Source organism: Moschus berezovskii, chromosome 16 (genome assembly GCF_049115385.1).
Source record: "Moschus berezovskii isolate FMDL1 chromosome 16, NW_MosBer_1.0, whole genome shotgun sequence".
In the NCBI taxonomy this organism is placed as follows: Eukaryota; Metazoa; Chordata; class Mammalia; order Artiodactyla; family Moschidae; genus Moschus; species Moschus berezovskii.
The window spans coordinates 82,490,125-82,549,520 of record NC_142475.1 but is presented as its reverse complement, the minus strand read 5'-3'; the positions used below and the strand labels follow the sequence as shown (position 1 = coordinate 82,549,520).

Below are 59,396 nucleotides of genomic sequence, written 5' to 3'. Positions count from 1 at the left end.
TAGCAAAGAAACTGAGTGTTTGAGGGAAAAAAGTTGATTAATCCCCAAGAGGCCCAGTGGGTGGGGGAGAGATTTTACCAGCTAGGCTCCGCCTCTGACTACATAAGATTGGGTACATTGCTTAGCCCTGGGGAGTGAGATGTTTATTATTTTTCCCCAGGTCACCATTCACAGGTGGGTGGTGGCAGCGGGTGCATCTGCAGGGGTGTCCACTACAGACCGTGAGCCTCTCAGTGGAGGCGAGGTTACTTCCTCTGGGCTCATTTCTGGTTTCCAGGGAGGAAGAAGCATCAGGAGGAAAACAAGATGTCCCCCCAGTTCCCCCAGAACTTTGTCACATGGCCTCGTGTGTCTGCATGGGAGGCTGTGAATGCACTGTCCTTGCGTGCCGTCCCAAAATAATTGGGGTTCTGTCTGTCAGTACAACCAGGATGGGTTTGGATCCCCACAAAGGCACAAATACACTATATCAAGAAAGGAAAAGAGACCAATTATCAAGGCACGGGGAGATACTACAAACCATGAGAAAGCATTATGATGGTAAACTGCTCTGGAGAAGATGGATGATTCTGTTCCCAAATGTGAACGATCAAAACCGACCCCAAAAAAGGGGGAAAACAAGGATAGACCAATGTTCAGTTCAGTTCAGTCGCTCAGTCATGTCTGACTCTTTGCAACCCCATGAACCACAGCACGCCAGGCCTCCCTGTCCATCACCAACCCCCAGAGTCCCCCCAAACCCATGTCCATCGAGTTGGTGATGCCATCCAAGCATCTCATCCTCTATCGTCCCTTCTCCTCCTGCCCTCAATCTTTCTCAGCATCAGGGTCTTTTCAAATGAGTCAGCTCTTTGCATCAGGTGGCCAAAGTACTGGAGTTTCAGCTTCAGCATCAGTCCTTCCAATGAACACCCAGGACTGATCTCCTTTAGGAGGGACTGGTTGGACCTCCTTGCAGTCCAAGGGACTCTCAAGAGTCTTCTCCAACACCTCAGTTCAAAAGCATCAATTCTTTGGTGATCAGCTTTCTTTATAATCCAACTCTCACATCCACACATGACCACTGGAAAAACCATAGCTTTGACTAGACAGACCTTTGTTGACAAAGTAATGTCTCTGCTTTTTAATATGCTGTCTAGGTTGGTCATAACTTTCCTTCCAAGGAGTAAACGTCTTTTAATTTCATGGCTGCAATCACCATCTGCAGTGATTTTGGAGCCCAGAAAAATAAAGTCTCTCACTGTTTCCATGGTTTCCCCATCTATTTGCCATGAAATGATGGGACCAGACGCCATGATCTTAGTTTTCTGAGTGTTGAGCATTAAGCCAACTTTTTCACTCTCCTCTTTCACTTTAATCAAGAGGCTCTTTAGTTCTTTTTCACTTTCTGCCATAAGGGTGGTGTCATCTGCATATCTGAGGTTATTGATATTTCTCCCGGCAATCTTAATTCCAGCTTGTGCTTCTTCCAGCCCAGTGTTTCTCATGATGTTCTCTTCATATAAGTTAAATAAGCAAGGTGACAATATATAGCCTTGACGTACTCCTTTTCCTATTTGGAACCAGTGTGTTGTTCCATGTCCAGTTCTAACTGGTGCTTCCTGACTTGCATACAGGTTTCTCAAGAGGCAGGTCAGGTGTCTGGTATTCCCATTTCTTTCAGAATTTTCCACAGTTTATTGTGATCCACACAGTCAAAGGCTTTGGCACAGTCAATAAAGCAGAAATAGATGTTTTTCTGGAACTCTCTTGCTTTTTTGATGATCCAGTGGATGTTGGCAATTTGATCTCTGGTTTCTCTGCCTTTTCTAAAACCTGCTTGAACATCTGGAAGTTCACAGTTCACGTTACTGCTGAAGCCTGGCTTGGAGAATTTTAAGCATCACTTTACTAGCGTGTGAGATGAGTGCAATTGTGCGGTAGTTTGAGCATTCTTTGGCATTGCCTTTCTTTGGGATTGGAATGAAAACTGACCTTTTCCAGTTCTGTGGCCACTGCTGAGTTTTCCAGATTTGCTGGCATATTGAGTGCAGCACTTTCACAGCATCCTCTTTTAGGATTTGAAATAGCTCAACTGGAACTCCATCACCTCCACTAGCTTTGTTCGCAATGATGCTTTCTAAGGCCCACTTGACTTCACATTCCAGGATGTCTGGCTCTAGGTGAGTGATCACACCATTGTGATTATCTTGGTTGTGAAGATCTTTCTGTACAGTTCTTCTGTGTATTCTTGCCACCTCTTCTTAATATCTTCTGCTTCTGTTAGGTCCATACCATTTCTGTCCTTTATCAAGTCCATCTTTGCATGAAATGTTCCCTTGGTATCTCTAATTTTCTTGAATAAATCTCTAGTCTTTCCCATTCTCTTGTTTTCCTCTATTTCTTTGCATTGATCACTGAGGAAGGCTTTCTTATCTCTCCTTCCTATTCTTTGGAACTCTGCATTCAGATGGGTATATCTTTTCTTTTCTCCTTTGCTTTTCGCTTTCCTTCTTTTCACAGCTATTTGTAAGGCCTCCTCAGACAGTCACTTTGCTTTTTTGCATTTCTTTTTCATGGGGATGGTCTTGGTCCCTGTCTCTTGTACAATGTCACGAACCTCCATCCAGAGTTCATCAGGCACTCTGTCTATCAGATCTAGTCCCTTAAATCTATTTCTCACTTCCACTGTATAGTCATAAGGGATTTGATTTAGGTCATACCTGAATGGTCTAATGGTTTTCTCTACTTTCTTCAATTTCAGTCTGAATTTGGCAGTAAGGAGTTCATGATCTGAGCCATAGTCAGCTCCCAATCTTGTTTTTGCTGACTGTATAGAGCACCTCCTTCTTTGGCTGCAAAGAATATAATCAATCTGATTTTGGTGTTGACCATCTGGTGATGTCCATGTGTAGAATCTTCTCTTGTGGTGTTGGAAGAGGGTGTTTGCTATGACCAGTGTGTTCTCTTGGCAAAACTCTATTAGCTTTTGCCCTGCTTCATTCTGTACTCCAAGGCCAAATTTGCCTGTTACTCCAGGTGTTTCTTGACTTCCTACTTTTGCATTCCAGTCCCCTATAATGAAAAGGACATCTTTTTTGGGTGTTAGTTCTAAAAGGTCTTGTAGGTCTTCATAGAACTGTTCCACTTCAGCTTCTTCAGTGTTACTGGTTGGGGCATAGGCTTGGATTACCGTCATATTGAATGCTTTGCCTTGGAAACAAACAGAAATCATTCTGTCATTTTTAAGATTGCATCCAAGAACTGCATTTCAGACTCTTTTGTTGACGATGATGGCTACTCCATTTCTTCTAAGGGATTCCTGCCCACAGTAGTAGATATAATGGTCATCTGAGTTAAATTCACCCATTCCAGTCCATTTTAGTTCACTGATTCTTAGAATGTCTACGTTCTCTCTTGCCATCTCCTATTTGACCACTTCCAATTTGCCTTGATTCATGGACCTAACATTCCAGGTTCCTATGCAATATTGCTCTTTACAGCATCGAACTTTGCTTCTATCACCAGTCCCATCCACAACTGGGTATTGTTTTTGCTTTGGTTCCATCCCTTCATTCTTCCTGGAGTTATTTCTCCACTGATCTCCAGTAGCATATTGGTCACCTACTAACCTGGGGAGTTCATCTTTCAGTGTCCTATCTTTTTGCCTTTTCATACTGTTCATGGGGTTCTCAAGGCAAGAATATTGAAGTGGTTTGCCATTCCCTTCTCCAGTGGACCACATTCTGTCTAGAAAATACTGCTGGAAGGGGCACTAGACTCGACAGTCCTGCAGCAAATCCATCTGAGAGCAGACCGCCGCCCACCCCCCCCTACTCCTCAGAGGATCCCGGCCTGTGGGACATGGAAGGACATGAAACGGCTTACAAAGGTCAGAGGCCAACAGCTACTGAGGAGAGGGCAGAAAGCCCTGCATGGCTCTACCCACACAGCTGAGTGTCAGAACCTGCTATTGTCTGCCTGCCCTGCCCCTGTTGTTACAGAATCTGCCTGGGAGGGGCGGCCAGTCAGCCCCAGAGGGCGGAGACCTCCGTGCAAGAAATTTAACCAAAAAAACCTCTATTAGGACTAATTAGATAATTTGGTAAGGTACCTAATGTTAAGCTAACTATGTTATGGGCTGAATTTTATCCCCCTTCCAAAGTCCTGTGTTGAAGCGGTAACCCTAGAGCGATAGGATTTGGAGGTGGGGCCTATGGGAGGTGATTAGCGTTAGATGGACATCAAGGCTGTATATCATCATCCTGCTTATTTAACTTATATGTGGAGTACATCGTGCAAAATGCTGGGCTGGATGAAGCACAAGCTGGAATCAAGATTGCCAGGAGAAATACCAGTAACCTCAGATATGCAGATGACACCACCCTTATGGCAGAAAGTGAAGAAGAACTAAAGAGCCTCTTGATGAAAGTGAAAGAGGAGAGTGAAAAATTTGGCTTGAAGCTCAACATTCAGAAAACTAAGATCATGGCATCTGGTCCCATCACTTCATGGCAAATAGATGGGTAAACAATGGAAACAGTGACAGACTTTATTTTTGGGGGCTCCAAAATCACTGCGGATGATGATTGCAGCCATGAAATTTTTAAAAGACACTTGCACCTTGGAAAAAAAGCTATGCTCAACCTAGACAGCATATTAAAATGCAGAGACATTACTTTGTCAACAAAGGTCTGTCTAGTCAAAGCTATGGTTTTTCCAGGAGTCATGTATGGATGTGAGAGTTGGACCATAAAAAAAGGTGAGCCCTGAAGAATTGATGCTTTTGAACTGTGGTGCTGGAGAAGATTCTTGAGAGTCCCTTGGACTGCAAGGAGATCCAACCAGTCTATCCTAAAGGAGATCAGTCCTGGGTGTTCATTGGAAGGACTGATGTTGAAGCTGAAACTCCAATACTTTGGCCACCTCATGCGATGAGTTGACTCACTGGAAAAGACTCTGATGCTGGGAGGGATTGGGGCAGGAGGACAAGGGGGGTGACCGAGGATGAGATGGCTGGATGGCATCACTGACTTGTTGAGCATGAGTTTGAGCAAGCTCCTGGAGTTGGTGATGGAGAGGGAAGCCTGGTGTGCTGCAGTCTATGGGGTTTCAAAGAGTCGGACACGACTGAGTGACTGAACTGAACTGACCTGAGGGTGGGGACCCTACAGTGAGATTAGTGTCTTTATAAAAAGAGAGATACCAGGGGTTTCCCTGGCAGGCCAATAGTTAGGACTCTCCACTTTTCACTGCCAAGAGCCCAGGTTTGGTCCCTGGTTGGGGAACTAAGATTCCACAAGCTGTATGGTGGGACCAAAGGAAAAAAGAAAGAGAGAGAGAGACCAGAGCTTGCTTTCTCAGCCACATGAGGACACAGTGAGAAGGTGGCTGTCTGCAAACCAGGAAGTGAGTCTTTACAGGAGCTGGATTGGCTGGCTCCTCGATCTTGGACTTTGCCTCCAGAACTGTGAGAAAATAAATTTCTCTCCATGGCAGCGCAAGTGCTGATGGGCTCTGGCTCACAATTTTACACTGATCGGTACTTTGCACATGCAAACCAGATGGGCTCTCAGTGTGAACGATCTTTGAATTGGAAGAAAGCTGGGTTCTGTTCTGAACCATCTGGAGAGTCACTGGCCAGCCCAAGACCCAGGGGCCATGCAGCTGGAGGAGCCAGGCCCCTCACGGCATCCAGCACCTTCTCCACACACAGCCTGCTCCATGGGGAATGCCCAAGGGAGCCAAAAATGTACTAGGAGGAGGAGGTGGGACAGAGAAACCCAGAGAGAGCAGCTGATTCTAGAAAACTCCCATCTGGTCTGGATCGGGTTACTTTGATTGGGCCTCTTCCCCATGAGGCACTGCAGAATTTGGTTCTGGGAGCTTTCAGTTCGATGCTAAATGTCAGATGACTTGGTGAAAAGTGGTGGCACTTTCATTGACTTTCTCTCTGGTCCCAAGTCTCAATTAGGACTGGTGCTGACCCTGTTTATTTACATTTGCATTTTTTTCAGAGTGAGGGGCGGAGGAGTCAGGCTCTGGAGGCCCAGGATCGGCAAAGAATTCCATTACTCACATTCTTGCTCACTGTTGTGGCATGCTGAGGTTTTGGAGTTTTGGTGTGTGCCTCTACTTAGAGGGTACGCAACATAAATTGAAGAATAAATAACCGTAAAGCCCAAAGGGAGCATGATATACTGCTGTGTGCGAGCCACTTGTCTGTGACAAATGGCATACCAGGCGCCGCAGGACCACAGGAAGCCTTAATCAATGGTGGTAATAGCCACCGATGCATCACTGTGCGGGTGTCACCGAGGGACTGACGCTGGAGAAAAACCAACGGGACGTGAAAAAGGAATTGTTTGTAAATACAATCAACAATTTTGTGTTCCTGAGAAAGTCATTCATCACTGGAAGCCACCTTTAGTAAAAGATGCACCCTGCTTCCCAGTGAGGTGGGGCCATCAATCCTGCCCAAGTCCCAGGGCCAGCTCAGGGCTGTCAAAGGCTCAGGGAACAGACACACATATTTGTTCTTATTTGAAGGCAAATTGAGAGTCACTTTTTTTTGGGGGGGAAGTGAACAGAGGGCACCTATAAAAGCCTCTTGGGAGCAGAGAGAGCTCCTGAAAAGTCTTCTTTGGGGCATCTGGCCTGGGGCCCCGAGTGCCCAGCACGGTCTGTACCTGTCCTTGGCCATGTCTGCACTCTTTCCCTCCTGGACACGTGGTGCACGTGGGGTGGGAAGCAGAGGTTTCTTGGAGCAAGGAAGGTGCTTCTGGGGGGATGGCTCTTTAGGGGGATGAGGTCTGAGGAAGGTCCGCATAGTCTGGCATTGTGGCCTGGCTCCATAGACATTTTTTCTGGCCCCTCTGGGAAACTGGTTTCGTCCTTACAACAGTGGAAGGTGAGGGCGCCCAGAGCACGGCGGTTACTGGTCTGCTCCTGGGCAGACGGCTGGAGGCGTCTGCAGGTCTTTCCCTACTGAGGCCTCCCCACAGTCCTCTCGGTGGGTCCTGTGGCCGAAGGACCACCTCGTGCTCTGGAGGGGTGGAGGCCAGGTGGGGGGCAGGCTGCAGGCAGGGCCGCCTGTGCTGGACTGGAGGCGCGGCCGTTCACAGTGGCGCCAGGAAGAGGAGGAGCGGCTGGGGCAGCAGGGCTGGGCCACAAGCCACCCAGAGGGACGGGGCGGGAGGGGCGGGCTCCAAGGAGCGCCTGTGAGCGTGGCCTTGTCCCACGCAGCCAACGGCCGATGGGACCCGGCCAGGGAAGGCGATGGAGGGCATTGGAGACCTTGCTGGGGCCTGTCAGCGGGGTGTGGGGGCAAAAGGTTGCTCTGAGAGAATTGAAAGTGAGCCAGAGGACAGGTAGTGAGCACGTGTGTGGGTTCTGCTCTGGGGGTGCAGAGAACTGGTGGGACATGTGGCTGTGGGGTCAGGGGAGAGCTGAGGGGCTGGCTGGCCTTTAACAGAGGAAGCCGCAGGTACAGGAGGAGGCAGAGCCCGGGTCACAGGCAGGGCGCACGTTGGGGGGGACGCAGATGCCCCCTGCGGGCTGCTGCTCTGTGCTGGCGACATAGGAAGCAAGGCCCTTGCTGAGAGTGGGCCGGGGAGGGGTGCTGGAGGTCACAGCAGGGCAGGAGGGGGACAGCAAAGGACAGGGAGTTGGGGATTCCTGGCGGGGGGGCCCCTGCTGACGTGTGGCTGCCCAGAAGGTGGAGGCTGGGTCTAGCCAGGGTTTAAATGGGTGAGGGGGCAGCTGAGTGTGCTTTGCAGATGGACTGTGCCTCTGATAGACTGTGGCACCTAGGAGAAGGAAAACACCCTTCATTCCAAAGACTCATTCCTTTGCGACCCAATCCAGAAAGACTCAGTTTCTGGGTGGAGGTAACTCTGACTTCACAACTGAACACCCTGTTGTCAGGCTGTTTGGGATACAATTTATGAAATATGTTTGACGCTTGCCCAGTCAGTCAACTGACAATAAGGCTCTTATGCCAAATCCTGGACCACCTAGATGTAGCTTCCCTCAAAAATATATATATCATGAGAAAATATGCATCATTTATTTACCAAGCAACAAAGGGGCATAATTCAGTGGAACCAAAGCTTCCTTCTCCCTGAAAACCTGTTTCTATTTTCCACGTATGACTAATTTTTAATCTCAGTGACTGAGCGGTAATGCCATTGTCACTGATGCTGACAATGGCGGTTTTTAAGAAGCATGTGATAGATGTTGCCTTCATGGTATCCTTTTTTGGTTATCACTCCTGTGGTGCTCAGAATAAAATGAGTTCAGCCTCCGTGAGGCTCCAGCAAATCCAGGCGCAATTGTAGATTAGATGCCATCTTTATGCAAAACTTGCGCAGCACACACTCGGCTGGCAGCGAGAGGCTGTAGAGACGACAGAAGACTTCCGTTTGGCCATTATTCACCAAAGCAGGAAAACAGCTATTTACCTAATGCCCATTTGTTAAAGAGAGTAGGAAAATGGAATCTTTAATAATGTCAAACAAAGGCACCAGAAGTTATAAAACAACCACCAGATTGTAAAATAAGGAGCATGTTTGTAACGGCCTCCTCTGTTTTCACCTAAGGTATGTTTTTAGGTGGTTTTCCTGTGATGGGGTTTCAGGGTCACAGGACACCCCACCCATGCAGACATGAAAACTGGAGCCCTGAGTGCCATCCTCAATTCCTCTCATCGCCAGCTCCATCACCCTGAGCTGGCCGACCTCACCGCTGTCTCCCAAGGGACCAGGCACAGCGTTGGCCGCAAAATTCCCTGCCCCGCGAGCTGTCTTGCCCCCTGAGGTCCATTCAACGCTTTAAGTGCAACGGGAGGGGGTGGTTATCTTCCCTAACCTGACAGCGCCTAGCCAGCCCGGTCTGCACCATCACATCCACGCCCACTAGCCCGTCCCCAAACCCAACCCCAACCTGCAGGTGCATACGCACGTTCACACACATGTATTCACACACACACACACTTGGGCGAAGAGCTCCTACGAGGCCCTGGCCCTGGGCTGCTCCTTATGGCCCCCACTGTCCTCGCCCAGCTCCGCGCGCTCCCCGCCCCCGAGCGCGCCCTGCGAGGAGGAGCTTGCGCACCAGGCTCGCGCCTTTCTTGCCTGCGCAGGCGCCGCCCCGCCTTCCCCGATGGCCCCCGTCGAGGCGCTACACGTGGAGGCGTCCTGTGCGCCCACAGACAGCATGGCGGGGGCCGGCGCGTCGGGGTGGCCGAGCAGTCGCTGTGAGGCCCGGGACTTCGGGGACCTGCAGGTGGGGCCGCCGGAGCGCGTGGCGAGTGGGGCCCGGAGGGGCACGTTCCTTCCGGTCCCTACTTCTGCGCACAAGCCTGCGGGGCCCTGAGCCCGCGCGGCCGCGCTGCGAGTGGGCCTGGGCCGCTGCTCACGATGCACATCCTCTCGGGGCAGGGGGCCGCCCTGGACCCGAGTCTCCGCCTCGCCCCTGGGTCGTCCAGGCCGGGGAGCCACCCGCCGAATTTCCTGAGTTCTCAGCTGCCTTCTCTTTTTTGTTACCTACTGGCACTCACCTTGTAACAAACATCGAGTTAATAGCATTTCTTTTTCTTCTCCTTTTGGCCTGTGCATCTGAGGCCGTGAGTACTCACATAGAATTGGCAAACGGGCTGTTTCCAGTGGAGTTACGCTTGCCGTCAAGATAATCAGTTGTGATGTTTAAAACTATAAAGATAATGACACGTAAAGCGCAGGGAAATAGTCAGGACTTGTTAACTGAAACTCTGCCTAGAGACTGGTTCTCTGGTGACGGCGCCAGGAACACCGAGAACCTGCTGGTGCACCTGTGAACCCCAAGGGAGATTCAGAGAGCTGTCCCAAGCAGGGCCTTGCTCTTCTCTTGGCTGTGGGTGGGCGTGATTTAGCTCTTGCTGTACTTTAGAGGTAGATGCGGCCAGTGGGACCACCAGCCACAGATACGACGGACCATAGGCTGCCCCTGCACGTGGGCCCAGGCTCACCTCCTCACCAACTGACCTGCTGCCCATCTGAGTCCTCTGTAAGGCATCTCAACTATGTTTTCTTACAGTTGGAGACAGCAATTACAGATAAAGAAGCCACGATGGAAGATGGTCCAGTGTCCCGTTTGAAGCCTTTGTTGGTGAAGGATAAGGTTGCTTTCAGGAGGTAACTGAATGCTTCTGGGCAGAAGTGGCCTTTGCTCAGTGAATTGTGATGTTTGTTAACGAGCTGGCTCAGCTCTTGAAACAGCCTAGTCTACCTGACCCGATCCCCGCACTAACAGAAAACAGGATGGGAGCAGCCTGTGCACACAGATGAAGCCCAGGTGGTATCAAGCAAGGAGACTGTGTTGGGCTTGAGAGGGAGACGGAGGGGTGATCCTGTCGCTCTTCTGTGAAGTTTGTGTTTCTTCCAGCCAGAGCCACCATTTCAGTATTGGCTTTGCATTTCCTCCCTTGGGATTCACATTACATTTTTTTTTTTTCCATTAAAAGAAGAGGGAGAATACTGACCAGAGGAACCTAGAAAACCCAAAGAGACAGAACGTGAAGGAGCCAAGTCAGAAAATCAGGAGATGTGGGAAAGACCAGTATTGAACCATTCATTTGCTGTTAAATGTTCCATTTTTAAACTTACAGTCTTCGGTAAGTTGTATTTTTTTTTTTTTTAACCCACAAGCCTTTCTTTGTTCCCATATCATTTTGATAGTTTTGGAATACGCACTTCGTGTCCTCGTGAAGTGCCTTGGTTTCTAATCTCAGAAGGTGTGCTGCTTTCTGCGTTGTGCCTGGTCCTTGGGGTCAGGCCTGGTGGGGGGTTGTCGCTTATTCCTCCTGAGAACCCTTGGGCGTGGCTGCCAGCTGCTTACTGAGTTCTAAGGAAGTTGCTGGCCCAGGGGTGTCTCAGTGGCCTGGATCTAACTTGCTCACTTCCTGAGGATCACGTTTGGTCTTTCCAGGGGCCACCTGTAGGACACATTGATGGTGGTTGCTTTTGTTTTTTCACAGTCGTAACCATTTACTGCAACAGGAAAATGTTCTCAGTAAAGCTCTGTCTTTCATGACTCATAGCAATACCTGAAAGAATACCTTCTCCATCTCCAAAGATACTGGGTAAGGTTTGTTCTGTGTCCCCTTCCTGTGTGCAGGCGGTGAGGATATGATGGGGGGGCAGTGACGTCACCTCTGTCCTGAGCCTGGCCTTGGCAGTGGACTTGGGACCTGCTCTCCCTGTTTTTAATCCAGTCTTCACTTTCCCTTGGGCAGAAGTGGAGAATGCGGTAGAACCACAGAGTAACTGGTAACTGGAGCTGCCGCAGGAAAGTCGCCTCTTGCTTGCTCTGTGAGAGCCCACATCCGGCCACTGACCTGGAGACTGGCCCTCTCAGTTGCCCTTGGTTCTCCTTTTATGGTTTTCATTTTAAATAAAGAATCTTGTCAGAGATGATTGTAAACAAGGTAACAATCAGTGTAACCAAATTCTGTTTCAAAGAATAGAACCAAAAACAGTTTAAAAGGCATTCGGCATACAGTTGTCACTGACCTTTGTTTACATCTCCTATTTTCTGCCACTTTCTTGTCTCAGAGGGTAGTGTAAATAGCTCGCTTTGTCCAGTAAAACCAAGAAAAAAAACCTGATGGAAAAAACCAGGGTAGGTTTTGCTTTTGGAAACTTTGGTGCTGGAAACAGTTGTGTGGCTTGATGACAGGATTTGTGTTTCAGTTCATGGTGAAAGGAGTCAAAGCTTTGTCATCAGGCAGTTTGACCTCTGTTGTTCTAATAGTGTTTCCAGTTTGGAATGAAGCGCCTGGCCTCCAAGTACAGAAGTAGTTGGTTTGAATCGTGTCAGATCTGCTGGGCTGGGCTGGGGGGTGGACCGCTCCCTCTCTGCTGCCGTTGCTGCCTCGCGCCCTCTGCCCTCTTTCCTTGCCTCCCTACCTCTGTCCCTGGCTCTCGGGCCCACTGGGAGCCCTGGGTGCCCTCAGCAGGCTCTGCAGCCCACGCACCTCCGCGTGGGGATTCTTACGGTATGGCATCACAAGTGGTCGCCTGTTGCTGGAATCCTAGGAACCTGCTTGTCTGGGCAGACGTAAAGCTGCAGCCTCGTGCTGTGAGCAGAGGCAGGATTTCTTCTCTGCCTGGTGTTCTCTTCCAGCTTTCCTTTTTCTCTCCTGGAAAATGTCAGAAAACTTGGGAAACTTTCCTTTTGTGTTTGTTTTTATCATGATAACACTCATTTAATATAAAATTCATTTTAACCATTTCGGAGTGTACAGTCCAGCAGCACTAGGTACATTCACAGCCTTGGGCACCATTAGCACTAACTCCAGAACTGTTTCGTCACTTCAGAGGGAAACCCCATGCTGCTCTTTTCCCCTTTGCACAGCCCCTGACAACCTCTGATCAGCCTTTTCTTTCTGTGGACTTCCTTATTCCGGGTATTTCGTACAAGTGGGTCATACTGTATTTGTCCTCTTCTGTCTGGCTTTTTGAGATTCAGCCACACTGTAGCCTGTGTATCAGTAGTTCATTTTTATGGCTTAAAATATTTTTCTGTTTGAACATACTGCCTTCTGAGTATCCAGGCATCTGTTGGTGGGTGTTTTGGGTTGTTTCCACCTCTGAGCTGTTATAAATACTGCTGCTGTGACCATTCGCATGCAGTGCTTTGAACACCTTGAGTGCAGTTGCTGGGTCTCGTGGGAGTGGTTTGCCTGGCTCAGGAGCTGACACGCTGTTTCCCCGGTGACTGCACAATTTGACATTCCCACCCGCAACATACGAGGAGTTTGAGTTCTCCATGTCCCTGCCAGTGATTGTTATTTTCCATCTTTTTTGCTGTAGCCATTCCTTTTGTTGTTCTTCTGTCACTAAATTGTGTCCTATTTAGGGCCTGCTCTGTGGGGGTGTTTGCGTGGCGGCCGAGGGGGTGCCCTGCCTCTGCCCATTATATCTGATCGCTCCGTTTAGTTTGGGTTTTGTTCCTGAAGGTGCTGCCTAAAGGTTACTCTTGAAGGATCGCTTTTCTAAACTGATGATTCCCTGGCAGTCGGTATTGACCGGGACAGAGGTAGACCCGGTAAGGGACAAGGCCGGCCCCGTCAGCTGCTCCTTCTGCAGCCCCAGCAGGTTTCCTGTTGGCAAGAGGTGTGCCAGGGGTGTTCATGTCTTCCTGCAGCTTGTCCATATCAGACTGCCATTGTGCTCATTCAGCCCCCCGCCCGCAGATGTGAATATGCTCGTAGTTCCAAGCCCATTGTGAAAAACAGAAAAAAGTCCACTGAAAAGATTGGAGACTCTGTACTCTCTGTTATTTTGAATCTCTCCTCTGTTTTCAGAGTGGTGGGCTTTCTAAGTGAGCAGCAGATCTGTGTATTTATATCTAGTTTTGTATTCTAGATCTGCAGAGATCAGCAAGCCAGTGAAGAAAAATAACCATGAAAAGCTGTCCAGGAAAAAAGGCCAGGTGACATCTTCAGGTGTTATATCATGATCAGTTTTCTAAGTACTCGTGCTTGGGTGTTCAGTCTTGCAAGTGTAGGAAGACAGTGAGGACTTCGCTGAAGGTCCAGTGGTTAGGACTCTGCACTTTCACTTCAGGGGCGTGGCTTCCATCTGTGGTGTCTGGTCTCCTGCAGTGTGGCCAGAAGGTAGAAGACAGTGAATGACCTCACTGTTTGACTTGACTTGCTGATAGTAATGTCTATGAGATGAGTCTGTGGAGCCTGGGTGCCCTCTGCTCTGCTGGTTGGTGGACGGAGCCATGAGCCGCCCTGGGCCCACTCCTGACGAGGGCCACCAGGGCTGAGACACACACCATCTGCTGAGGTTGCTTCAAGGGCCGCGGGGACACCGCCTGGGTGGGGTGCCCTCTGCTGGCAGCCCTGCGGGGAAGGGCAGGGCGCCGGCGGGGAGTGGCCCACTCTGTGTGCTCTCTCCTGTGCAGGGTTCTGAGGCGACGGCCAAGCCCTGGGCCTGAGAGGAAGATGGCCCTTGGCGCTCGCCGGGTGTCCTCTGAGGACGGGGCTCTGCAGAGCTCGGCCAGCGGCACGGCCCCGCACCCTGGGAGACGGAGATGCGGAGCGAGTGGACACAGCCGGGAAAGGATGGGGCGAAAGCGAATGGGAGGAAAATAAAAGGAGAAAATCGGAAGAGAAAAGGCGGAAAGGGCTTGAGGAACGGGGATCCGGGTTGGGGGGCGGCCGCGGGGAGAGAAGGCGCGCTGGTGGCCGCAGCAGCGGGGCGCGGGCGGCGGCGGGGACACGGGCGCCACGGGCTGCCGGGCAGGCGCGCAGACGGGAGCCAGAGGACTGTCCCCTGCGGGGACGCTGGCCGAAACCGACAGTGGGGTAGAGTTGGTGGGGAGCAAGCGGCTGCCGGGTGAGATCAAGGCGGGGAAAGACAGGGGTTGGAGAGGTTAAAGAAGAGGCTGAAACGGTGGGGTGCTGGCAGCGAGGCCCCATCAGAGAGTGTAGTTTCCAGAAAAGACAGAAGGAAAGGGAACACAGGTGGGGCAGGGGCCCGGGAAGGAGAGGAAGGGAGACGCGGGAGTGCAGAGCTGGGGGGCGCCTCCGAGCGCGGACGCCGCCCGCCGGGGGGAGGACGCGCAGCAGCAGAAGCGACAGAAGAAGCGTCGGCGTGGCCTGGAGCAGCGCAGAGGCCGCGAGGAGGAGCCAGTCGGGGCGACGTGCGGAGGGAGCAGCACGAACAGGCCTGGGGAGGCCACCGCAGGGCGGGGGTAGGAGGAGCAGGCAGGTGGAGAAGGTATGCCGCCCCGCAGGCCGCGCCCCGCCGATGGTCACCGCCCCCAACCTGGCACGACCCCAGGCCTCTTTCAGGCTCTTGGGAGCCGGAGGAAGAGGTCACGCCATCAGTGCTGGCCTTTTCTGCCAGCTGTGCGCCTGTGGTGGGTACCCCAGAATGCTGTAGTGGGGACCGGCGAGCTTTGACGTGTAGGTCTCATGGGATGCTGGCCCCCATGAAGCGCTTGTGTGTCTGCATTGCTTTTATCCAGTCCTGATGAGGTAGGTACTATCTCCACTTTTCAGATGAGGACACCAAGGTACAGAGAGGTTAAGTAACTTGCTCATGATTACGCAGCCACTGAGCAGAGGAGCAGACGTGGGACTGTCAATCATTACCTGAGCTGTCCCACCCGTGGTGGCCCGCCGCACGTGGCTGTGAGCATCCGGGATGTAGCTGGCCCCAGCAGAGACGTGCAGTGGGTCTAAAGTTCATGGTGATTTCAATAGTAGGAAAAAGAATGTGAACTCACTATTTTTTAATGTTTATTATACATTATAGTGACACTGTTTAAGATATTTTGGTTGAAATTAACTATATTATAAAAAAATCAAATCGGTTTCTAAACGATTTAAAACCCATATGTGGCTTGTGTCACATTTCTGCTGGGCAGTTTCATGCCTTGTGAAGTGGGGCTGCTGGTCTTGGGTTAGTATTTGCTGCATCCAGCAGAATGATTCTGGGGAAGTTAGATTTTCTGAGTCTTGTTTCCCTTGTATTGGAAACAGGGTTAGTGTTTGTGGAATTGCTACTGTGAAGGGACAGGTGAAGGCTTATGATGTGGGTGGGTGTTTGATTTGCATTTCCATGGTGGGTAAGGATGTTGAGCGTCTTTCATGCTTGTTGACCATTTGTGTTTCTTTGGAGAAGGATTTGGTTGTTTTTGCCTGATTTTAGTTGGGCTGTTTATCTTTTTCCAGTTGAGATGTAAGAGTTTTTTACATACTCTGAACACTAGACTGATCACTCTAGACATGATTTGCAAACTTTTTCTTTCTGTGGATTCTCTTATTTTATTGATGGTGTCCTTTGAAGCACAGGAGTTTTTAAATTTTGAGTTCACTTTAGCTGTCTTATCTTTGTTTGCTTGTACTTTTGATACATTTCAGTCAGTTCAGTTCAGCTCAGTCGTGTCCGACTCTCCGCAACCCCATGAATCACAGCACGCCAGGCCTCCCTGTCCATCACCAACTCCCAGAGTACACTCAAACTCATGTCCACAGAGTCGGTGATGCCATCCAGCCATCTCATTCTCCGTCGTCCCCTTCTCCTCCTGCGCCCAACCTTTCCCAGCATCAGAGTCTTTTCCAGTGAGTCAACTCGTCGCATGAGGTGGCCAAAGTATTGCAGTTTCAGCTTTAGCATCAGTCCTTCCAATGAACATCCAGGATTGATCTCCTTTAGAATGGACTGGTTGGATCTCCTTGCAGTATAAGGGACTCTCAAGAGTCTTCTCCAACACCACAGTTCAAAAGCATCGATTCTTCGGTGATCAGCTTTCTTCACAGTCCAACTCGCACATCCATACATGACTACGGGAAAAACCATTGCCTTGACTAGACGGACCTTGGTTGGCAAAGTAATGTCTCTGCTTTTTAATATACTATCAAGGTTGGTCATAACTTTCCTTCCAAGGAGCAAGCGTCTTTTAATTTCATGGCTGCAATCAGCATCTGCAGTGATTTTGGAGCCCAAAAAAATAAAGTCTGACACTATTTCCACTGTTTTTCCATCTATTTCCCATGAAGTGATGGGACCAGATGCCATGATCTTTGTTTTCTGAATGTTGAGTTTCAAGCCAGCCTTTTCACTCTCCTCTTTCACTTTCATCAAGAGGCTTTTGAGTTCCTCTTCACTTTCTGCCATAAGGGTAGTGTCATCTGCATATCTGAGGTTATTGATATTTCTCCTAGTAATCTTGATTCCAGCTTGTGCTTCTTCCAGCCCAGCGTTCCTCATGATGTACTCTGTATAGAAGTTAAATAAGCAAGGTGACAATATACAACCTTGACGTACACCTTTTCCTATTTGGAACCAGTCTGTTGTTCCATGTCCAGTTCACGACCAAGATAGTCTCGATAACGTGATCACTGACCTAGAGCCAGACATCTTGGAATGTGAAGTCAAGTGGGCCTTAGAAAGCATCACTACTAAAAGCTAGTGGAGGTGATGGAATTCCAGTTGATACATTTAAAAACCATTAATCCATGGCTATGAAGGTTCACAACCTGTTTTTTTCCTTAGGGTTTCATTGTTTTAGCTCGATGTCTTTAATCCATTTTAACTTGCAAGGACCGTGTCTCCCTTTGTTTTTTGCATGTGGTAATTCAGTAGCACTTGTTGAAAAGGCTGTTCTTTTCCTATTGGATGGTCTTGGCACTCTGTGGAAAATCAATTGGCCATAGGTGTATGGGTTTATTTTTGATTCTCAGTTCTACTGCATTGATCTGTATGTTTATCTTTATGCCAACACCATGCTGCCTTAATTACTGATGCTTTATTGTAAGTTTTTAAGTTGGAATGTAAGTCCTCTAACTTTGTTCTTCTCTTTCAGGATTGTTCTGGCTATTCTGGTTAGCTTTTATTTCTACATGAATTTCAGGCTTGGTTGCCAATTTCTGCAAGGAAGCCAATCTTTTGATGGGGGATTAGGTTTTATCTGTGGATCACTTTGGGGAATATTAACATCTCAGCAAAATGGAATCTTCTGGTCCACAAATATGGGATGACTTTTGGTTTACTTACATCTTCTTTGATTTCTTTCAGTATGTTTTATAGTTTAAAATGTACAAATCTTTTACATATTTGGTTAAATTTACTTCTGGGCATTTTCCTTTTTTTATGCTACTATAAATAGAGTTGTTTTGTAATTTTCTTCTTAAGTTATTCACTACAGGTGTAAAGAAAGAATCGATTTTCATGTATTGATCTTGTACCTCATAACTTTGCTGAATTAACTTACTAGCTCTAATAACTTTTTTTGTAGAATCTTATTGGTTTTCTATACACAGGATCCTGCCACCTGCAAATAAAGACAGTTTACTTCTTCCTCTCAAACTTTGATGTATTTTAGTCACTTTCCTGTGTGTGTGCTCTGGCTAGCCTCCAGGACTGTGTTGAACAGCAGGTCTGGTTCTGATCTCGGGGCCGTGGCACCTCGGAGTGTCACATAGCTGTGGGGTGTTTGGCTGCTCTCAAGTGGGGGTTCCCTCCAACCTAGTTTCTTGAAATTTGTTTTTTACTTTTATCGTGAAAAGGTGCTGGACTTTTTGTCAGATGTTTTTTCTGCTTCCTTTTAGATTTCTTGCAGTTCTTGTCTTGCCACATTTCCGTTTACAGAATTGCAGTCTGGATTTGAAAACAGTGGCTTCAGGATTCTGAAGGAGCAACGTGTACTTGATTTTAGAAAGATTGTAAGAGAAATATGCAAGGCCTCTAAGCACACCTGGCAGAAGATGGCCTTAAGGAGCACCAGCTGCTGCTGTCCTAGGGCGTGTCTAGTCAGTGGTGCGTGGCTCATTCCAGAATTGGGGTGACCCCCACCGTGGCTGCCTGGGTGCTGAGAACCAGCCCTTGCAGCTGTGCAGCTCTGCACCAGTGCTTCAGCCACTGGATGTCCGTGGGGACTGAAGGACTGGTGGCAGGGGTGGGGTTACTAGGGATGTGGGGGTGGGCTTGTCTCTGTGGAACCCTGGCTGCCCCCTGGGCGGGGGCACTGGCAGGCATGTACATGTGTTCTGGGTGCACACTGACAACTGCGCGTGTCCACCTTCCACCGTCCCTAAGCCCCATCTTACACATGCAGGAGGTTGACGCGATTGACAAGTGGTGGACCTCTGCCCTGTGCCGGCCGCTCTCCAGACCGGGTGGTTGTTGCTGGACCATCCTGCCCAGGGCGGGAGCGGGGGTCAAATCCAGGGACAGTGGTGCAGGAAAGTGGGCTCAGGAGCACGGGGTGACAGCGAGGGGCTGGTCTGCAGTATGGGTCCGCATGGGAGGTGGCGCTGGTGTTTGCACGGTGCCCTGACCCAGCTTCACCTGTAGGGCCCTCGGACAGCATGGAGGTGCCCCTCCTCCATGTCTCTCGGTGTGCGGGCGAGCGTGTGATTACGGAGGACCTACGGGAGCTGCGGGGCACGCGCTGAAGTCCTGCCCCTGGGTGTTCCTGCTGCCCGTACTGAGTGCGGCCCCTTGCTGCTCTCAGGCCCAGTGGGGAGGAGCTGCGCGCGGGTCGCGGGGCCGCATGCGCATCCTGCCGCTGTCGTCCACTGCCTGGGGACGGAGGGGTCGGCGGGACGGCTTGAATCCAGGGCCTGTCTGCGGCGTCAGGAGGCTGTCCCAAGAGCTCAGGGCGGAGGAGCAGGGTGGGGACAAGGGACCGCGTGGGGGCCGCATTTCCCTGCCTGGGCCCGCCGTGGGTCCGGGAAGACGCCGGTGGAGGAAGAACGCCCCCCAGGGCCAGGCCGCCCTGCGCTCGGCCGGGGCTCCGCCGCGGGGGCGGGGCCTTTGCACGCGGCCCCTGGAGAGCAGGGTGCGTCCGACTCCCTCAAGGCCTTCAGCCCTGGCAGAGAGGGTCGTACGCCGCCGAGCCGGTGAGGTGATCGAAGACCACGGGCGAAGTGCACGCGCAGGGAGGGCTCGTCCCGGCTCCTCCCAGACCCCTGATGTCTGCTGCTGGGCGGGGCGGGAGCGCAGCGGAGGGCGGAGTGGTCCTCGGTTCCCCCGGAGGTGACCTTAGGCCGCAGGTGCAGCGCGTGATGTTTCCGGACGTGCCTGGGGGTACAGTTCCCCCTTCTCACCCCTGCTCCCCAGGAGGCCCCGATTTGGCGGTTTCTTCCTCTGCTCGCTTTGGTAAGATCTGCTGCTCATGTAGCTGTGCGTGGCCTCAGCACCGTAGTGTTTGGTTTTGAACCTCATGGGTGTGCTCTGACACGGGCCTCTGGTCGCACTGGACTCCCAGCTTCTTGGTTTCCAGGAGCTTCAGTCCATTCATTCTGATCGTGGGCACATAAGGTGCGATCAGTCCCCCGGTGGCGCTGTGCTTCCAGCTGAGGCTTCCTTCTGTCCGTGGTGCTCCCGGGGTCTTTCCTGGGGGATGTGGACAGAGGCCCTGTGGTCACACGGGGCGTGTGGAGTAGAGGGAGGGCGGTGGGCTTCTCTGCATGAAGTGCCACCTTTCCAGAGAGCAGGGTGGGCTCACACCTGCGCGGCGCTGCGCTCAGGAGCTGCTGTCGGAGCTGTTAGCCTAGTGCTTCCAAGGTAGTGTCTCACTGAGTGTGGTCCACGTGGCCCCTGCTGTGACTCAAGTACGGGTCAGTCCATTCCCTCCACAGCCAGTAAAGAGTCTGCCTCTGGGGGCTCGGGCCCTGCTGGGGGCGGGGAGGGAACAGAGGGGTGAGGCCCGAGTGTGAAGCTTGGCAGGGTTGTAGTGGTTTCTTCTCTGGAGCACCCTCAGTAGATGCATTCCAAGAAAAAGCTTCGAGCTGTGGTTGTCAACTTTGTGCAAGTAGGTTGGACTAGCCCCCGGGACTCCTCCCTCTGGGGTGACGCGGTGGGCTGTTTAACGAGAGGCCTGGCCTGAGGCCAGGCAGGGTCCATCCCAGCGCCCCGCCCCGAGCAGGGAGACCTGGCACCTCGCCTGGTTCAGCCGGGGGTGGAGTCTATGGGGATGCGAGGAGGGCCTGTGCGCAGTGTGAGTGTGGGAATATTCTTGCGTGTCCTACAGGTGGGAAGAGGAGAAGAGCCCGGGCAGCGTGAAGTGGATGCAGCTGGAGCACAGAGGCCCGTGGTTTGAGGCCCCCTATGAGCCCCTTCCTGAGGGAGTTCCTTCTACAAAGGTGAGGACTGCCCTGGTGGCTCAAGTGGCCGTGGGTAGGACCACCTTCAGCATCCACCTAGGCCTGCTCTGTTGGTGGCTCTCCCACCTGGGTCCGGGCTGACCCGTGCACCTGGAGCCAGGCCAGGCCACTTCCAAGTCTGTGGTTCAGACTTGGTTGCTGGCAGGCTCTCCCCAATCCCACAGGGCGTCCCCGCAGGGAGGCCTCTGGTGCCCTCTGCTCTTTCACTGGGGCTCTTGCAGCACTTGCCTCCTTCGGGGCCTGGTGACCCCGTGGTGACCCCCGGGTTCCTGCTGGGTTCCCTGGGGGACACTCAGCCAGCACACACGCAGCCACATCTTTTCCTGCAATGCCGTTGATGTAGGTTTTGGTTTAGAATCTGTTTTCCCGAGCTAGACTAGGTTCCATGGCTGTCAGAACCAGCTCTGCCCCTTAAGGGCACCTGGGCGGCCCAGCCGTGGGGAGGGGGATGCTAGCAGGGTGCTGACTGAGCCACTCGGGCCTTGGCAGCTCATCTGGTTCTGTCTTCTTCACCTTCTTCTCAGAAGCTGGTTTGGGGAAGAACTGTGTTCTTTTATCATGACCGCCTTCTTACTATCAAACTAATGTGTATTTATTTTTCCAACGTTCTGTGACAAAAGTTCTCAAATGTTCAACAGTGGAGAGAACTCGGTGGTGAAGGCCCTCCCTGCACCAGCCTTCACACTACTAAGCTGGACCCTCTTCTCCACTGAGCTGTCCCTAGTGCCGGCGCTTGAAGTAAAATGTTGGAAGTCACTGGGCAAACAGGGGAAGGTTTTTAAAGGTTGCAGCTGCTACAGTTAATCACATGTCTGCTCTGGAGCCTTTAGTTTTGCTTCTGTTACGTGGTGATGTGCGTCCTCAACCTTCAGGTGCTGTTGATCTGTAAACTTCGACATGAGCAAAATAGGTCATTAAAGCAGGACAGATGTAGCACCTGTGGCTGCCTGCTGCAGGGGCCTGGCGCGCTCCAGATGCTCAGGTGTGGGCGGCATCTTCTTACACTGAGCATGTGCTTCAGAATTTACACAATCAGAGCTCCTTGGTCTTGGCGAGTTTCCACCGTGATATAGCACAATGTGTGTGGCAGTGACTTAAAGGGCGGGATGCTGTGTGCCGCAGAGTGAGGGCCAGCCCCCTGGATCCGCGTATCTTCCCACATCTCCAGGGAAGCCCGTAAAGCTGAGCTTAGCAGCAGAGGAGGCTGCTACGATTTATGGGACAATGTTGGATCATGAATATACAACAAAAGAAGTCTTCCAAAGCAACCTCTTCAGGGACTGGCGGAAGGCACGCCCTGCGTGGCCACAGTCTCAGGCTGTCAGACGCTGGCCCGCCTTCCCCTCTCCGCTGTCCCTGGAGGGGCAGGCAGAGCCAGGCTTGGGAAAGGGAGGTTGTGGGGGGCCCGGAGGGGCATTTTCTGCCCCCAGAAAACAGTAATACTTATTGGGAAACTCTTTGAAGACAAGGTGCTGGGTGGGTCTGTGCATACCTGCACCTGCCTTGGCTCTGCCTGTGGACTGTGCACCCAGGCCCTTCTGGCCACTCCAGGCCAGATCCTGGGGCCATTTGTGTGCCTTTTCTGGCTGATGGGCACCTGGGTGCTTCACAGGGCGCTCTGGGGCTGTGCACCCCCTTCTCCACAGGTACCTAGGGGATGGCTGGGCCACAGGCTCTGTGTGTGGGGGGGGCTGAATTAGGTGCCGCCAGGCACGTGCGTGTTCCCACCATGTGTGGGTTTGGCAGGCCACCTTCCCTCATAGTGACTGAAGGGCCCATTACTGCCGTGCAGTCCACACGGTAGCTGGTGGGGACCGTTCTTCAGATGCAGCCACGTGGCCCAACTCAGGGCCACTGGGAGGAAGCTCCAGCACCTCAGCTCACTGCCTGCACGCCTGGGCAGCTACCTGAAGGGGCTCTCTTGGGGGACAGTTGCAGAGGCTGCTGGTCAGGGTGGCCTTAGTGTCTGGTCCTCTTGCTTCTGGGACGTCACCATTCCCCATGGAGTGGGATGCCCGCTGCAGCAGGGGAGGGTCCCCGCTGCCCGTGTGGCCCTTGCCTGCGTTAGATGATGAGAGTGTGTGTATAGTTTCGTGTAGGAAACGACAGCAGAAGAGAGGAAGGTCGTCAAGCACCTGGACAGGTGTGACTTCACAGAGATCCACAGACACTTTGTGGACAAGACTGCCTCCCAGAAGGCCCTGTCCAGGGAGGAGAAGCAGGTCAGGCTGCCCCGGGGCTCAGTCTGGCTTGGGCTTCTGGGGTCTCGTGTGGGAGGCAGCTGGTGGTGCAGAAAACGAACCCTCCTCTCACTAAAACTGCTCCTGAGGGATTTTTCTAGATGAGCCTCAAGAGAGAGTGGTGAAGGGGACTTTGATTCTGCTGTTATTCTCAACCGATTTTGAGTTATGTGCCCCTAACCTGGAAGTATTTAAGAAGTGCTGTGTCCACCTGGAGCATGTGGAGCAGTGACCCTGCCATGAGGACCAGTGGGCCCGGACTTCCCACTCGCGGTGACAGCGGACTGTCATGGCCGTGCCCTATGCTGGGCCTGCTTCCTTGCTGGGCTGCCCAGGCTCCTGCAGCAGTGAAGGGGCTCTGACTAGTCCTGACCATGTGGCAAGCATCCCGTCTCTTCACCACTAAAGCCGATGTGTTTTATTAATGTAGAAGCTCAAAGAAGAAGAGGAGAAACTTCGGCAAGAGTTTGGCTGCTGTTATCTTAGATGGGCACCGTGAGAAGATTGGCAGTTTCAAGACTGAGCCCCCAGGGTTGTTCTGAGGCTGGGGCGACCACCCCAAGATGGGGAGGCTGAAGAGGAGGGTCCTGCTGGAGGACGTGGTCATCAACTGCAGCAGGTGCCTGTGGCCCCGCCCCTCACCTGGGAGGGGGCTTCCCTGGTGGCTCAGCTGGTAAAGAATCCGCCTGCAATGCAGGAGACCTGGGTTCAATCCCTGAGTTGGGAAGATCCCCTGGAGCATGGAAAGGCTGCCTACTCCAGTATTCTGGCCTGGAGAATTCACAAAGAGTTAGACACGACTGAGCGACTTTCACTTTCTCACCTGGGTGGGGGGCCCGATGCAGGGTGTCCCACTGTCACTCCAGGCTCCGAGGGGCAGACTGGAGGGCGCCTTCCCTGCAGAAGAACGTGTCCACAGCAGCCCAGGCGCTGTTTGCTGAACCAGCCCTCGTCACCCTGCCCCACGCTTGAGATTTTACTCCACCAGGAGTGCATGTCTGTGTACTTTGGACAGTTTTCCATGGTTCAAGTGGTAACAGGTACGCAGGAGCTCCTGTCCTTCCACTGTGGAGGTCACAGCCGAGCTGGGCTGGCAGGTGCACCCTGGGAGCCCCAGCCTGTCGGGAGCTCACGGCCACCTGTGTCCCTCACAGCTGCCATGGCTCACAACACATGGGGTTCACCCCCGGGGCAGCTCTGAAGAAGCCTTCACAGGCAGGAGCTGAGGGCCAGGGGTGGTGGCGCAAGGGCGTGGCTTGGGTGAGGAGACGGCTCTGAGATAGACTTAGCACTGGCGGTGCCCACGGCCGTGGGAGATGAGGGCGTCTGGCTGGTGTGTCGGGGTCCTGATCGTTGGATTTGGGTCGCTCTGCTTCTGCAGGGACTACACAGTCCCCAAGCCCCTGGCCGGTCCCCAGTGGAAGGAGGTCGGGTGCGACTTTACAGTTATGTGGCTGGCGGCATGGACGGAGAATGTGGGGAACTCCATCAGGTATGTCACACCGAATCCCGGCTGTAAGCTGAAGGTGCGCCGGGCTGTGACCTTGCTCTCCCCGGCCTAGCTGGGCCACTTAAGTGGGGAGTCCCTGAGATCATAGGCGTTAACTGGCCAGTTTTGGAATCACAGTGTGTCCAGTGGCCGTTGGTCTTAAAAAATAAGGAATTTAAGTTTACGCCGCCTTTAACTGAGTTTGGAGCCTGCTTGCCCGCCCTGTGTGGGGCAGGTGAGGGGGCCCAGCAGGAGAGTCAGCAGTTCCCTGTTTGAAGGGGGCACCTTGATCCCTTTCTTAGGGGGAGAGAGACTAGGAAAAGTACGAGGTGGCTCGGCGCTTGAAAGGGGTTGTGGGCGAGATCCGTTCCCAGTACTGGACCGCCTGGACGTCTCCAGAGATGAGGGTGAGACAGCACGCTGTGGCCCTTTACTTCGTTGACAAGGTACGGGTGGTCCCGAGCCTCCCCCGGGCTCCTCACGGGGCTCTGGTCGGTGGCAAAGGCTGGGTTAGATGGACGGGGCGGACAGCGGGCCCTCTGTGTTCTGAGCTGGTGCCCTGGGCTGGCGGAGGGGCGGGCGTGTGTCCATCTGTGCATGTGTCCCCAAGGGCATGTACGCCATGCTCTGACGGGGGTCTGCCCGGTTGGCACTGCGGGCCGGGAATGGGGAGGAGGGCAGCGGACACGGTGGCTGCTGCTCCCTCTGCGTGGAGCACGTCCAGCTGCACCCAGAGGCCAGCGGCTCCCTGGATGTCGTGGAGTTTGACTTCCTGAGGAAGGATTCGATCCGCTCCTACAACAGAGTGTCAGTGGAGAAGCCGGGGAGTGCCTGGCGAGGGCAGTGGGCGATGTGCCGGGGCGAGCTCTCTGCTCCGTCTGGGTGCTATCCTCTAGCCGCTGCCAGCCTGGCCAGTCAGGCTTGGCTGCAGGGTCTGCCTTGCAGGCCAGCCCTGGCTGAGCCAGCAGAGAGCCTCGAGAGTCACAGGAAGGCCCGTGGCCTGGATTGGGCCTGCCACTGCTGCTGTCCTGAGGGTGAGGGCGGTGTGCGAGAGGCCGGATCGGGAGCAGACTGCTGGCGGGGCCACGTGCCCTCTGCAGCTCTGTGCAGGGTCCCTTCCAGGCTCCCCTGGTGTCTGGAGGTGCCTGTCCACCTGGGCTCAAGGCTGCATCACTGCAGTATCTGGTCCATCATCACCATGTTTGTCTCCTTATATGAGGATGGGGCCCTGGGGGTTTAGGGCCCATCCCACCCCACTGTGACTTCGTCTTAACTAAGTGCACCTGCAGAGACCCTGTTTCCCAAAAGGTCACATTTTGGGGTTCTGGGAAGCACGTGAATTTTGAGGGGATGCTGCTCAGTCCGGCACACACACTTTTCCCAGAACAACTGGGAAAGGTCTTGTGGTTCCTGGGCACGTGGCTGGCTGTGGTCACTGGCGGTGTTTCCGGGTTCCCTTCTGTGAATGACAGGGTTCAGGGGTTGAGCCTGTGGGCTCAGCGCCATGCCCCTGCTGATGGAGAGAGGGGTCAAGCTGGGGGTGGTAAGTTGCTGGTTTACACATGTGTCTGAAGGGAAGTCAGAATTCCCACCTTCTGAATTGGCAAGCCGTATAGCATCAGCCTCTGTCTGGGTGGGCCCACGTCACAGCAAGAAGAGACCTGACCCTGACCACATGTGCCTCACGCACACCTCGCTCATACCTTACACACGCCTCACGTGCAGACAGGCTGCCTGAGCACGGGGCAGGAATCTGGGGAGACTGTCGAGGCGCAGAGGAACGCCCCCTCAGGAGTGGGTGTCGGGCATCTGAAGTCGGCTCGGGCGTGCATCAGTGGGAGGAAAGGGAGCGCTCTCCAGGGACCGGGGCCTCAGTGACAGAAGAAGCTGTCGCTGCTGTTGTGTCTCCATGGAGCTGCTGTGGTGAAACTGCCTCGTAAACGGGTCTGGAGGCAGGAGTCGGGCCATGAGCGGCGAGGCCCTTCCTGGCGGCCGTGCCTTCATGCGTACACACGGGGCAGAGGGCGAGGGCTGGGCCCTCTGCTCAGGCACTGACTGGGTTGGGGGACGCGGGCCATCCTGGGAACTCAGGAGCTGGCTGCCGGGTGTCTGGCCCCGTGGGACACATGGAGTGTGGGACTGGCTGGAGACACGGGAGGATGGTGTTCACGCTCACTCAGAAGGACGGGGAGGGAAGCAAGGGTGCAGGGGATGGGGCCACGGGGCTGTGGACGCCCCTGGGCTCCCTCCGTCGTCAGATGAGTATGACTGTGGACGTGGGGCCTCCTGTGGACGTGCAGGGACGGGGGTGGCGCCAGCCTGGCTAGGGCAGCCGTGACACGCGGCGCGCGACCTCACACAGCTCTGCCTGCTCCGGGAGAAGCCGGGACCCGTCATGCAGACGTTCATCTGGGGCCCTCGTTTGACTCTGCTTGTCCTTGGGAGGCTCCTTCCTGCCTGGGGACGAGGGCACCTCGGTAATGGTGTCTTCCCTCCGCTGCAGGCGCACTGGAGCCTGCAGCTGTTCACGGACAGCAAAGGCCCCAGGGAAGGGCTCTGACAGGCTGACCGTAAGTGGTGCCGATGGGGTGACCCAACGGCTGGTCTGACGGGGCGAGCGTGAGCACTGGCTGGCACCTTCTCTTGCACACCAAGGCTGAGGGCCCTCCGTCTGACTGGCAGCTCTGTCCCACCCAGGAGCCGGGGGCAGGGCCTGGGAGGAGCGCTGTGAGACTGTCCCCAAGGAAGCCACGTGCTGAGCCCCCCCTTCCCCCCACCTTCAGACTGCCAGCCCGAACAGGCACCTGCAGGAGCTGATGGACGGCCTGATGGATGGCCTGACGGCCAGGGTGTTCTGGACCTGCAACCCAGTGTCACTCTGCAGGGGCAGCTGCAAGCGCTGCCCCAAGGTAAGTGGCTGTCTGTGTGGGGACAGGGTGCCTGCTCGTGTGCTGGTGCCTGGCTGCTGGGCTGGTAGGAGAGCCGTGTGGTCAGTGGCTGGGGTGGAGTGGAGCTTGTTTGGCCCGAGGGGATGGGTCAGGGGCCCCAGGCCAAGCCCCCCACAGGCCCCCTGCCCGGTCTCCCGTCCGCTACCCCACCGAGTCAGGCTTGAGGCGCCCTCCAGCTCCGCATGGCCCCCTGGGGTGTGGGAACTCTCTTCCTGCTGCCCCACCGTCCAAGTGCTCTGGCCCCTCTGGGACCCTCATCCCAACTCTTGTGGAGGTGGGGTCTGGCGAGGCCCCTTGGGCCCAGGTCCTTCTCCTGAGTCCCGCCCTGTGAGGCCCTCGCGGGGGGCGGGCTCCCTGGGCACACGCTCACTTGGGCGGTCCTGGCTGCCACTTCTTGACCCCTGTTTTCCAGCTGAAGACAGCGCAGCTGCCAAACTTCTGTCTTAGAACCGAGCAAACCGGCTTGTTGCCTTTCTCTGCAACCATCAGTGCACAGCACCTAAGACCTTTGAGAAGTCAATGCAGATGCTTCAGGTGCGCAGGGGGCACGGCGGAGGGCCTCTGAGGGTGGCAGTGCAGCTCCCCTCCCTCCCTGGGGCTGTGTGGCCCTTGGACGTGCTTGGGACACTCAGGGCTGCCAGTGGGGGACAGCTGGCTCAGGGGGCGCCAGATGCTGCCTGTGTGGCCTAGTGGTGTGGAAGTGCCTCTGGTCCAGGAAGGAGATCAGTGGAGCAGGGGCCGGGTCTGGGGAGTAGGCTGTGTGTCTGGGGAACCTTGGCCTCACCCTGGCCACAGAGTGACTGATCAGGGCCAGTGCTCTGGCACCCTGACTGGGCAGATGGGCACCCTTTCAGGGTCTGGGGCCAACAGGCTATGGACGCTGGTCTTTGGGGTGGACTAGGTGGGGCAAGAGTGGCCCTGACCGGGCCCCCGTTCCCCTGCAGATAGAGGCAGAGAGAGCAGCAGGTGGCCGAGGCCAAGGCAGAGCTGCAGAAGGCGCGGGCTGACCGTGCATCCCGTGGGGACAGCAGGTCCCAGAGGCGAGAGTCCGGAGGACCAGCCCACCTGAGTCGGACTGAACCTTCTTTTCCCTTCCCAGTTCTCTGGTTGTCTTTTCTGGTCATACTCAGCACACACTACACTTGTGCCCAGAGGAACAGCAGCACAGAACTGCAGGGGAGAAGCGCCAGGCCACGCGGTCCTGTCCTTCAGAGGCTCGTTCACAGGGTTCTGAGGTGCAGCCACCTCAGACAGCCCCCAGCCCCTGGCCCAGCACTGGGGAGACACCGGTCTTGGAGGGGCTTGGGAAGTTGTCCCTTCTCTGCTCTTTGCTCCTCTGTGACAGTTTGTAAAGAGTTGCTGGAGTTAATTCTTCTTTAGCTACTCAGTAGAGTTCACCAGTGAAGGTCTCTGGGCTTGGGCCGTTCTTTGCGGGCAAATTTAAATCACCGGGTGGTGGCTTTGCCCGTGTCCCTGTTGGGTCGGTGCTTGGTGGTGTCCCCCAGGAGCCGGCCCACCCCGCCGGGCCCTGCCGCCCATGGTTCCCGTCCGCGCCCTTGTTTCTGGCGGCGCCCTTTTGCCCCGCCGCCGCGGCTGCTTTATAGCACGAAGGTGTCCTCAGGTGCGCACGGGCGCTTGCGGTCACGCAGTATGCCAGCCGCTGGGTTGGAGGCTGTTCTGTTAGGTGGAAAGCAAGGCTTCTCGGGCAGCCGCCGACAGGCCACGTGTCTTCCACGACACTCGTGTACCCCGCGCCCCTCCCCCCACCCGCCAGCCCTCTCGGTGGCATCAGCAGCTGCCACAGAGCGCGTCTGGGCCTGCAGCCCACCCCGTCCGCAGCCTGGGACAGGCGCCGTCTCGGGCCCCACGGCAGCATCTGATGGGGCTGCCTTAGCCTTGGGGGGGTGTTCCCCACACGCGGTCCGTCCGCACGGGTCCGGGTGGATTTGTGTCTGAGTCCCTGGGACAAGGCCCGGGGTTGAAGTGCGCGTGGGTGTTGCGTGGGGTGCCGCATGCGCGTCTCAGGGTGGGCCTGAGAGCTGCATCCTGCATCGATGCGCCAGCTTTTCTCTAAGGCGGTGGGGGCAGGCCCTGAGGCTCTCGCAGACGTGTGAGCCTGTCCCCTGCCCTGTTTCCTGTGTGCTTGTGGCCTTTGTGTGCTTTGAGCTTCACTCCCTGATCGGACGGTCCCCACTCCGTCCCGAGGCTGGTCTTCCCTGAGTCCCGGTCTCGTGGACGGTGGAGGGCCGTGGGGGACAGCGAGCCCTCCCCCAACACTGGGCTCGCCAGGCCCTGAGCGGAGGGGGTGATGCCAGTGCAGGGGCCGGCCTCCCTCTTCTGCTAGCTTCCTGGAGAAGAGGGGGCGGCTGCTGGAGCAGCTGCTGAGACTGAGCACGCAGGCCACAGACGAGGAGAGTAAGCAGGTGGCCCTGGGCACCTCCAAGCTCAACTCCCTGGACCCCCGGATCAGCGTCACCTGGTGCGTGACCTGCAGGAGTGACTGGATCCCCTGAGTGGCCCCAGTTCAGTTCCCAGGGCCTTGGGGTCAGCACAGGTCTTTCCTATGACAGGACCTGACTGTCTGGCGTGTCTGATGCCAAACCTGGTCATCGGTCCTCTCTGCCTGAGGGCTTTGGGGCTGTGGAAGGACCCTGAGCTGTCCCACCCACGGGGGTCGGTGGCTGGGTCGCCCGTGTACCCCATGAGCGTTTCCCAGGTGCTGTATTCGGAGGCCACCTGGGCTGCCCCGGGGACACTGCCCCCCGTCCCTCGGCCCCCGATGGCCATGCCAGGAGCAGGCAGCCTGGCGCCCTGGCCTCCGCGCCCGCCTCCAAGAGTCCCCTCTCCTCTGGGCAGCTGTAAGAAGTTTGAGGTGCCTGTGGAGAAGGTCACCTGGGCGCTTGACAAGGCGGGCGAAGGCTTTGAGTTCTAGAGGAGTACCTCCCCTGCCTCGCTGGGACTGACTGTGGTTTTTTTCACCATTAAAGCCTACTGGGGAGTTTTGTACAATGAAGTGTTTTCTGCGATGTCACACAGGAGGTGGCAGACACCTGGCCCTTTGCTCTGAAGCATCCCTCTTTCCGGTGGGCACCCCTGGCCTGGCTGTGCCCTGACCTGGGGAGGGGTCTGGCTGTCCCGCGTGTGGCCTGTCCCCCCAGCTCCCACACTCTGTCCCAGCACCGGGTAGGGACACCCCCCACCCCCTGCCTCACCTCTTCACCTGAATGGATGGGAGGGTGGCTGAGTGCCGTCCCAGCCTCTCTCCTTGGTGGGCGGGTGCGTCCATGTGCCCCCAAGCGAGCAGCCGAGGCCCCCGCAGCTGGAGACACTGAGTCTGTGCCCTCAGGGCCCGGTCTCGGCAGAGTAGGGGATATCTGGGTCCGCGGCCGAGGCTGGTCTGCTGTCTGCCTAAGGCTCCGGGAGCTGCAGGCAGGCAGGCTCCAGGACGTCTCACAGTCCCAGGTGGGCAGGCACTGGGATGTCTCACAGTCCCGGGTTGGCAGGTGCTTTTCTCTATAGCTGTCAGGTCTCTGTCTCAAGAGACTCCTCATCGGCACCCAGGCCTGCTGAAGCTCAGAGGAGCATGTGGCTGGGGCTCCCAGTGCCGTCGGGGGCATCCTGTGTGGGAGGAAAGTGGGGATCCTGGCCGCAGGCTGGAGGGAGAACTCAGTTCCAGGTCTGGAGCTCCTCCTCATCCCTGGCGCTTTTCCTGCCCTGGCCTATGTCTGCAGTGGTTTCCATTTCCTGGGCTACCCCCACCCCCTTCCCGTCTCCTGAAAAGTGAAAGTTGCTCAGTTGCGTTCGACTCTTTGCAACCCCGTGGACTATACAGTCCGTGGAATTCTCCAGGCCAGAATACTGGAGTGGGCAGCCTTTCCTCTCTCCAGGGGATCTTCCCAACCCAGGGATTGAACCCAGGTCTCCCGCTTTGCAGGCAGATTCTTTACCAGCTGAGCCACCAGGGAAGCCCAAGAGTCCTGGAGTGGGTAGCCTATCCCTTCTCTGGTGGATCTTCTTGACCCAGGAATTGAATCGGGGTCTCCTGCATTGCAGGCGGATTCTTTACCAACTAAGCTATCAGGGAAGCCCTTATAATAAGTTCCGTCTCCTGGAACCCCGCCCCCAGACCCCTCCTCCCTCCCTTCCCATCTCCCCTCTCCGTCCCCATATCTGGGATCTTGTTTTTGTAGCCTCCTGAAAAATATTTCATCAACAGCAGTGAAAAAAGGGAGGGAGTCTGCCTGTCTGGAGACCCTGTGGCCGTGTCCTGCACTCTGGACTTCGTGTGTGAGCCTGCAGGTGGGAAAGTGCCTCCAGCCGCGACTGTCAGGGTCCTGCGCGGTTGTCCCTGACCTCCGGGGCGCTGCGGAGGCTCCGAGGGGTCTGGCCACTGATGCTGTCATCTCTCCACGCCGAGCCTCGGTGTGTCTTCCTTTGCTGCTTGTGGCGGGCATTGGGAGCTGCTATAGCCCTGGTGTTTCATGTCTCTTGGTTCTGAGGGAAAAGTTAAGATCGCTCCCCTGACAACTTCATCCCCACTGTTTCGGTTTCTCCACCCGACCCCGTGCCCACACGCTCCGTCACTCAGTCATGTCCGACCCTTTGCAGCTCCATGGCAGACTGCAGCTCGCCAGGCTCCTCTGTCCATGGAATTTTCCAGGTAAGAACACTGGAATGGGCTGCCATTTCCTTCTCCACGGGATCTTCCTGACCCAGGGATTGAACCCACATCTGCGTGTGGCAGATTCTTTACCACTGGCCACCTGGGAAGCCCGGCCTCCAGGACTCCTGTTAGTTTTAATCTTTCTATCTTATCCAGCCCCTTGTCTTTTTATTCTTTTAAAAAGATTTTCTCAACTTTATCTCTCAATCTCCCAATCTTCTTTGTTTTTAATTTTGGTTATCACATGTAGTTTCTAGATTTGTTTTCTTTTAAACTGTTTTGATTACACCACCCTTATGGCAGAAAGTGAAGAGGAACTAAAAAGGCTCTTGATGAAAGTGAAAGAGGAGAGTGAAAAAGTTGGCTTAAAGCTCAACACTCAGCAAACTAAGATCATGGCATCTGGTCCCATCACTGCATGGGAAATAGATGGGGAAACAGTGGAAACAGTGTCAGACTTTATTTTTTTGGACTCCAAAATCACTGCAGATGCTGATTGCAGCCATGAAATTAAAAGACGCTTACTCCTTGGAGGGAAAGTTATGACCAACCTACATAGCATATTGAAAAGCAGAGATATTACTTTGCCAACCAAGGTCTGTCTAGTCAAGGCTATGGTTTTTCCAGTGGTCATGTATGGATGTGAGAGTTGGACTGTGAAGAAAGCTGTGCGCCGAAGAATTGATGCTTTTGAACTGTGGTGCTGGAGAAGACTCTTGAGAGTCCCTTGGACTGCAGGGAGATCCAACCAGTCCATTCTAAAGGAGATCAGTCCTGGGTGTTCATTGGAAGGACTGATGCTGAGTCTGAAACTCCAATACTTTGGCCACCTCATGCGAAGAGTTGATCCATTGGAAAAGACCCTGATGCTGGGAGGGATTGGGGGCAGGAGGAGAAGGGGATGACAGAAGATGAGATGGCTGGATGGCATCACCGACTTCAATGCACAAGAGTTTGGGTGAACTCCAGGAGTTGGTGATGGACAGGGAAGCCTGGCGTGCTGTAGTTCATGGGGTCGCAAAGAGTCAGACATGACTGAGCGACTGAATGGAACTGAAACTGTTCCTTTAAAAATACTATTCTTTACTCTTTGGGGGGGCTGCACTGCATGAGATGCAGGATGTTAGTTCCCTGGGCAGGAATCAAACCCGTGCCCCCTGCAGTGGAGTCCTCACCACTGGACGTCCAGAGCAGCCCCATGCTGTTCTCTTTCAGTGGACACAGTTCCTTCCTTATCTCCTTAGGAGTACTGACTCCCGCTTCACTCATCTTTTCTACACTTCTTGCACTCTGCTTCCTTTGAGTTTGCAGAAGGTCCCTTCTCTTTGCTTTGACTTTGTATGCGCATCGAGAACCTCCTCGGTCACTGGTGCTGGTCGTCCACCCGTGGAGACAAGGCGGGTGTTCTGAGCACAGGGGCCTTGCAGCCTCTGGAGCAGCTGAGTGCGGTTGCCCGTGAGGTGCTGACGGCAGGACTTTGTCTTTTGTCCAAGATGGTTCCTGTTCTCCAGTGAGAACCCTGCAGACCTGCTGTCTCCAGCCCCAGAGGCCTTCCAGCATTTCACACAGCAAATGGGTGGGCATCTCACCTCCAGAGGCCCCTCGGTGGACCTCTGCCTCTGCCTACCTTGTCTTCACAGGTGCTGCTGTTCTGGGTTACAGGCTCCTCCCACCAACCTTCCTGTTTCAACTGGACGTTGATCGTGTCAGGTTTACTGTGATTATGAACCTTTTTGGGTGGTTTCTGCCATCTTGCTGTGATCAATCAATTTTATTTTCAGTTCTTTCTTCTATTTATTTTTTAGGTGATATAGTAAGTTTTTGTTCATTTTAAGTTGCACTTTTTCTTCCATTGGAAATGTATACACTGTTTATATTTAGTAATTACATTAAACTACTCTAAGAGTACTTAACGTCTAAAATGTGTTACAGCTCTTCGCAACAGAGGAGGCTTTTAGGACCTGAGGGTCCCTTTGGCCCCCGTGCTCTTGTGAAAGGCCCAGTGTGCGTCCTCACACAGTGTGGGTTTTCAGTCATATCAGCCATTCATCTGGTGTTGAAGGCTATCATTTGGAAATCATTGTCCTTCTTTCTCTAGTAGGAACTTTAGTTAGAAGTCCTTCCAGTGAAAACTGCTTAATAATGAACTCAGAGTTTTTACTTACCTTATACGTGTTTTCACCTTATCTATAAAAAAACATCTTGCTGGGCAGCCAGTTCTAGGGGGACAGGTGTCCTCAGCGCAGTGAGGGCGTGGCCCACTGTCTCCCGCCTCTCCCTGTTGTCCTGTGCAGTGGGCGGGTGGCGTGACTGAGTGCTGGCAGTGGGGTCTTTCTCTGGCTCTGCGAGGTCTTCGCCTTGCTGGTCTGTGCCTTCACTGTGTTGTGTCTGGGTGTGGGTCTCTCTCTTCACTCTGCTTCATGTTGTTACACTCCTGAGTCTGTGAACTTGTTTAAAGTGCAGAGTCACGTTACTGTGATGGTTGCACGGGGCCGCCGGGCGTCGTGGGAGCCCATCCAGGCGGCCGGGCCTCCGGTCAGCTGCAGACTGGCACGCCATGCTGGCCGTTGTCTTCATGCTCAGCGTGCTCAGCCACTCAGTCGTATCTGACTCTCTACGACCCCATGGCAGACTGTAGCTCGCCTGGCTCCTCTGTCCGTGGAATTCTTCAGGCAAGAATACTGGAGTGGGTTGCCATTTCCTTCTCCAGGATCCCCTTCCCCACCTAGTGATTGAACCCGCATCTCCTGCTGGCAGCTGGATTCTCCACCACCGTGCCACCTGGCAAGCCCCTGGCTGTTGTCTACTTGGGCTTAAACACGGAAGGTGATGAATCTGGGTCTTGAGTTCCAGTTCTTGGCTGGAACTTCCAGGATATAGATAACAATTGCAACATTCTCTCCTTTAATGGAAGCTTCCCGATGGGAGAGACTGACTGAGGGGGACACTGGTTCTTGTTCTGTTGGGAAGGGCCATGCTCAGTAAATCTTTAATCCAATTTTCTGTTGATGGGTTGGCCCTGTGTTTCCTCCCTGTTATTTGACCTGAGGCCAAACTATGGTGGAGGTAAGGAAGATAATGGCAACCTCCTTCAAAAGGTCCCATGCCCGCACTGCTATACTTAGTGCCCCCAGCCCTGAAGCAGGCCACCACCGACCAACGCCTCCGCCGGAGACTCCTGGACACTTGTGGGCAAGTCTGAGTCAGTCTCTTGTGGGGTCGCTGATCCTTTCTCTTGGGTCCTGGTGCAGAATGTTCTGTTTGTGCCCTCCAAGAATCTGTTTCCCCAGTCCTGTGTAAGTTCTGGTGGCTCTATGGTGGGGTTAATGGGAACCTTCTCCAAGAGGGCTTATGCCATACCCAGGTCTGCTGCACCCAGAGCCCCTGCCCCTGTGCCAGCCCACTGCTGACCCAGAACTCCTCAGGAGACACTCAAACACAGTTCTGGCTCAGTATCTGTGGGGTCGCTGGGTCCTGGTGTGTACAAGGTTTGTTTGAGCCCTCTGAGTGTCTCTGGCGGGTGTGGGGTTGGGTTCTAGACACGATTTTGCCCCTATTGCCGTCTTGCTGGGGCTTCTCCTGTGCCCTTGGACGTGGCGTATCTCCTCACAGTCACTACAGCTGCGCAGCTGCTGCTCCAGTGCCTGTCAGCGTCTAGCTGGGGCTCAAACTACTGCACAATTGCCCTCATCTCACATGCTTGCAAAGTAAAGCTGAAAATTCTCCAAGCCAGGCTTCAACAGTATGTGAACCCTGAACTTCCAGATGTTCAAGCTGGATTTAGAAAAGGCAGAAGAACCAGAGATCAAACTGTTGGATGATCAAAAAAGCAAGAGAGTTCCAGAAAAACATCTGCCTTATTGACTATGCCAAAGCCTTTGTGTGGATCACAACAAACTGTGGAAACTTCTTTAACAGATGGGAATACCAGACCACCTGACCTGCCTCTTGAGAAACCTGTATGCAGGTCAGGAAGCACCAGTTAGGCCTGGACATGGAACAACAGACTGGTTCCAATTTGGGAAAAGAGTACGTCAAGGCTGTATATTGTCACCCTGCTAATTTAACTTATATGCAGAGTACATCATGAGGAACGCTGGGCTGGATGAAGCACAAGCTGGAATCAAGATTGCCGGGAGAAATATCAGTAACCTCAGATAAGCAGATGACACCACCCTTATGGCAGAAAATGAAGAAGAACTAAAGAGCCTCTTGATGAAAGTGAGAGAGGAGAGTGAAAAAGTTGGCTTAAAGCTGAACATTCAGAAAACTAAGATCATGGCATCTGGTCCCATCACTTCATGGCAAACAGATGAGGAAACAGTGAGAGACTTTATTTTGTTTTGGGGGGCTCCAAAATCACTGCAGATGGTGAGTTCGGCCATGAAATTACAGACGCTTGCTCTCTGGAAGAAAAGTTATGACCAACCTAGTCAGCATATTAAAAAGCAGAGATATTACTTTGCCAACAAAGGTCCATCTAGTCAAAGCTATGGGTTTAACAGTAGTCATGTATGGATGTGAGAGTTGGACTATAAGGAAAGCTGAGCACCGAAGAATTGATGCTTTTGAACTGTGGTGTTGGAGAAGACTCTTGAGAGTCCCTTGGACTGCAAGGAGATCCAACCAGTCCATCCTAAAGGAAATCAGTCCTGAATATTCATTGGAAGGACTGATGCTGAAGCTGAAACTCCAATTCTTTGGCCACCTGATGCAAAGAACTGACTCATTGGAGAAGACCCTGATGCTGGGAAAGATTGCAGGTTGGAGGAGAAGGGGACGACAGAGGATGAGATGGTTGGATGGCATCACCGACTCAATGGACGTGAGTTTGAGTAAACTCCAGGAGTTGGTGATGGACAGGGAGGCCTGGCGTGCTGCAGTCCAGGGGGTCGCAGAGTCAGACACGACTGAGTGACTGAACTGAACTGAAGCCCTTTAATAGTTTTGTTGATTTCAGGGAGGCTGGTTGAGGTTAAAACTGGGGATGCAGATACTCACCTTCCCCAGATGGGGCAGACTGTTATTTCTCTGCCTACCTGACCTTCAGCTCACTCTCCAGCCCGCAGGATGTCAGAGCCTTGGCCTGCTGGAGAACAGGGCTGGATGGTCTATGGGGGACAGTGTCATAATCACTGTGGTCAGTGCAGGGTTCTGCCATACTCCTTTTCTTCACTCCCCTTGGGAATTTTTTTTAAATTTTGTATTTATTTTTGGTTGTGCGGGGGCTTCTTTGCTACAGGTGCACATGGGCTTTCCTCAGTTGCAGCAAGTGGGGCTACTTTCTAGTTACTGTGCAGGGGCTCCTCTTATTGCAGAGCATGGGCTTTAGGGTGCTTGGGTGTCAGTAGTTGCAGCCTGTGGGCTCAGTAGTTGCCACTCCTGGACTCTAGAACACAGGCTCAATAGTTGTGGGGCATGGGCTTAGCTGCTCCGTGGCTTGTGGGATCCTCCCAGATCAGGGATTGAACGTGTGTCTTCTGCATTGGCAAGCAGATTCTCTACTACTGAGCTACCAGGGGAGCCCTCCCTCCGGGATTCTTGTCACATCCGCATCAGACCTTATTCTTTTCTCGGTTCAGTCGCTCAGCTGTGTCTGATTCTTTGCGACCCCCTGGACTGCAGCACGCCAGGCCTCCCTGTCCATCACCAACTCCTGGAGTTTACTTAAACTCACGTCCATTGAGTCGGTGATGCCATCCAACCATCTCATCCTCTGTCGTCCCCTTCTCCTCCAACCTGCAATCTTTCCCAGCATCAGGGTCTTCTCCAACGAGTCAGTTCTTCGCATCAGGTGGCCAAAGGATTGGAGTTTCAGCTTCAGCATCAGTCCTTCCAATGAATATTCAGGACTGATTTCCTTTAGGATGGACTGGTTGGATCTCCTTGCAGTCCAAGGGACTCTCAAGAGTCTTCTCCAACACCACAGTTCAAAAGCATCAATTCTTCGGTGCTTAGCTTTCCTTATAGTCCAACTCTCACATCCATACATGACTACTGTTAAACCCATAGCTTTGACTAGATGGACCTTTGTTGGCAAAGTAATATCTCTGCTTTTTAATATGCTGACTAGGTTGGTCATAACTTTTCTTCCAGAGAGCAAGCGTCTGTAATTTCATGGCCGAACTCACCATCTGCAGTGATTTTGGAGCCCCCCAAAACAAAATAAAGTCTCTCACTGTTTCCTCATCTGTTTGCCATGAAGTGATGGGACCAGATGCCATGATCTTAGTTTTCTGAATGTTCAGCTTTAAGCCAACTTTTTCACTCTCCTCTCTCACTTTCATCAAGAGGCTCTTTAGTTCTTCTTCATTTTCTGCCATAAGGGTGGTGTCATCTGCTTATCTGAGGTTACTGATATTTCTCCCGGCAATCTTGATTCCAGCTTGTGCTTCATCCAGCCCAGCGTTCCTCATGATGTACTCTGCATATAAGTTAAATTAGCAGGGTGACAATATACAGCCTTGACATACTCTTTTCCCAAACTGGAACCAGTCTGTTGTTCCATGTCCAGGCCTAACTGGTGCTTCCTGACCTGCATACAGGTTTCTCAAGAGGCAGGTCAGGTGGTCTGGTATTCCCATCTGTTAAAGAAGTTTCCACAGTTTGTCGTGATCCACACAGTCAAAGGCTTTGGCATAGTCAATAAGGCAGATGTTTTTCTGGAACTCTCTTGCTTTTTTGATCATCCAACAGTTGTTGGCAATTTGATCTCTGGTTCTTCTGCCTTTTCTAAATCCAGCTTGAACATCTGGAAGTTCAGGGTTCACATACTGTTGAAGCCTGGCTTGGAGAATTTTGAGCATTACTTTGCTAGTGTGTGAGATGAGTGCAATTTTGCGGTAGTTTGAGCATTCTTTGGCATTGCCTTTCTTTAGGATTGGAATGAAAACTGACCTTTTCCAGTCCTGTGGTCACTGCTGAATATTCCAGATTTGCTAGCATATTGAGTGCAGCACTTTCACAGCAGCATCTTTTAGGATTTGAAATAGCTCAACTGGAATTCCATCAGCTCTGCCAGTTTTGTTCATAGTAATGCTTCCTAAGGTCCACTTGACTTTGCATTCCAGGATGTCTGGCACTAGGTCAGTGACCATATCATTGTGATTATCTGGGTCGTGAAGATCTTTTTTGTACAGTTCTTCTGTGTATTCTTGCCACCTCTTCTTAATATCTTCTGCTTCTGTTTGGTTCTTACCATTTCTGTCCTTTATTGTGCCCATCTTTGCATGAAATGGTATCTCTAATTTTCTTGAAGAGATCTCCAGTCTTTTCCATTCTATTGTTTTCCTCTATTTCTTTGCATTGATCACTGAGGAAGGCTTTCTTATATCTCCTTGCTAGTCTTTGGAACTCTGCATTCAAATTGGTATATCTTTCCTTTTCTCCTTTGCCGTTCACTTCTCTTCTTTTCACAGCTATTTGTAAGGTCTGCTCAGACAACCATTTTGTCTTTTTGCATTTCTTTTTCTTGGGATGGTCTTGATCCCCGCCTCCTGTACAATGTCACAAAACTTCGTCCATACTTCTAGCACTCTATCAGATCTAATCCCTTGAGTCTGTTTCTTACTCCCACTGTATAATCGTAAGGGATTTGATTTAAGTCATATCTGAATGGTCTAGTGGTTTTCCCTGCTTTCTTCAATTTAAGTCTGAATTTGCCTATAGTCATGATCTGAGCCATAGTCAGCTCCCGTTCTTGTTTTTGCTGACTGTATAGAGCTTCTCCATCTTTGGCTGCAAAGAACATAATCAGTCTGATTTCGGTGTTGACCATCTGGTGATGTCCATGTGTAGAGTCTTCTCCTGTGTTGTTGGAAGAGGGTGTTTGCTATGACCAGTGCGTTCTCTTGGCAAAACTCTATTAGCTTTTGCCCTGCTTCATTCTGTACTCCAAGACCAAATTTGCCTGTTCAGTTCAGTCACGTCCGACTCTTTGCGACCCCATGAATCACAGCACGCCAGGCCTCCCTGTCCATCACCAACTCCAGGAGTTCACTCAAACTCATGTCCATTGAGTCGGTGATGCCACCCAGCCATCTCATTCTCTGTCGTCCCCGTCTCCTCCCGCCCCCAATCCTTCCCAGCATCAGAGTCTTTTCCAGTGAGTCAACTCGTCGCATGAGGTGGCCAAAGGATTGGAGTTTCAGCTTTAGCATCAGTCCTTCCAATGAACACCCAGGATTGATCTCCTTTAGAATGGACTGGTTGCATCTCCTTGCAGTCCAAGGGACTCTCAAGAGTCTTCTCCAGCATCACAGTTCAAAAGCATCAATTCTTCGACGATCAGCTTTCTTCACAGTCCAACTCTCACATCCATACATGACCACTGGAAAAACCATAGCCTTGACTAGATGGACCTTTGTTGGCAAAGTAATGTCTCTGCTTTTTAATATACTATCTAGGTTGTTCATAACTTTCCTTCCAAGGAGTAAGCGTCTTTTAATTTCATGGCTGCAATCAGCATCCGCAGTGATTTTGGAGCCCAAAAAAATAAAGTCTGACACTGTTTCCACTGTTTCCCCATCTATTTCCCATGAAGTGATGGGACCAGATGCCATGATCTTTGTTTTCTGAATGCTGAGCTTCAAGCCAACCTTTTCACTCTCCTCTTTCACTTTCATCAAGAGGCTTTTTAGTTCTTCTTCACTTTCTGCCATAAGGGTGGTGTCATCTGCATATCTGAGGTTATTGATATTTCTCCCGGCAATCTTGATTCCAGCTTGTGCTTCTTCCAGCCCAGCGTTCCTCATGATGTACTCTGCATATAAGTTAAATAAGCAGGGTGACAATATACAGCCTTGATGTTCTCCTTTTCCTCTTTGGAACCAGTCTGTTGTTCCATGTACAGTTCTGACTGTTGCTTCCTGACCTGCATACAGGTTCCTCAAGAGGCAGGTCAGGTGATCTGGTATTCCCATCTCTTTCAGAATGTTCCACAGTTTATTGTGATCCACACAGTCAAAGGCTTTGGCATAGTCAATGAGGCAGAAATAGATGTTTTTCTGGAACTCTCTTGCTTTCTCCATGATCCAGCGGATGTTGGCAATTTGATCTCTGGTGCCTCTGCCTTTTCTAAAACCTGCTTGAACATCTGGGAGTTCACGGTTCACATATTGCTGAAGCCTGGCTTGGAGAATTTTGAGCATGACTTTACTAGTGTGTGAGATGAGTGCAATTGTGCGGTAGTTTGAGCATTCTTTGGCATTGCCTTTCTTTGGGACTGGAATGAAGACTGACCTTTAAATCTTACACATCTCCTCCACGTTTCCTATCTCCTTGTCCCTGTGGTATCCTGTGCCTCTTTACATGTTTTTTCCACAGTGCTAATACTTTCTTCAGCTGTGTCTAATCTACTACCTAACCTACCCACTGATTTCTGCTTCAGTGATTGTAGTTTTCATTTCTAAAAGTTGTTTTATCTTGCCTTTTCATACCTGATATTTTCTTATTGCTTTGCCGCTGTATCTTACTTCTTCTTTTTTTTAAATTGAGGTATACAGTTAATTTACAATGCTGTTAGTTTTCTGGTATATAACAAAGTGATTTAGTTATTAATATATATCTATAATATTTTTGCTATAGTTTATTACAAGATATTGAATATAGTTCCCTGTGCTATACAGTAGGGTCTTGTTTACTTTATATAGTGTGTCTGTGTTAATCCTAATTTATCCTACCCACTCTGGTAACCGTAAGTTTGTTTTCTATGTCTGAGTTTGTTTTTGTTTTGTAAACAAGTTCATTTGTATCATTTCATTTTTTAGATTCCACATATAAGTGCTGTCATATGGTATTTGATATTTCTCTTTCTGACTTACTTAGCATGGTAATCTCTGAGTCCACCTGTGTTGCTGCATATGACAATATTTAATTCTTTTTTATGGCTAAGCTGTTTATATATTTTGGAAATTAAGCCTCTGTTAGAGCACTTGCAAATATTTTCTCCCATTCCGTAGACTGTCATTTTGTTTTGTTTATGGTTTCTTTTGCTGCGCAGAAATTTGATTAAGTCCCACTTGTTTAGTTGTGCTTTTATTTTTTTGATACCCAACATCATCAAATAATTTGAAATCAGAATTAAAAGAACACTTGACAGCTGTGAAATGTATGTTTATTCTGTTACTTCTGTTCAGTTACATAACTAATCTAAGCCAAATTACCAGGTAAATTTTATTTTATTTCTTTAGAACTGTGTTTTCTTGACAACTTTGAACTTGGGGTCTTCAAATGTGAAGTTAGGGAACATATTCATGTCTGCTTTACTATACATTTGCTTAAATTTCAATACTTTGGCCACCTCATGGGGAAGAACTGGCTCATTGCAAAAGACCCTGATCCTGGGAAAAATTGAAGGCAGGAAGAGAATGGGGTGACAGAGGGTGATATGCTTGGATTGCATCACCGAATCGATGGACATGAGTTTGAACTCTGGGAGTTGGTGATGGACAGGGAAGCCTGGGATGCTGTAGTCCATGGGGTCGCAAAGAGTCAGACACGACTGAGTGACTGAACTGAATCACAAGTGTTGAGATTGAAACAGTGATTTTAATGCTCCCAACAAACAGTATTCCAGGACCTGATGGGTTTATAGGTAAATGCTATGAAGCATTTAGAAAAGAATTAGCAGCTATCTTTCTGAAACTCTTCCCAAAAACTGCACAGGATGGAATACTCCCAAATTATTTCTATGATGCCACCACCACCCTAATACCAAATCCAAACAAGGATATCATGTAAAAGAAAATTATGGGCCAGTATTGAGCTTCTCTGGTGTCTCAGTGGTGAAGAATCTGCCTGTAATGCAGGAGAGGCAAGAGACGTGGGTTCAGTTCCTCTGCTGGGAAGATCCCCTGGAGAAGGAAATGGCAACCAGCTACAGTATTCTTGCTAAGAAAATCCTTGAACAGAGGAACCTGGAGGGCTACAGTCCATGGGGTCACAAACAGTTGGATACAATTGAGCAACTGAGAATGCATGCACCAACTATGAATATAGAGGCAAAAATCCTCAACAAAATACTAGCAAACTGAATCAAACAATACATTTAAAAGGCCACGCAACATGATAAAGTGAGATTTATCCCAGGGATGTGAGGATTTTTCAATATCCACAAGTCAATCAGTGTGACAGTTCATATCATCTAAATAAAAACCTTATGACAATCCAATAGATCTAGAAAACCTTTTGACAAAATCCAACAATCATTTAAGATAAAAAAAAAAAAGAACTTCAGAAACTGGGCGTAGTGGGAACATACATCAATATAATAGAGGCCATATACGACAGACCTTCAGCTAGTATCACATTCAACGATGAAACGCTGAAAGCACAGTTTTGGAAGTCCTAAATGTGATCACAGGAGAAAAATAAAAGGAATCCAAATTGGAAAAGAGGAGTAGAACTGTCACTGCTTACAGATGACATGGTACTATAGATAGAAAATACTAAAGATGTTACCAGAAAATTAATAGAATTCAACAGTGAAATTGGTAATGTTGCAGAGTACAAAATTAATACAGGAAATCTGTTGCATTTCTATACACTAATAATGAAAGATAAAGAGAAAGAATCCATCCTATTTACCACCTCACTGAAAAGAATAAGATAGCTAGGAGTAGATGTTCCTAAGAAGATGACTTCTACTCCAAAAAGTTTAAGATGCTGATGACAGAAATTAAAGATGACACAAACAACTGGAAAATATACCATGTCTTTGGATTAGAAGAATCAATACTTCCCTAATGACTATACTCGGAGAAGGCAATGGCAAGCCACTCCAGTACTATTGCCTAGAAAATCCCATGGATGGAGGAGCCTGGTAGGCTGCAGTCGGTGGGGTCGCTAAGGGTCGGACACGACTGAGCGACTTCACTTTCACTTTCCACTTTCACACATTGGAGAAGGAAATGGCAACCCACTCCAGTGTTCCTGCCTGGAGAATCCCAGGGACGGGGGAGCCTGGTGGGCTTCCGTCTATGGGGTCGCACAGAGTCGGACACGACTGAAGTGACGCAGCAGCAGCAATGACTATACTACTCAAGGCAATCTACAGAGCCAATGCAATCTCTATCAAATTACCAATGGCAATTTTCACAGAACTAGAATAAAAAATCTTAAAGTTGTATGGAGACACAAAAGAACCCAAATAGCCAAAGCAATCTTGAGTAAGAAAAATGAAACTGGAGTAAGTGCAGTACCATCTTTGACATCTGTCTTAGCAATAGTTTTGAATTTGTCTCTTTAGGTAAGGGGAAGAAAAGAAAAAAAAAACAAGTGAAACAATTCTAAAGTAAAAGAGGTTTTTTCACAGCTAAGGACTGCAAGGAGATCCAACCAGTCCATTCTGAAGGAGATCAATCCTGGGTGTTCATTGGAAGGACTGATGCTAAAGCTGAAACTCCCAATACTTTGGCCACCTCATGCGAAGAGTTGACTCACTGAAAAATACCCTGATGCTGGGAGGGATTGGGGGCAGGAGGAGAAGGGGACGACAGAGAATGAGATGGCTGCATGGCATCACTGACTTGATGGAGGTGGGTTTGAGTGAACTCCGGGAGTTGGTGATGGACAGGGAGGCCTGGCGTGCTGTGATTCATGGGGTCGCAGAGTCAGACTGAACTGAACTGAACTGAACTGAAAAAGCTCTCTGTCCAGTTCTTCCTGACACTCTGCACCAGCATCAGTGGGTCCTCCAGATGTCTGTCACCTCATTCCATATTCTCTAATCTGCCTATGAAGAGTTTCTGTACAGAATCAAGTTCCGAATTAAATGCCATTGCTCTGACACCAGTGTCCCTCCTCAGACTGAGACTGCAGACTGAATGACAGAGGACAACTTGAAGAGCATCTGGAGAGTCGCAGTGATCCAGTTACGGACGGGAAGCATCTTGGGGACACTCTGTGACCAGACGGCTCTCGGTGAGACAGAAGCCAAACAGCTGCTTTTATTTATTCTGCTTTGGGAGACCAACCTAAGAAAATACGGCTACAATTTATGTCAGAATGTTTTGCCTGTGTTCTCTAGGAGTTTTATGGTGTCATGTCTTATGTTTAAGTTTTTAAGGTCACTTTGTGTTTAGTTTTTTGCATGGAGAAAGGCAGTGCTCTAACTTCATTGACTGAACGAGGCTGCCTAGCTTTCTCAATACCATTTGCTGAAGAGACTGTCTTTTCTACATTATATATTTCTGCCTCCTTGTCAAAGCGTAATTGATGGTAGGTGTTTGAGTTTATTTCTGGGCTCTGTATTCTGTTCCATTGATCCGTATGTCTGTTTTTGTGCCATTACCACTCTGTTTGAGCTTTGTAGTCTAGTCTGAAGTCTGGGAGAGTTATGCCTCCTGTTTTGTTCCTTTTCCTCAGACTGCTTTGGCAATTCTGGGTCTTATAGGGTTCCATATAAATTTTAGGATTCCTAATTCTAGTTCTGAGAAAAAATGTCATGGGTAATTTGATTGGAATTGCATTAACTCTGTTGATTGCTTTGGGTAGTATGACCATTTTAAGCATATTAACTCTTTCAATCCAAGGGCATGCCTTTCCATTTCTTTTTTTTTCTTTAACAGTTTTTAATGAAAATGTAGACAAGATGACTTTATTCCTGCATCTTCTCAATGGTTTCTTCCTTATATCTGCACTTTTCCTTTACTACTTGGCGAGATTTGGCTCTACATTCAAGGATCTTTTTGCGGTCTTTGCCCAGTTTTAGTCTGGGGACAGCCACCTTGCTGGGGAGAATGCCCAGTGGACAGTTGTGCCGTTAGCCTTCTCCCGCTGCACCCATTCAGTGTAGATGGCGTATTTCTTCCTGTAAACCTGGATGACTCTGCCAATGTGCTGCCCTTTGTAGTGCCCTCGTACAACCCGAACTTCCTCATCCTTTCCGATGGGCGTGGATCGAATGCTGCACTATGTCTTAGCTCTTTGGAAAGAGAAGACATAATTTTCATGCGAATGTGTGCATTGAAATGCCTTTTTCTATTCTTGCTTTGGTCAGAAGTCACAAAGGGATTGAACTTCATTTTGGCTGCTGGCGCTTCGGCGATGGCCACAGAAGGGAAGAGCACCTTTCCATTTCTATAAATCATCTTCAGTTTCTTTTGTTAGTGTTTCATAGTTCTCAGTGTATGTCGTCTACCTCCTTGGCCAGGTTTATTCCTAAGTATTTTATATTTTCTTGATGTGATGTTAAAAGGAACTGTTTTTTGTTTTTACTTTACCTTTCCAGTATTTCATTGTTAGTGTAAAGAAATGCAACACGTTTCTGTATGTTAATATTGTATCCTGTCACCTTGCTGAATTTGTTTATCAGTTCTAGTGTTTTTGTGTGGACTCTTTAGGGCTTTCCGTATACAGCATTGAAAGGTTGTTGCTGAACGAAAAGATGCCAGGATTCTTGGCCTCCAGAGGAGAAGAATTCAATCCAGGGCCAGAGACAAGGCATGATCGCTCAGAGCTTTTGTGTAATAAAATTTTATTAAAGTATAAAGGAGATAGAGAAAGCTTCTGACATAGGCATCAGAAAGGGCAGAAAGAGTACCCCCCTGCTAGTCTTCAGCTGGATGTTATATAGTCACTAGCAGTTCATTAATGAAAGAAAGGAATGTCTTAAAACTCAGAATGGCATCAGGCCCCTCATCCATAAGATGCATTTTGGGATAATCTTGACACCGGAGGATTCATCCCAGGCCATAAAATGATTAACTTGAATCCACAGATTACCATACAAATAGTTTTGTTTACATTGATTAGGGGAACAATATCTGAGTATAACATACTGGTTTGTCAAGTAGGTTCTGAGCCATTTGGCGGAACTGACTTGAAGACAGAGTTTGGGGTAAATGTGTAGTACATTAACATAGCTTAAGACAAACATTTCCATAAGAAAAATGCATTGGTTAACTCAAGGTTTGAGACTAGTTAACTTCAGATGGAACCAGGTGTCATTATGGCAACACAATATTTTAAGAGAAACATCCTTTTAAATTTGTATAGAGAAGAAAAAAAATATTGCTAGTTTGTTTCCTCCTGCCGTTTAAGAGAGATAAAAATGTCTGACACTTGCAGGCTATTTCCTCTGTTTGGAGACCCCTGGCCTTCCCGCCTGTTACCTCTCAGTATCATGTCATCTGCATATAACGGTAATTTTCCCTCTTCTCTTCCAGTTGGGATATGTTTTCTTTTTCTTGTCTGACTGCTGTGGCTAGGACTTCCAGTACTATGCTGAATAGATATGGTGACAGTGGGCATCCTTGTCCTGTTCCAGATTTTAGTGGGAAGATGTCTTATTAATATTTCATTAAACATTCACATATAACTATTCTCTTGCCTGCATTATCTGGTAGTTTCAATAATCTGCAGTTCTTTGTGGTCTGTGTCTGTTCTTTGCTGGTTTTGTTAACCCTCAGTCAGTGAGATGCTGTACTGTGTGCTTGGTGACGTCTGTAAGTTCACTGCTTTGACCTCATGATCCAGGGCCACCAGAGTCTAAGTAGGGGAAGTTTTCCTCCAGAGCGCTGTTATACCTGGGAGGTAGCACAAACCCGGGTCTTGGCTCCACATGGGAGTCTTAGGCTCGGCTTTCCACCTCACTTTGGCCCAGGAGCCGGCAGGCCTGTGCTGTGGAGCCACTGAATCCATTCTGAGGGCACCTGTGCCCCTACAGGCTCCACAGCCCTTTCACCTGAGCAGATACCATAAAACAAACAGGTACCAACAGAAGCCCCCAAGTTGAGCTACTGTTTTGGAAATCCCAGCCAGCTACAGGACCCACATAATTCAGTCAGGAGTTAATCTAGAGCAGACAGTACCCATGAAGGGACACCAAACCACAGCCTGACCACAACAGATTTGGGTCCTGCAGCTGGACCCCCAGGACTTGTGGCCAGGTTACATTACAGTTAGCTTTCAGTAACACGACCTCACTCAGCTTGTTATGGCAGAGTTTTATGATAACTCAGAGTAGCATCCCAACAAAGACACCTCTCCTTTCCTATCTGGCAAGTAACATTTACAGGTGTCTGTAAAGCTGCTGTATTGTGATCTCTGAGGTATTAGATCATGAACAGTGACCACTTTTCAAAAGTGCTATGAATATAAAAAAACAAACTTCTGATGCATGGATAAACCTCAAAACTTAAGCACAGGGAAAATTACATAAAGAGTATGAATTATTTCAATATTTATATAACATTTCAGAACAAGCAAAACTATAGGGACAAAAACAACACTGTTGGTTGCTTCTAACGATGAGGGGCCCGAGGAGTCTTTCTGGGTTGATGGAAATAGTCAGCATCTCGATAGGGTGGTAGTCATAAAGGTCAGAACAGGTTGTATTTGATATATAACCAAACAGTTAAGGGCTGGGCATTGCACCACATGTAAACTATACTCCAGGAAACCCCAGTGTGGTGAAAAGGAAGTACACCAGCTTCAGAGACACATGTCAGCATCAAGTCTCCTTCCCCAGCCCCTTTCCTTTCCACTGCTCCCGGAGGCAGTGGTAGACTTCAGGCCTCCACGGGCAGCTCACAGACCACAAGACAGTGTGGTCTTCCTGTGGCCTGTGGAGCACAGCACATGAGCCTTGGGGTGCTGGCAAAGACTGAAGGGCCTCCAGCCTTGTTTACTCAACTTTTACTCTATGTTCGTCCCACAACAGGTTCACTCTGTGCCATGAACTCGCTGGTGCTGGATAAGGTGAAAGCTCAGGCGGAAGGCCCTGCCACACTGCGCACAGCGGAAGGGCTTCTCCCCGGTGTGGATCCTCTGGTGCCGGAAGAAGCCTGACAAGGCCCTGAAGGAGCGGCCGCACTCGCCGCACACATAGGGCTTCTCCCCAGTGTGGATGCGCCGGTGCTCGCTGAGGAAGGAGCTGCGGCTGAAGGCGCGCCCGCACTCCTGGCAGGCATAGGGCTTCTCCCCTGTGTGGACTCGCTGGTGCTGAATGAGGTTGGAGCTCTGGCTGAAGGCTTTCCCACACTCTTTGCATTCGTAGGGATTCTCTCTGTGGTGAATCCTCTGGTGCCGGACGACGTTTGAGCTGTGGATGAAGGTTTTCCCACACTCGCTGCACTCGTAGAGCCGCTCCCCCGTGTGAATCCTCTGGTGCTTCATAGCGTCTGACCTCTGACTGAAGGACTTGCCGCACTCAGCACATTCATACGGCTTCTCTCCTGTGTGGATCCTCTGGTGCCTGATGAGGTTGAAGCTCTGGCTGAAGGCTTTCCCACACTCCTTACAGATGTAAGGCTTCTCCCCGTTGTGAATGCGCTGGTGCCTGACGACATGGGAGCTGTGGATGAAGGCTTTCCCACAGTCGCTGCACTCGTAGGGCTTCTCCCCAGAGTGAATGCTCTGGTGCTTCATCACGTCTGAATAGCATTTGAAGCTCCTGTCGCAGGTGCTGCATCGGTAAGGCCGCCCTTTCCAGGGGCCTCTCCCATCGACAGCAGATGCTGTGTTCAGGGTGACCTCTGACCTGGACACTCTGTCCTCATGAACCTCATGTCCCCGAGGGGATCCTCTGGGTCTCTTTGCAGCTTCCTCATTCCCACAAGGGTCCGGAAGCCCCAGTGTCTGGGAAGGACCCTGTAACAGTCCTGGCATGGCTTCTCCGTGGCCCTCTTCTTTCAGGGCCACCTGCTGAGGCATCAGCTCTGCACTCTGAGCCCCGTGCTCAGCTGCTGAAGCTGCACAGCAGGAAGCCTCGTGGCTTCCTTTCAATGCCTGGAAAGCTGGAAAAGAGGGCAGAGATACACAACTCAGAGGACAACTCGGCTAAGGACACACAGGTGGTGCTGGAGAGCTGTGTGCAGCAAGATGCCTATGATCCTGCCTGTCCTCGTCTTGCCCAGTTCTCCTCCACCTCTAACCCCTGTGGTCTCAGGATGGATGAGGGACCAGGGGAGGGTGGTGAGGGTCCTTTCCTGAGACTCCAGAAAAGCCCAAGCCTCTAATCTCAGTCTGCCCGGTCTCAGGCCTGGGGACAGACCCTCAGTCAGGCTCTGGTGACTCCCTGGTTTGGCCACATGGACTGGAGCCCAGAGGGCAGTCAGCAGCAGAACAGGAGGAAACGAAGCAAAGGTCTGGGAGTGCAGGGGCAAGCAGTGCTGATGGCACGTGCTGGGATCCAGCCCCTTTCTCAGACCCTGGACTCCTGAGACAACACTGTGGCCTTGACTGCCCCCACCTCCCAACTGAAGGTTGCTGGCATTCAAAATAAAGCAAACTTTCCTTTCCGTCACCCTTGCCTCTATTGGCTTTTGAGGGAGTGAGCAGCTGGACCCCACTTCTGGTCACACTGGTACCAAGTGGGAAAAGCCAGGGAGGCCGCTGAATGCCCCAGAGCCACAGGCCACCTCCAGCAGAGAAGTCTCCATCCCAGAGCACCCATAGGGTGGTGCTGAGAAAGCTGGACAGCTGCATGTAAATCAATGGAGTTTAGAACATTCTCTAACACCATACACGAAAGTAAACTCAAAATGGCCTAAAGGCTTGGATATAAGATGCGATACCATAAAACTCCTAGAGGAGAACACAGGGAGAACATTCTGACATAAACTGTAGCGATGTTTTGTTACGTCAGTCTCCCAAAGCAGAAGAAATGAAAGCAAAAACAAATGGGACCTAATCAAACTTACAAACTTCTGCACAGCAAAGGAAACCATAAGCAAAACAAGCTACAGAAATGGAAGAAAATATTTGCAAGCATTGTGACTGCAAGGACTTAACTTACAAAATATACAAATAGCTCATCTGACTCAATAACAAAAAACCAGCTCAATCAAAAAATGGGCTGAAGACCTAAATAGACATTTCTCCAAAGAAGACACACAGATGCCCAACAGGCACGTGAAAAGATGCTCAACGCTGGTAATTAGAGAAATACAAACCAAAACAACAGGAAAGACCTCACAATGGTCAAAATGACCATCACTAAAACGTTTACAAATAACATGATGGAGAGGGTGTGGAGAAAAGAGCCCCTACACTGTTGGTGGGAATGTAAACTGGTGCAGACGTTATGGAAAACAGTATGGAGGTTCCTTTAAAAACCAAAAACAGAATTACCATATGATCCAGAAATCCCACTTGTGGACATATATCCAGAGAAAACTCAAAAGGATACATGCACCCCAATGTTCACAGCAGCACTGACTGGGTTCACAATCAAGACATGCAAACAACCTAAATGTCCATCGACAGGTGACAGGTTGGTGCACACAGACAGTGCAATAGTACTCAACCACAAAGAATGAGAAGATGCCATCTGCAGCAACATGGATGGACCGGATACTATCTTACTGGGGAAGTCAGTCAGAGACAGATACATGATATCACTTATACCTGGGATCTAAAACCTGATACAAATGAACTTACTTATAAAACAGACTCACACACCAAAACCAAACTTATCATTACCAAGGGGGAAAGGGAGAAGGAGCGAAGCGGGGAGGCATAAACTAGGAGTTTGGAATTAGCAGATACAAACTACTATATATAAAATACTGGTTAAAAAAAAAATAGAGGAAGTCAATATAAACAAAAAAAACCTGGGATTGGCCAAATAGTTTATTCAAGTTTTTCTGTAACATCTTACCAAAAACCCAAATTATTTGGGTAACCGAATGGATTAAACAAGGTCCTCCTGTATAACACATGGAATTATAAATAACATATAATGGAAAAGAACATGAGAAAGAATATACATATAACTGAATCACTCTGCTGTACACCTGAAACTAACATTGCAAATCAACTACAATTTAAAAAACAAATTTCTTGTTCTCAGAGGTATCCAGGTTGGGGTTCCAGAGAGAGAGAGCAGGCTGCAGAGTGTGTCTAGGAGAAAAGACTCCACACGCCCAATGCAGGGGGCCTGGGTTCGATTCCTGGCCAGGGAACTAGACTCCGCCTGCTGCAACTGAGAGCTCACACACAGCAACTGAAAGATCCCATGTGCTACAGCTAAGACCTGGCGCAGCTGAACAAGTGACTATTATGGAAAAGAAGTGTGGCCCAGAGAGCAGAGGAGGCGGGGCACGGGGAGTGTCAGAAGCTGCCTGCGCCCAGTGATGTCGCCACAGCCACCAGGCAGGCCGATGGGGGAGCTCCAACTCCTAAGCTGTCCCCACATCCCTGAGTCCAGGACAGCCCTCTGGGCCGGGCCGCCCCACCCCCCTCACCTGTGCATGTGTCCATCAGGGCAGCCCTCTCTGTGGTGGTCTGGAGACCCAGGTCGGGCTCTGTTTGCTGCTTCCTGCAGAAATGCCCACAGTGGGACCCCTGCCCTGGAGAAAGAGGAAAAAGGGGAGAAAATGACAGGGGAGAAATCAGAGCTCCTTCAGTGAAGGGAGGTTCAGAGCCTGCCCTGGAGGAGCCACCTCACTATAAACCAAGGTCCTGAATAAGCAGACACCCCAGAAACTAGTGGGAACTCTGTCTAGGCCACGCTAGCTCCCCTAACCCCAGCCTCCCAGCCGATGAGGAGCCCAGACCAATGAGGCAGCACCTGTCAGCTGCCTGCTGTGGTCTCAGATCCACCAGGGACAAACCAGCACCTTTAAGCAGTCCTTGGGCTTCCCAGGTGGCGCTAGTGGTAAAGAACCCATCTGCCAATGCAGGAGACATAAGAGACACATGTTCGATCCCTGGAGAAGGTTCCCTGAAAAAGGGCATGGCAACCCACTCCAGTATTCTTGCCTGGAAAATCCCATGGATAGAGGAGCCTGGCAGGCTATGGTCCATGGGGTCACAAAGAGACCTAGCACGCATACATGCATAAATGTCTGGAGACATTTCTATGTATTTAAATTTTTCTTGATAAATATCTGAATATAAAAACATGAAACCAAAAAAATAAAAAGTCATCTGAATGGTGCAGTTTTGAATGAGGAATGCTTTTGCTAAGCGTGACACCAAAGGTGAAGTCTAACAGACTTAACTACACAGGACACTTAGAATAAACAGATAAAAAACCAAATGGGAGAGATACCTGCAACACAGATAAAGATTCATAGCCTCACGATATCGCATAATATATACATGAAAAAGGAAAAACTAGTAAAGGTTAGGAGCAGGTAACCAGAGAAGAAAATAAACAAGCAGCCAATATATATATTTTAAACACAGGTCCCACATTGTTGCACGTAGTTGGCAATTAAAAATGAAATTTAAAGTATGTTTCCGTCTAAAATTAGCAAAGGCTTAAAAGCTGTGGCCCCTAAGGAGCATTGAGACAATTAGGGAAACAAGCACCTTCATGCACCCTTGGGAAAGGACAAGGAGCACTGCACTGCTGGTAATTCAACAATTTACAAAGGCGTTACAGGCAGACTGATTCCAGTTCTGGGAACGGACGAGGCAGTCCCGGGGCGTCGCCCTGGGCGGGGAGGCTGTCCCGGGGCGTCACCCGGCGGGGAGGCTGTCCCGGGGCGTCGCCCTGGGCGGGGGAGGCTCTCTCTGGCCCCGACGAGGTTAGAGCCGCCCGCCGCCGCCGCTCTCCTCCGGGACGTAAGCCTTCTCACAAGCGGAGCCGGGGACAAACAAGGGTCCCCGCGCCCGGCCCCGCGGGCCCGTCGCCGGCTCCTGCCCCCGCGCGGCCGGGCGTCCGCACCCCGCCCTCCCCCCGCGGAGCCCCCGGCTCGCCCGCACTCACCCGGAGCCCCTGAGCTCGCGGGAGGCAGCGCCCTCCCCGGCGGCGCAGGCAGTTCCGGTGACGCTCTAGGCGCCGGAGGACCGGCACTCGGCTGCCCTGGGGGGCGCGGGCGGCCGCCGGAGCCGCGGGGGGCGTGGCCCCGCCTGCGCGAGACCGGGCCGGGCTCCTTAGCTTCGCGTGCACGACCCTCGGCGGTCGTCCGGCCACTTTCACATTCACCGCTCCCGCCCCTGCTGGGCTTCCCTCCGCAGACCTCCGGGACGCCTCCCGGGCCCTCCGCTTCCCACGCGAGCCCTCCCCGCCGGCCCCGTGGCCTCCACCGGGTCCGGGCCCGAGGCCGGGGTCGTCACTCGGGATGGTGACCTTGCTGCGCAGTGGGCGAAGGCACCGACGGAGGAGGCCGGCGCTCGTGGAGAAAGCGGGGAGCGCCCGGGGGAAGAGGCAGGCAGAGCCGGAGAGACCCTTGGGCCGCCCTCCCCACGGAAATCCGTGGCGGGCAGGACGCCGGAGCCTCACGGCGGCTGGTCCTGGCAGGTGGACCCCCTCCTCCCGCCTGCCCTGTGTCCCCGGGCTGGTCCCTCCCCGCTGGTCCGCAGCGACCACGCACTTGACGGCTTTACTATCTCACGGTTTCCTCGGGTTGCACGAGCCGGGGCACAGCCTGGCCGGTCCGTTCCTGGCGAGGTGCTGGCCAGGACTGGGGTCTCCTCTGCCGGCTCAGGAGCCTGTGGGCAGGATTCAGGTCTGGAGGGCGGGCGTTCTCTGAGCCCCATAGGCTACGCGGTGGGGCTGTGTGCTGAGCGGATCAACACAGGGTCTTGTGTTGAACCCCGGCCAAGAAACCTTTCCAGCGTCAGCCTCAGACACGGGTCTGGGCCTGGGCAGCGAATGTCCTGTGCCCAGCACGGCACTGTGCTGTCTCTCCATGCTCCGGGCACTTTCCTTTAGATGCTCCTGTATTGTTCCTCAGCCACCCCATCCTAACACCTTCTGGGACCCCCACAGCGCAGAAAGCCTTTGAAATGACCCTGGTCCTTGGCACTGTCCCTCTGCTCTGTTCTGGCAGCCACCCCATGCTCTCAGCCCGCTCAGCACACAGGCCCAGAGGGTGGCTGGCCGCAGGCCTTCCCTCCCTCAGCCCGAGGCTGGCCCCTGACCTTCACCCTCTCTGCAGTCTTGCTTCTTCCTCCAGCTCCCCCAGCTGTGAAACCAGTCACCACTCCTTGACCTTGCCCGGTTCGCTCCTGCCTCGCTCTGAGCCTTCTGGTGGCGTCAAAGAGGCTGACACGGACATCCCAGGACGCAGGTGGTGGAGGGTGTCCTCCTCCAGACGTCCCATCATGTATCTGTCGCTTCCACAACCAGCTGCCAGAGCGAGCTTTCTCATTTGGGCTCTAGCAAAGGCTTCCTTGAGGGATATGCGCTGGCCTTTCTTCTCCAGTAGGATCAGGGGTGCATCTGGGGGGCCTGTTGCTTGCTTCTGCTTGGGACCCCTTCTTTCTGGGGCGTGCCCCTGCCCTCTCCTCCTTAGATCATTCTGGAACCAATCCCACCAGCCTCCCCAGGATGGGCCTGTGACCTGACTCTCCAGCATTTGGCAGCAGCTGAGGGGAGGCAGGGCTGTGTACTCTGCAGCCTGGGCTGAGATGGTGTCAGACCTGAGCAGTCGGAGCCTGAGGCCACAGGGGCCTGCAGAGGCACGAGGTGGGCGGGGGACAGAGACCCCCCTGACCACCAGAAAACCCAGATTCCTGGGGTTCCAGTAGCAACCCCCTGACCCCACGTGCTACCCGAGCCAGTGTCACCTGCTCTGTGAGTGGGTAGGGGTCCACTTGGCTTCCATGTCTAGGCTCTGGGCCCCAGAGAGCTGGCCAGTGCCCAGAGGAGTGCAGGGGCTTCAGTGCTTTCAGGGCTGGGCAAGCCCGAGGTAGCGAGAGCTGAACTCAGCCTGGCCTGTGGCCGCAACCACACACAGGTCTGTTCCTCCACTCACATCCCCTGGGGAACAGTGCAAACCCCTCTCCTGCCTGCCGTCACCCACACTCTCCTTGGAGAGCCCTGCCCTGGGCCCGTCACCTCTTCTGACATTAATAACTGAGAGAGAGAGACCTGGTCAGAGCCTTTGCTCCGCCCGCCTTCCGCCTTCCAGGGCCCAGTCAGTGGGACAGGCGCTACTGGAACGCTGCCGCTGGTCACTGCAGGTGCAGGGCACAGCAGTGAATGAAGCCTGCTGGCTTTCCCAGTGCCCTCTTACTGCCCAGAGCGCTGGAGCCTGCAGACCTGCTGTAGTGCAGGGGGGAGGGATGAAGGAGCCAAGCACAGTGGACAGGCTTTCTGGCGGGCAGCTGGGCAGCAAAAAGGCCAGAAGGGGAGGGAACAGGTAGTTTGAAGCCCCACCAACTGCCTAGACGTTACCTTTTGGGGCTCAGAAACAGCTTCAGAGCGCGAGGGCAGAGGGCAGAATACAGACATAAGCCATGTGGCCCAAAGGGCAGAAGCTGGACCATCGCCGGCATCTAAAGTACCTGCAGCCCACGACTCTTCCAGCCCTGGACTCCCCATTGTCTCCGGGGGCCCCTCTGGACACTTTCCCAGAATCTCCAACAAACAGGGCTCCCTGCACCTGTCTCCCACCAGCCCCTCCTCAGAAGCCTGTGTCTGAGGCATTTCCTGGATCAGTAAACACTGAATACATGCCCAACCGCGCCCTGCATTATATTTATGTGTAACACTATAAAAATCATAAACCACATGTAAAAATGAAAACATCTCAAAAGGATGACCTAAAAACTAGAAACAGCATTCAAGACACATCCTAAGGGAAAACCTGCAATATTCTGGAGGACTACTCTTCTCAAAAGAAATACTCCAACCATGCAAACCCGATCTCCCACACCAGAACTTCCCTCCCGCCAGACACCAAGTAGACAAGGGGCCTCACCTGAAAACATGACCATCCCGACATGGCCGCCACTTCTCAACTATGTTCTCCAAGTCAGGGACTATGCCCTGCATTATTCGACCAGCCCCATGACCAAAAATGACCCACGAGGCTGAAAACACAGTTCAAATCTCAAAATACAGTGAAGAGTTGCTCCAGCTAGACCTCGGTTCAGCGCTGCCCTGCCCCGCACCGACGGTGCCGGCAAATTTGGGGTAAAGAAAATAATTCGTCATCTGCACATATGCAAAGCCCACGGGCCGCTTGAAGGGTGTGTACTGCAGTGCTCTTCCCCATTGCCTGACCTCTGGTCTAGGCCTTTCTCAGGGCTGCCATCAGGGGGACCATGGAGCTCGTTTTAACAGCATAGTTGTCAGATCTCCCGGCAAGTGAAAGGGCGCTGCCGCCTTGCCGCGATTGCCAGGGGGAGCCAGTGGGACTCTGTTCGCACTGTTACCGGGCAGCCCAGGGGGCAGTGAAGGCCTGGCAGGGCTGCGGGCGAGGGAGCCAGCGCAGGCGTCTTAACCAGGGTGCAGGTGTCCAGGCCAGCTTCAGGGCGCGTCTGAGTGCTGCTCTCCGTGCACCTGCACCAAAGCACCGCAGGCGTCCGCAGTGTCCCCAGCGCCCTCCCGTGCAGGGTCAGCTCGGTGCAGCAGAGGCCCCAGTGCACCCCCGCACCCTCCCGCAGCCGGCTGCCTTGGTTCACTCAGTGTCATGAACCTACCTGTGCTGGCTCAGGTGTGAGCTCAGAGGAAGGCCCTGCTCACTCAGCACAGCGAAAGGCTTCTCCGCAGCGTGGACCCTCTGGTGCCGGAAGAAGTCCAACAGGGCCCTGAAGGTGCGGCTGCACTCAGAGGGCTTTTCCCCGGTGTAGATGCTCACTGAGGGAGGCGCTAATGCTGAAGGCACCGTGCACTCCTGGCAGGTATACTGCTCCTCCCCGGGGTGGCCCCGCTGGTGCTGAGTGAGGCTGGAGCTCTGGCTGAAGGAAGGGCCACACTGAAGACATGCAAAGGGCTTCTCCCTCCTGTGGAACCGCGGGGGCTGCCTGACCTGGGAGTTGTGCACAAAGGCTTTCCCGTGCTGGCTACACGAAATGGCTTCTTGCCAGTGTGGATCCTCTGGTCCGACATCCACCCAAAAACCCTCCTGCACACACTGGCCGCACTGGTGAGGCTTCTGCCGCTCCAGGCCTTGGCCTGTGCGGGGAGGCCTTGGGGCCCACAGGCCGGTGGAGAGCTGGTTCCCGGGCTGGGGCTCCCCATGCCTGCTAGATTCGGAGTGGCTCAAACATCCGGGCTCGCCACTCCCAAGCTCCCTCTTGTGAGGTCTCCCTGGTGGGTCGCAAGCTGGTGGTGAGGCTGGCTTTGCTTCCAGTCTCAGGGTCTGGGTTCCTCTCCTCCCCGGGAATCACCTGGTGTGGACAGGTCTTGTGTGGCAACCCTGCCATCTGGGAACCCTGATGGCTTCTGCACAGTCTGGCAGGTCCCTGGCCCCGCCGCCGGAGACTTGAGACGTTTGTCCCCCTGACACACTGGGGCTCTGCCTCCTCTGGGGCTTCCTGCCCTGGAATCTCCTCCTCACTCTGAGATGAAGCCAGAAGCGGAGGCAGCAGATGACAGCAGCCTCTGAACCAGAGAGTGCAGAGACCTGGGGAATGTGCGTCATCTCTTTAATTCAAGGAACAAGGGAATTAAACCCCGTGTCTGGGATGGGATTACGTCAGGGAGAAGAAGTGTGTGAGAAATGAACAAACTCCCAAAATATTATTATTTTTTCATCTTGTTTCTTTCTTTTTAAAAAATGTTTTTCAACATTTTATTTTGTACTGGGGTATAGCCTATTAACAATGTGATAGTTTCAGGTGGACAGCAAAGCAACTTAGCCATACATACACAACTTTCCCTCAAACTCCCCTCCCATCCGGGCTGCCACATAACATCGAGCAGAACTCCCTGTGCTATTCAGTAGGTCTTTGCTGTTTATCCATTTCAAATATAACAGTGTGTACAAGTCGATCTTCAACTCACAACCTGTCTCCATCCCCTCCCACCCCCACCCCCCACCCGGAAATGTCCTTAAAGAAAAAGAAATCTGGGAGCCCTCCTAACCACTTCCGGCCTGGGGCTGCCTGATTCCAAATGATACTTGCTCAAATAAACTTTTAAAATTAAAACAAAAATTTAAAAATCTGTTAAAACCTTGTTCTCTGTTAAAACCAGTTCTCCTTGAGGACAAGCCTTCAGTTTCCCTTGAGACCCGGAACCTGGCTGATCCTTGGGGCGAGGGGGCGGGGCAGCAGGGAGGGGATTGGGCCGCACACTGAATAACAGATGCCGAGGTCAGGACCGCGGCCAAAGGGACACAGCCCGGGGTTTGAGAGGGGAGTACCGTGTCCCTGGGTCCCCTCCTCCGGGAGAGGAGAGCTTGGCCTGCTGCCCTTGGCAGGCGGAGTGGCAGGTGAGGTCACAGCGGGTGACAGCGCTGGTGTTGGCGAGACAAGGACGTCGTGCTGATCGGTGGAGAGGTCTCAGGGAAACACACCCCAGCGGCGCGGATGGGGCCGTGCCCGGGCTCGGGGGCTCCCCGCAGGGGCACAGAGGCCCGGACTTCACAAGCGCCACCCGCATACTCCCAGACGAACTTCTTCCAAAGCGAAACCCGGCCTCTCCCGGGATTGTCAACTCTTCCAGCGGACTCCCGAAAATGAGGTGGGAGAAGCATGATTTGGGAACCTGGCCTGCGGCCGTCGGGTCCCTGGGCCGAGCGGGCCCGGGGGCGCCCTCTTGGCGCACTGACGCAGCTCT

The 59,396-nt window shown here is 52.0% G+C and overlaps 2 protein-coding genes and 1 pseudogene across 7 annotated transcripts; 1 reads left to right on the top strand and 2 right to left on the bottom strand.

Annotated features, from left to right (window-relative positions):
• Positions 1–16,941: 16,941 nt before the first annotated feature.
• TOP1MT (DNA topoisomerase I mitochondrial) lies at positions 16,942–48,789 on the top strand. Of its 6 annotated transcripts, XM_088844563.1 has the most exons (9): positions 19,080–19,640; positions 20,515–20,626; positions 23,318–23,506; positions 24,269–24,379; positions 24,679–24,822; positions 27,160–27,285; positions 27,737–27,858; positions 44,794–44,908; positions 48,651–48,789. In XM_088844563.1, the coding sequence occupies exons 5-8, from the start codon at positions 24,778–24,780 to the stop codon at positions 44,813–44,815; spliced, it is 315 nt and encodes a 104-aa protein (XP_088700689.1). In that variant the 5' UTR covers positions 19,080–19,640; positions 20,515–20,626; positions 23,318–23,506; positions 24,269–24,379; positions 24,679–24,777; the 3' UTR covers positions 44,816–44,908; positions 48,651–48,789. The 6 variants fall into 6 exon arrangements, 4 of the variants coding, with proteins under 4 accessions (XP_088700687.1, XP_088700689.1, XP_088700688.1 ...); XR_016039292.1 differs by lacking the exons at positions 44,794–44,908; positions 48,651–48,789 and adding an exon at positions 28,269–33,773; XR_016039291.1 differs by lacking the exons at positions 19,080–19,640; positions 20,515–20,626 and adding an exon at positions 28,269–31,623 and having other exon boundaries at positions 20,644–23,506.
• On the bottom strand, positions 44,915–46,435 carry LOC148775301 (large ribosomal subunit protein uL24 pseudogene; annotated as a pseudogene).
• On the bottom strand, positions 46,454–53,690 carry ZNF696 (zinc finger protein 696). Its single transcript, XM_088844556.1, has 3 exons — positions 53,649–53,690; positions 52,177–52,281; positions 46,454–49,725 (listed from the first exon to the last, which is right to left on the bottom strand). Exons 2-3 carry the CDS (start codon positions 52,190–52,192, stop codon positions 48,653–48,655), a joined length of 1,089 nt encoding a protein of 362 aa, XP_088700682.1. The 5' UTR covers positions 52,193–52,281; positions 53,649–53,690; the 3' UTR covers positions 46,454–48,652.
• Between the last annotated feature and the right edge of the window lie 5,706 nt (positions 53,691–59,396).

Coding starts and splice junctions, on each gene's coding strand:
- TOP1MT (XM_088844561.1), top strand. CDS start 20,552: ATGCAGCTGGAGCACAGAGGCCCGTGGTTTGAGGCCCCCTATGAGCCC. Junction 20,627..27,159: donor AGGGAGTTCCTTCTACAAAG/GTGAGGACTGCC, acceptor CCCCACCTTCAG/ACTGCCAGCCCGAACAGGCA. Junction 27,859..44,793: donor AGTCAATGCAGATGCTTCAG/GTGCGCAGGGGG, acceptor GTCCCTCCTCAG/ACTGAGACTGCAGACTGAAT.